This window comes from Haliotis rufescens, unplaced genomic scaffold (genome assembly GCF_023055435.1).
Source record: "Haliotis rufescens isolate VD_foot unplaced genomic scaffold, xgHalRufe1.0.p SCAF_14, whole genome shotgun sequence".
In the NCBI taxonomy this organism is placed as follows: Eukaryota; Metazoa; Mollusca; class Gastropoda; order Lepetellida; family Haliotidae; genus Haliotis; species Haliotis rufescens.
In genome coordinates, this window is record NW_025963824.1 from 22372779 (window position 1) to 22444867 (window position 72089).

At 40.7% G+C, this 72089-nt stretch overlaps 1 protein-coding gene across 1 annotated transcript; it reads right to left on the reverse strand.

Annotated features, from left to right (window-relative positions):
• Positions 1-16599: 16599 nt before the first annotated feature.
• Positions 16600-34501, reverse strand: LOC124115126 (carbohydrate sulfotransferase 15-like). Its single transcript, XM_046475953.2, has 8 exons — positions 33728-34501; positions 30640-30871; positions 24723-24842; positions 21432-21588; positions 20190-20358; positions 19409-19556; positions 18505-18697; positions 16600-16740 (listed from the first exon to the last, which is right to left on the reverse strand). The coding sequence occupies exons 1-8, from the start codon at positions 34136-34138 to the stop codon at positions 16641-16643; spliced, it is 1530 nt and encodes a 509-aa protein (XP_046331909.1). The 5' UTR covers positions 34139-34501; the 3' UTR covers positions 16600-16640.
• Positions 34502-72089: the final 37588 nt, after the last annotated feature.

The window sequence follows — 72089 nt, forward strand, 5'->3', positions numbered from 1 at the left end:
AGTTACACCAACAACCTCCTACCGGAAACCTTTCATCATAGCGACTTGTAAGTAGTACCTGCTATAGTTACACCAACAACCTCCTACCGGAAGCTTCCCATCATGGCGACTTGTAAGTAGTACCTGCTATAGTTACACCAACAACCTCCTACCGGAAGTCTCCCATCATGGAGACTTGTTAGTAGTTCCTGCTAAAGTTACCGTACCAACCTCCTACCGGAAACCTCCCATCATGGCGACTTGTTAGTAGTTCCTGCTAAAGTTAACCGTAACAACCTCCTACCGGAAACCTCCCATCATGGCGACTTGTATGTAGCACCAGCTGTAGTTACACCAAAAACCTCCTGCTGGAAATCTCTAATCATGGCGACTTGTATGTAGCACCTGCTATAGTTACACCAACAACCTCCTGCCGGAAACCTCTAATCATGGCGACTTGTATGTAGCACCTGCTATAGTTACACCAAAAACCTCCTACCGGAAACCTCCCATCATGTCGACTTGTATGTAGCACCTGCTATAGTTACACCAAAAACCTCCTGCCGGAAACCTCCAATCATGGCGACTTGTATGTAGCACCTGCTATAGTTACACCAACAACCTCCTGCCGGAAACCTCCAATCATGGCGACTTGTATGTAGCACCTGCTATAGTTACACCAACAACCTACTGCCGGAAACCTTCCATCAAAGGGACTTGTAAGTAGTACCTGCTATAGTTACACCAACAAGCTCCTGCTGGAAACCTCCCATCATGGAGACTTGTAAGTAGTACCTGCTATAGTTACACCAACAACCTCCTGCTGAAAATCTTCAATCATGGTGAATTGTAAGTAGTACCTGCTATAGTTACACCAACAACCTCCTACCGGAAGCCTCCCATCATGGCGACTTGTAAGTAGCACCTGCTATAGTTACACCAACATTCTCCTACCGGAAGCCTCCCATCATGGCGACTTGTAAGTAGTACCTGCTATAGTTACACCAACAACCTCCTGCTGGAAACCTTCAATCATGGTGAATTGTAAGTAGTGCCTGCTATAGTTACACCAACAACCTCCTACCGGAAACCTCCCATCATGGCGACTTGTAAGTAGTACCTGCTATAGTTACACCAACAACCTCCTGCCGGAAACCTCCCATCATGGCGACTTGTAAGTAGTACCTGCTATAGTTACACCAACAACCTCCTACCGGAAGCCTCCCATCATGGCGACTTGTAAGTAGTACCTGCTATAGTTACACTAACAACCTCCTACCGGAAGCCTCCCATCATGGCGACTTGTAAGTAGCACCTGCTATAGTTACACCAACAACCTCCTACGGGAAGCCTCCCATCATGGCGACTTGTAAGTAGCACCTGCTTTAGTTACACCAACAACCTCCTACCGGAAACCTTTCATCATGGCGACTTGTAAGTAGTACCTGCTATAGTTACACCAACAACCTCCTACCGGAAGCTTCCCATCATGGCGACTTGTAAGTAGTACCTGCTATAGTTACACCAACAACCTCCTACCGGAAGCCTCCCATCATGGAGACTTGTTAGTAGTTCCTGCTAAAGTTACCGTACCAACCTCCTACCGGAAACCTCCCATCATGGCGACTTGTTAGTAGTTCCTGCTAAAGTTACCGTAACAACCTCCTACCGGAAACCTCCCATCATGGCTACTTGTAAGTAGTACCTGCTATAGTTACACCAACAACATCCTACCGGAAGCTTCCCATCATGGCGACTTGTAAGTAGCACCTGCTATAGTTACACCAACATTCTCCTACCGGAAGCCTCCCATCATGGCGACTTGTAAGTAGTACCTGCTATAGTTACACCAACAACCTACTGCTGGAAACCTTCAATCATGGTGAATTGTAAGTAGTGCCTGCTATAGTTACACCAACAACCTCCTACCGGAAACCTCCCATCATGGCGACTTGTAAGTAGTACCTGCTATAGTTACACCAACAACCTCCTGCCGGAAACCTCCCATCATGGCGACTTGTAAGTAGTACCTGCTATAGTTACACCAACAACCTCCTACGGGAAGCCTCCCATCATGGCGACTTGTAAGTAGCACCTGCTTTAGTTACACCAACAACCTCCTACCGGAAACCTTTCATCATAGCGACTTGTAAGTAGTACCTGCTATAGTTACACCAACAACCTCCTACCGGAAGCTTCCCATCATGGCGACTTGTAAGTAGTACCTGCTATAGTTACACCAACAACCTCCTACCGGAAGTCTCCCATCATGGAGACTTGTTAGTAGTTCCTGCTAAAGTTACCGTACCAACCTCCTACCGGAAACCTCCCATCATGGCGACTTGTTAGTAGTTCCTGCTAAAGTTAACCGTAACAACCTCCTACCGGAAACCTCCCATCATGGCGACTTGTATGTAGCACCAGCTGTAGTTACACCAAAAACCTCCTGCTGGAAATCTCTAATCATGGCGACTTGTATGTAGCACCTGCTATAGTTACACCAACAACCTCCTGCCGGAAACCTCTAATCATGGCGACTTGTATGTAGCACCTGCTATAGTTACACCAAAAACCTCCTACCGGAAACCTCCCATCATGTCGACTTGTATGTAGCACCTGCTATAGTTACACCAAAAACCTCCTGCCGGAAACCTCCAATCATGGCGACTTGTATGTAGCACCTGCTATAGTTACACCAACAACCTCCTGCCGGAAACCTCCAATCATGGCGACTTGTATGTAGCACCTGCTATAGTTACACCAACAACCTACTGCCGGAAACCTTCCATCAAAGGGACTTGTAAGTAGTACCTGCTATAGTTACACCAACAAGCTCCTGCTGGAAACCTTCCATCAAAGGGACTTGTAAGTAGTACCTGCTATAGTTACACCAACAACCTACTGCCGGAAACCTCCCATCATGTTGACTTGTAAGTAGTACCTGCTATAGTTACACCAACAACCTACTGCCGGAAACCTTCCATCAAAGGGACTTGTAAGTAGTACCTGCTATAGTAACACCAACAACCTCCTACCGGAAGCCTCCCATCATGGCGACTTGTAAGTAGCACCTGCTATAGTTACACCAACAACCTCCTACCGGAAGCCTCCCATCATGGTGAATTGTAAGTAGTACCTGCTATAGTTACACCAACAACCTCCTGCCGGAAACCTCCCATCATGGCGACTTGTAAGTAGCACCTGCTATAGTTACACCAACAACCTCCTGCCGGAAACCTCCCATCATGGCGACTTGTAAGTAGTACCTGCTATAGTTACACCAACAACCTCCTACCGGAAGCCTCCCATCATGGCGACTTGTAAGTAGCACCTGCTATAGTTACACCAACAACCTCCTACCGGAAACCTCCCATCATGGTGACTTGTAAGTAGTACCTGCTATAGTTACACCAACAACCTACTGCCGGAAACCTTCCATCAAAGGGACTTGTAAGTAGTACCTGCTATAGTTACACCAACAACCTCCTGCCGGAAACCTCCCATCATGGCGACTTGTAAGTAGCACCTGCTATAGTTACACCAACAACCTCCTGCCGGAAACCTCCCATCATGGCGACTTGTAAGTAGTACCTGCTATAGTTACACCAACAACCTCCTACCGGAAGCCTCCCATCATGGCGACTTGTAAGTAGCACCTGCTATAGTTACACCAACAACCTCCTACCGGAAGCCTCCCATCATGGCGACTTGTAAGTAGTACCTGCTATAGTTACACCAACAACCTCCTACCGGAAACCTCCCATCATGGCGACTTGTAAGTAGTACCTGCTATAGTTACACCAACAACCTCCTGCTGGAAACCTCCCATCATGGTAAATTGTAAGTAGTACCTGCTATAGTTACACCAACAACCTCCTGCCGGAAACCTCCCATCATGGCGACTTGTAAGTAGTACCTGCTATAGTTACACCAACAACCTCCTACCGGAAGCCTCCCATCATGGCGACTTGTAAGTAGCACCTGCTATAGTTACACCAACAACCTCCTACCGGAAGCCTCCCATCATGGCGACTTGTAAGTAGCACCTGCTATAGTTACACCAACAACCTCCTACCGGGAACCTCCCATCATGGTGACTTGTAAGTAGTACCTGCTATAGTTACACCAACAACCTCCTACCGGAAGCCTCCCATCATGGAGACTTGTTAGTAGTTCCTGCTAAAGTTACCGTACCAACCTCCTACCGGAAACCTCCCATCATGGCGACTTGTTAGTAGTTCCTGCTAAAGTTACCGTAACAACCTCCTACCGGAAACCTCCCATCATGGCGACTTGTATGTAGCACCAGCTGTAGTTACACCAAAAACCTCCTCCTGGAAATCTCCAATCATGGCGACTTGTATGTAGCACCTGCTATAGTTACACCAACAACCTCCTGCCGGAAACCTCTAATCATGGCGACTTGTATGTAGCACCTGCTATAGTTACACCAAAAACCTCCTACCGGAAACCTCCCATCATGTCGACTTGTATGTAGCACCTGCTATAGTTACACCAAAAACCTCCTGCCGGAAACCTCCAATCATGGCGACTTGTATGTAGCACCTGCTATAGTTACACCAACAACCTCCTGCCGGAAACCTCCAATCATGGCGACTTGTATGTAGCACCTGCTATAGTTACACCAACAACCTACTGCCGGAAACCTTCCATCAAAGGGACTTGTAAGTAGTACCTGCTATAGTTACACCAACAAGCTCCTGCTGGAAACCTTCCATCAAAGGGACTTGTAAGTAGTACCTGCTATAGTTACACCAACAACCTACTGCCGGAAACCTCCCATCATGTTGACTTGTAAGTAGTACCTGCTATAGTTACACCAACAACCTACTGCCGGAAACCTTCCATCAAAGGGACTTGTAAGTAGTACCTGCTATAGTTACACCAACAACCTCCTACCGGAAGCCTCCCATCATGGCGACTTGTAAGTAGCACCTGCTATAGTTACACCAACAACCTCCTACCGGAAGCCTCCCATCATGGTGAATTGTAAGTAGTACCTGCTATAGTTACACCAACAACCTCCTGCCGGAAACCTCCCATCATGGCGACTTGTAAGTAGCACCTGCTATAGTTACACCAACAACCTCCTGCCGGAAACCTCCCATCATGGCGACTTGTAAGTAGTACCTGCTATAGTTACACCAACAACCTCCTACCGGAAGCCTCCCATCATGGCGACTTGTAAGTAGCACCTGCTATAGTTACACCAACAACCTCCTACCGGAAACCTCCCATCATGGTGACTTGTAAGTAGTACCTGCTATAGTTACACCAACAACCTACTGCTGGAAACCTTCCATCAAAGGGACTTGTAAGTAGTACCTGCTATAGTTACACCAACAACCTCCTGCCGGAAACCTCCCATCATGGCGACTTGTAAGTAGCACCTGCTATAGTTACACCAACAACCTCCTGCCGGAAACCTCCCATCATGGCGACTTGTAAGTAGTACCTGCTATAGTTACACCAACAACCTCCTACCGGAAGCCTCCCATCATGGCGACTTGTAAGTAGCACCTGCTATAGTTACACCAACAACCTCCTACCGGAAGCCTCCCATCATGGCGACTTGTAAGTAGTACCTGCTATAGTTACACCAACAACCTCCTACCGGAAACCTCCCATCATGGCGACTTGTAAGTAGTACCTGCTATAGTTACACCAACAACCTCCTGCTGGAAACCTCCCATCATGGTGAATTGTAAGTAGTACCTGCTATAGTTACACCAACAACCTCCTGCCGGAAACCTCCCATCATGGCGACTTGTAAGTAGTACCTGCTATAGTTACACCAACAACCTCCTACCGGAAGCCTCCCATCATGGCGACTTGTAAGTAGCACCTGCTATAGTTACACCAACAACCTCCTACCGGAAGCCTCCCATCATGGCGACTTGTAAGTAGTACCTGCTATAGTTACACCAACAACCTCCTACCGGAAGCCTCCCATCATGGCGACTTGTAAGTAGCACCTGCTATAGTTACACCAACAACCTCCTACTGGAAGCCTCCCATCATGGCGACTTGTAAGTAGTACCTGCTATAGTTACACCAACAACCTCCTACCGGAAGCCTCCCATCATGGCGACTTGTAAGTAGCACCTGCTATAGTTACACCAACAACCTCCTACCGGAAGCCTCCCATCATGGCGACTTGTAAGTAGTAGCTGCTATAGTTACACCAACAACCTCTTGCTGGAAACCTCCCATCATGGCGACTTGTAAGTAGTACCTGCTATAGTTACACCAACAACCTCCTACCGGAAGCCTCCCATCATGGCGACTTGTAAGTAGTACCTGATATAGTTAGACCAAAAACCTCCTACCAGAAGCCTCCCATCATGGCGACTTGTAAGTAGTACCTGCTATAGTTACACCAACAACCTCCTACCGGAAGCCTCCCATCATGGCGACTTGTAAGTAGCACCTGCTATAGTTACACCAACAACCTCCTACCGGAAGCCTCCCATCATGGCGACTTGTAAGTAGCACCTGCTATAGTTACACCAACAACCTCCTACCGGAAGCCTCCCATCATGGCGACTTGTAAGTAGTACCTGCTATAGTTACACCAACAACCTCCTGCCGGAAGCCTCCCATCATGGCGAATTGTAAGTAGCACCTGCTATAGTTACACCAACAACCTCCTACCGGAAGCCACCCATCATGGCGACTTGTAAGTAGCACCTGCTTTAGTTACACCAACAAACTCCTACCGGAAGCCTCCCATCATGGCGACTTGTAAGTAGTACCTGCTATAGTTACACCAACAACCTCCTACCGGAAGCTTCCCATCATGGCGACTTGTAAGTAGCACCTGCTATAGTTACACCAACAACCTCCAACCGGAAACCTCCCATCATGGCGACTTGTTAGTAGTTCCTGCTAAAGTTACCGTAACAACCTCCTACCGGAAACCTCCCATCATGGCTACTTGTAAGTAGCACCTGCTATAGTTACACCAACAACCTCCTACCGGAAGCTTCCCATCATGGCGACTTGTAAGTAGCACCTGCTATAGTTACACCAACAACCTCCTACCGGAAACCTCCCATCATGGCGACTTGTTAGTAGTTCCTGCTAAAGTTACCGTACCAACCTCCTACCGGAAACCTCCCATCATGGCGACTTGTTAGTAGTTCCTGCTAAAGTTTCCGTACCAACCTCCTACCGGAAACCTCCCATCATGGCGACTTGTTAGTAGTTCCTGCTAAAGTTAACGTAACAACCTCCTGCCGGAAACCTCCAATCATGGCGACTTGTATGTAGCACCTGATATAGTTACACCAAAAACCTCCTACCGGAAACCTCCCATCATGGTGACTTGTAAGTAGTACCTGCTATAGTTACACCAACAACCTACTGCCGGAAACCTTCCATCAAAGGGACTTGTAAGTAGTACCTGCTATAGTTACACCAACAACCTCCTGCTGGAAACCTTCAATCATGGTGAATTGTAAGTAGTACCTGCTATAGTTACACCAACAACCTCCTACCGGAAGCCTCCCATCATGGCGACTTGTAAGTAGTACCTGCTATAGTTACACCAACAACCTCCTACCGGAAGCTTCCCATCATGGCGACTTGTAAGTAGCACCTGCTATAGTTACACCAACAACCTCCTACCGGAAACCTCCCATCATGGCGACTTGTTAGTAGTTCCTGCTAAAGTTACCGTACCAACCTCCTACCGGAAACCTCCCATCATGGCGACTTGTTAGTAGTTCCTGCTAAAGTTACCGTAACAACCTCCTACCGGAAACCTCCCATCATGGCTACTTGTATGTAGCACCTGCTATAGTTACACCAACAACCTCCTACCGGAAACCTCCCATCATGGCGACTTGTAAGTAGCACCAGCTATAGTTACACCAAAAACCTCCTGCCGGAAACCTCCAATCATGGCGACTTATATGTAGCACCTGTTATAGTTACACCAACAACCTCCTGCCGGAAACCTCCAATCATGGCGACTTGTATGTAGCACCTGCTATAGTTACACCAAAAACCTCCTACCGGAAACCTCCCATCATGGTGACTTGTAAGTAGTACCTGCTATAGTTACACCAACAACCTCCTGCCGGAAACCTCCCATCATGGCGAATTGTAAGTAGCACCTGCTATAGTTACACCAACAACCTCCTACCGGAAGCCACCCATCATGGCGACTTGTAAGTAGCACCTGCTTTAGTTACACCAACAACCTCCTACCGGAAGCCTCCCATCATGGCGACTTGTAAGTAGTACCTGCTATAGTTACACCAACAACCTCCTACCGGAAGCTTCCCATCATGGCGACTTGTAAGTAGCACCTGCTATAGTTACACCAACAACCTCCAACCGGAAACCTCCCATCATGGCGACTTGTTAGTAGTTCCTGCTAAAGTTACCGTAACAACCTCCTACCGGAAACCTCCCATCATGGCTACTTGTAAGTAGCACCTGCTATAGTTACACCAACAACCTCCTACCGGAAGCTTCCCATCATGGCGACTTGTAAGTAGCACCTGCTATAGTTACACCAACAACCTCCTACCGGAAACCTCCCATCATGGCGACTTGTTAGTAGTTCCTGCTAAAGTTACCGTACCAACCTCCTACCGGAAACCTCCCATCATGGCGACTTGTTAGTAGTTCCTGCTAAAGTTTCCGTACCAACCTCCTACCGGAAACCTCCCATCATGGCGACTTGTTAGTAGTTCCTGCTAAAGTTAACGTAACAACCTCCTGCCGGAAACCTCCAATCATGGCGACTTGTATGTAGCACCTGATATAGTTACACCAAAAACCTCCTACCGGAAACCTCCCATCATGGTGACTTGTAAGTAGTAGCTGCTATAGTTACACCAACAACCTACTGCCGGAAACCTTCCATCAAAGGGACTTGTAAGTAGTACCTGCTATAGTTACACCAACAACCTCCTGCTGGAAACCTTCAATCATGGTGAATTGTAAGTAGTACCTGCTATAGTTACACCAACAACCTCCTACCGGAAGCCTCCCATCATGGCGGCTTGTAAGTAGTACCTGCTATAGTTACACCAACAACATCCTACCGGAAGCTTCCCATCATGGCGACTTGTAAGTAGCACCTGCTATAGTTACACCAACAACCTCCTACCGGAAACCTCCCATCATGGCGACTTGTTAGTAGTTCCTGCTAAAGTTACCGTACCAACCTCCTACCGGAAACCTCCCATCATGGCGACTTGTTAGTAGTTCCTGCTAAAGTTACCGTAACAACCTCCTACCGGAAACCTCCCATCATGGCTACTTGTATGTAGCACCTGCTATAGTTACACCAACAACCTCCTACCGGAAACCTCCCATCATGGCGACTTGTAAGTAGCACCAGCTATAGTTACACCAACAACCTCCTGCCGGAAACCTCCAATCATGGCGACTTATATGTAGCACCTGTTATAGTTACACCAACAACCTCCTGCCGGAAACCTCCAATCATGGCGACTTGTATGTAGCACCTGCTATAGTTACACCAAAAACCTCCTACCGGAAACCTCCCATCATGGTGACTTGTAAGTAGTACCTGCTATAGTTACACCAACAACCTACTGCCGGAAACCTCCCATCATGTCGACTTGTAAGTAGTACCTGCTATAGTTACACCAGCAACCTCCTACCGGAAACCTCCCATCATGTTAATGTCACAGGGGTACAGAAAATGTCAGTATCAGTCGTGCCCACCACGTGCATCAATCACCGCTTGACACCGACGACCCATTGATGCAAGCAAGTTGTCAATAACACGCTGTTGGATGTGTTGCCATTCATGCTGAAGTGCATCAAGAAGCGCCGGAACTGTTTGGGGCGGTGGATTCCTTCTGCGAACACGTCGATCCAACTCGTCCCAAAGATGCTCAATCGGGGACAAATCTGGTGACCGGGCTGGCCAAGGTAATGTCTGGATGTTGTTGTGCTGTAAGAAGTCCTGACAAACACGTGCAATATGCGGTCGAGCGTTGTCCTGCTGGAACTGTGCACCATGAACGTTGACGTGAGGAAGAACGTAAGGCTGTAGGATCAAGTCTCTGTAACGCACACCTGTCAATGGCACCTGCCACATGCACGCGTCCTACCACCGGGATGAATTCCGGCCCATACCATGACACTCCCGCCGCCAAATGGGACAACCTGCTGCTCGTCAGTAAACAGTACATTTCTCCACCTTGCACGTGCCCATCTAACCCTCTGTTGGCACCAAAGCAGAGGGTCCGCCAGATGACGTGGGGTCAATACATGACCTCGAACAGGTGTTCGTGCAAAAAGTCCAGCCTCCCTCAGTCCGTTGCGTACCGTTTGATCTGATATTCTGCGTACCCCAGGGATCTGTGTGGTTGTAGACGTGGCTGTGGTAGTGCGGTCTCGGAGGTGTCGCAGCCGGATGTATCGATCTTGTGCTTGGGTTGTCACCCTTGGTCTTCCTGACCTTGGTCTGTCGTCAACTCTGTTGGTGTTGTTGTATCGGGTCCACAGTGCGGAGATTGTCTGTCTGGATACTCCAAAGTGCCTGGCCACTTCTTGCTGAGTTGCTCCAGCTTGTAATCTCCCAATGGCGTTGTTCCGTTGAGCTGCATTCAGTCTTGGCATTCTGTCACGTCCTCTACTGCCGTTATAAGGACTGTATGAACAGCCGTTGATGTGGATTTTTAAACCCATTCAGCAGGGGGGCCTTTAAGCCTAAATGCAGGATCCTGTGCTGCACGTTTTTTACAGGCGGTTGCGTTTGGATGAAGTTGTAAAATTGATCCCCAAACGCTACGTTTATGTGCTTTGCATGTGTTTTCGCGAATTATAGACACATCATCTTTCTGTTTGACTTATTTGGTTCTCATTTAATGTAATTACTTTAGATATTTGGCAAAAAGACGTTTTACATCAAAGTTGTTTTTTTGTAGAGTATATATATGCCTCATTCATTCATTTATTCATTCATTCATGCTTACCTTCATTTATTCATCACATCTATGCTTGCTTATCCTTACCGCTTATATATTCGAATGAGTGTGCTTAATATTACTTTTAGTGTAATGTTCTAATGACTTTATGATGATCATTTGGTTGGTTAAAGCAATGTAAATTGAAATCACGATTCCACAATACCGTGTTTATTGTCTAGAAACACTCGAATACAAGCAAATACTCATGCATGCAGTAAGTATGTTTAGTGAAAAGGCTGTTACTAATTGCGAATGGTTGAGGTAGGCAAAGCTATTTATTAAAATAACATAACTAAAACTGTGGCTGAAAAAAACACATTTATTTATATACATGCCTAACACACACCCAGACACTTATAGCAATAACACTAAATAATCATATACTTAACATGGTAAATACAAGAAATACTTAAAATCTGTTACTGCTTCTTTTGTCATCACATCACAGCATGCTAACTGACAGCCTTGACGTCCTGACTGTATTACCATCAGGCTATTTTAGTATCTGTTAATAGTTCTTTAATCAATCACTCCCTATCGCGACTTACCAACGATTCTGTTACAGATATTTTAGCCAGGCTGTACTACTCGATAAGGTCCCTTACTGCTTCCTTCTACTGGGCGGTGTTGATGCTGGTATACAGCTGTTGGCGGTACTCCTCATAGGCAAGCACGAACCGGCAGCGCCAGCACCAGAGGTCATTATTATAACTTAAGGATATGAATTTGCATTTAAGACAAAGTATGACACAGTCTTGTCATTCTAGCAATCCGATGCTCACACTAATGACCACTAGTTCATTACCAGACCACTACTACACTTTCTATACAAATTCGGAAGAAACAAGACTCATTTGATAACCAAAAATGAAATAATACATATTCATGAATGTACATATTTTCCAAAAACTAGTAATATTCACAATACCAGGTATGTCCCATATATAGTTTCTTTGGTGTATTTTGTAGCCATGCCCGAACTAGTATTATCCCACAAGCTGACAACAGGTCACGTTCCAATCCATAGAAACTGATGTCTGTCCATATGTCTTTCTAACGCCCGTTTCTTTCTCTCTTGATAACGTGCATTCCTCCAAACACCTCTGTGAAGAAGCATGATCCAACATCTCTTATAATGCCCCTTTCTAGGTTAGGAATTGTGTACATTGTCTTGAATGATATCTTCTTCCCACCACATTTGTCTATTTATAGTCCATTATACATGCTTTGCATAAACAATGAGGACACTCATCTGCATCAGCTCTCTGTTGGATAATTGACTCGGGGTCATCATCAGGGTCATTAATTTCCGGCGCAGTTGTAACTGATGTTGTTGTCTCGGCTTGGGGAACTTCTATCATAACCCAGTTGTGCTGATGAAAAGAACTGAAAATAGTTTCTCGCTGCAAAGGCGTTAGCATCAATGTTGAGAGACAGTCTTTCTTCTTCAACTTCCATGTTCACTGCATCTTGATGTCATACTATATCTCACAGCTTTCTCAAGACTTTTCCCTTGAAGTAACACTCGTGATAATTGATAGTTTACAGTAAAGATAAACAAGTTGGCAATTTTCAATGTCAGCAAGGACAGTGGCAAACAGCTAATTGAGACTTCATGTCATACACACTGTCAGAAAATGAGATTCTCTTACCTTGAAAAATATTACAATATTGAAACTGTCAACATAGAAAGTATTTTTGGCCACATTGAAGTCATCTGGATACTTGAAAATGACTCCTTTCATTAATGACATGGTGAGCTTGTGAGCACCACGCGTGACGGTTCACAGTTTAGATCTTTCTTGCATCTAGATGAAGGATTGCTGTCTGAATGATTGTTTTTGTAATGTTCGATGTTCGATCACATTTATGAGGGAAGAATTCAGATTAGCACTGTCACCGCAACAATTCCGAATGGCATGATGAAAGTGTGTCGTGACAGGTTGCACTTTGTCAGACAGCTGTTGTAATGCCAGGTGCCGCCATGTTTGTGTTTTGGCCCACTGTATACAGTAGAAAGAGATTTGGCTACCGGTTTTCGTGTCATTTTGGTTGATTGTAGTTTCACTGTCTCGAATGAATTTACTAACAGATACACTTCTGCCACGTGTGTGTGTACTTCAACACAAACATCTTTCTCTTCCAGGTAATCATAGATTTCTTCAGTTCCAATCTTTTCATGTCTCTGAGAAACAGGATCGTTCTGTTTTCTGATATGTTGGCATGCAATCACCATCTGTGTGTAATCGCCAATCGTAACAACACTAATGTCCTTGGCATTTCCCCGCCAGCCATGCTGAGCATCTGTTATGATATTTATGCCATCTAAATCTTCATAAGAAGCTACTTCTTCTAACAATGCAGTTTCACCCGAATCCCTAGACTCTGTCTGAACACAGTTCTTATAGGTGATAAGCTGTCCTTAGGTGGTAAGCTGTCCTCTATACTTAGGTGACAGATTACCAATCCCTGCAGCTGAACAGAACCTGCTGTACTGGACTGGTAACATGCCACAGCTGTAAAAAACCACATGTCCAATCTTTTCATTCACCAGGAATGTGTTGTCTGGAAGGTAGGTAAATGACGATAAACGATATTGGTGTGACTTGCGGCAGCATACTTTCATCTTCATATCATGGTCTCGATAACCGATTTGGGCAACAGTTAATTTGTTGGAGTATTTTCGTACATGCTTTTCCGCTACATCCAGGCACATTTTCATGGATGATTCAGATATTACAAAAAATCTGTCAGGTGTGTCACCTGGTCCAGCTGTCAGGTGTGTCACTGGTGGATCTGATGGTGGATAAGGAAGAGAATTTATTGATGTCAACTTCTTCATTATGAGGAACACATCGTTTCAGTGTATATGCTTACTTCTTCATCAGGTGAATTCACCTGATAAAGGAGTAAGCATATATTCCGAAATGTTGTCTTCATAGTGAAGAAGTTAACATCCATAAATTCTCTTCATTATGTGTATCACTTCTAAATGCCTCTAAAAGACATGATGTTGGAGATGATACGATTATACCCGGTCCAGAACATCGGTATTATAAGCAGGCATGCTGGTGTCTGCTTTCAGGTGAGCTTTCACCTGTTTCGATTTTTTTAAGCAAACCTTCCTTGACTTCATGATCACCTCGTACTTCAATTGTGAAACGAGCTGGTCGCTTACTTTGATCCAACTTGTGAGGACATTAGTATGGCGTGGTAGAAAACAAGAGATGTCCAATTTATTCGGATAGTTGGAGTCAGTGAACAGCGGTCAGATCCCGTAGTAATCACATGCAGAAAGCAAGGTTCATTTTGGGTTTTGGGGGTTCAGATTGGTATATTATTATTAGGGTCTTGTGTATTTTAGTTTATTATAAAGAACGTAGGACAACAAAGGTTAACCATCAAGTAGAATGAAAATTAACTAGTTGAAGTGTTGGTAATGATAACAAAGATACCAAACAAATATCATCTCCTCCAGGTAGAATCACATGTTCTTGCTGGCGTCAGTGTCAAAAGTACACTCCCGCACAAGCAAGGGGTCGGGGGTGAGAGTGAAGAAGGGGTGGGAGTCAGTTTCACTGCCTTTCCGGGGAGAAAGTGAAATATGAAACCCTGAATGACATTCTTTCCTCCACTAGAAGACATGTTGCTATGGAAACAAGCCTCCTCTGGTCACCTGACTGATACAGTGGCAAATTCAAATCAGGATTACAATAAGGGGGAAATATTTCCAAATGTACGTTTGTAATGTATCTGCATCAATACTTTTCGCAGTAAGTTTCATAACATCCTTCTTTGTACTATGGCTTAATATCATACTGAACTGGTAAGACTGGTAAGTCGATTTTGTGATATTTCATGAATGTATCAGAAGGATCAGGGGCGAAAACAAAATCAGTGTAAGTTGTAGGGAAGGCTTTTTAGTTCCCCATTTCGGACAGTTGACTAAAATATCACTTCAAGAAACATTAATAACCGCAAGGTTGGGACATTGTTCAGATAATTCGTTCAGAGTTTCGTGTGTTTTCTAATATCCCTTTTTATTTTCCAATGAAAGGTTTGGATTGATGTTTGTCATTGAAACACCATAAGCCTACTATTCTGAGGGATGTTGGAGATTTTAGTGTTTAGTGCTTTTTGTTCCGGTAATCTAAAAATTCGAGTTGTCAGCCATCAAATTCTCTCAAGTATGTTTCAGATTGATAAAGCTATGAAGAATAAACGTTTTAATTACTTTGAATTATTATTATCTGTTATCAGAGAAGACACCTATTTACAGTACATGTGTATAGCAACACCTGACCTTCATAAACATGTATTTATAACCTTTTGAAATACACAATCAGTTTGGGCGTGAGGGTTTGGGTATCATTCAAACAGCAACACCTTCGCGTTTGTTAGATGTTCAGATAAATTAGGAAAACAAGTTGACAACCATGTCAATTTTACGTCTGTACAATCAGGTTCATAATTGGCAAATTGTTACCTGAGTTTGACATATTTGCAGCTATGAAAAATTTAAGGTGTACTTACTTTGAATACAATACATTATTATCGTTTCTTGTAAGAAAAGAGAACCTTTTGTTGCATGTATTTTCAGTTCAATCAAAACAAATTAATGACCTTCATACATTAATAACCTCTTAAATATAAAACGTCAACGCCCGAGATTAATCAGAATCGATTATGTGCCGAAACAGGTTCCATTGGTCGTAAAAGGCAAAATGGCAGTGAAAATTAAATGAATTTATTACTGAAAATGTGTCAGAAGAGGGTAACAATTTCCTGCCTGTCTGGTAGCACCGGCCACTCGCACAGTTTGCATAGAAAATAAATGTTAATTCTCCTGCCATACGACTCGTATCTAATATATCACCATGGAGCTACTATTTCTTGTTTCATTACTACCTTCCATCAAGTAAGGCGTATGCTTTCTTTTTCTCGAGAGTTTATATTTATCTTCTTGAAATTAAATTGTTAGTGAGGGCCTCATTCAAATGTTCGCTCACGGCACCTACGATGTTGTCAGATGATATTCCTTATACATTCAACATGCATCAAGAACCCCAATGTTATGTGCAAATTATATTTCCCAACAGCATCGACGAAGGGAAGATCTATTATACACCCTGGGAGGTTCTTCGAACCAAGATATTCTATCTCACCTGGGTCATTTTTTTCTGCTTTGTACTTGGTATCTTCTTCGTCACCAACTTTTATAAGGTATGGACGGGTTGGCATTGTGAAGGTAAGAATTTGTAACACGAACTAACTGTAATACATTATACAAAAGCAGAATCATCAGATTACATGAAACATGTTTAAACTGTCAAATCTCTAATAAACATTTACCGCACCAGGCGATCCAGTGATTTTTATCCCGATCAATGATCCACGCCGTCAGGGTAAGACGATAGGCAATCTACCACAGTGGGGGGATTTTGAATCGAGATTAGATGTGGTAGCATGTAATAAGTAACCTTCACTTATTACATGCTACATCCTGATACCTGCTTATCGGCTTGTAAATATGCTTACTAATACTGACTAAAGTTTGACAAAGGAAATGTCTTTCAAACATGGGGGTGTATTTCTAATGTCATGCATGTTTTGATACATATGGAGATGTGATGAAGTTACTGGATCAACTATATTTGTTTCAGACATTCTCCCAAACATTCATAAAGGACGATCACTTCCTGTCTCTAGCTGGGTCAGTCGGTTCCGTCGCGAATGCTTTGGGTCGGCCGTTCTGGGGAGCAGTGGGTGACCGGCTTGGCTATAGGGTAAATATAAAGCATGTTGATAGAATTGAGTGAACAACATTTCATTTCAATAGCAACGTTTCAGCGTGTTGTGTGAGGAACGCCCAAGGCTGTATGGGTAATAGACATTTACCACATGGTGAAACTAAGAGTATAGCCACGATGTACACAGACCAAATATAAGCAGCAGCGCGAATCGAGGATTGTTACCTTTACAGCGAATTGTGTCACCTTTGCTGAAAATTATTACCAAAAATGCATTCGACATTTCCACTCAAAACATTGGTGATCATGGTCACACCATTCACGGCCGTAGTGAGGCTTTCAACTCATTTTATGGTAGACATGTCCACTAAATGTCCCAATTTGACGCATCAGTGACCAAAATGAGGACCGTTCAATTCCCTATTTTGACTTGTATAATGTTTCCCCGTGTTTGTTCAAGTGAACATTAGACTTTCTTTTGCATGTATTTGTGACGGATGCCAGTGGTAGGGCAGGTATCTTTCATTAATCAATAGCTTTATGTAATACATCATAAACACATCCTTGTGATATAGTCGGGATCGTTTAGCAGATATGTCTTATTATCATTAACATGGTGAACATGTTTTACAAATAATTTATCACGTTACATGCCACATATCAAGGATTGGAAATTGTTATCTGAGGGAATATTACAACTAAGGGACAATGTTCCAGTATCTTAAACATGCCAAGGGTCAAATCGATCACGCCCCTCGGACATAATCCAGGACCAGTATCAGGCAAACAAATTTAAAGCGTTAATATGTTTATCCGTATCTACAGCTGTGTACCATCCACTTTTATCAAGTGACAGGTACCACGTTTACATTCGTGACATACTAGCAACTTGTAAGCCTTTATTCACTCATTAACACCTTTATCACCAATGCCTCGGTCAAACTAAATTATTTAGTTCTGTCGAAATAGAGCCACTAGAATTCACTATAACAATCTTATCGTCACTTTAATCAGAAAATGAGATTATCTGTAGTTGCTATAGCTAGAATAGATATATATATATATGGACTGTTTATTGACTCAGGAAATAAAAATTGTTACGATCTTGTACTAAGTTAAATCTGAACTATATGCTTTTACGCGTGGCAATACCTGCAAGTTTATTCGGTAATTGAAAATGTCATACTTGCGTGTAAATCTTAGATATTCCTATTGTAAGAGATGTGCATCCCTTATGTTCATAGATTATGTCAATTGTGTTAAATTTATTACGTTGTTTACCTTATGGAATTAAGTGTGGCTGAACTAGTATGTATCTTGTGTGAATGCCCACTCATGTATTGTATTAGTTAGAGTGTGTTAGTTAGAATGTGTCGGGTATACTATATTCAGGCCTATGTAAACTGCTATATCACGTTGTTTACCTCGGACTATGTATCGTGACTAGTGTAGTATGTTACTTCTGTAATCATTCCATATCATGTTCATCTGATTTTCTTCGCATATATGTACTTCTATAACTTATCGTTTAACTGATTCTCTAATAATTGATTGTTGGCAATCTATTGCTGACCGATGACATAAAAGAATGATTCTGTGGCTGTCTTATAAACAGACTGTTTATTCATACAGGTCTTGTGTTGTTGTATGGATTGATCGTGTACAGCGGTACCAATGCTAATCGAGCTGATACCCCAACTCTCGCTTTGTAATATGATTAGGAAAATGTATTGGTCGCTTTTATTGGCATACAACGTTGTGGATGTACATGTGGTTGTCAGTGCCACTGTCACCTCTTTAAATCTCTCCATGAATATTTTTCGTCCTCTAGAAGTTGGGCAAGTCTCTGGTTATAAGGTTCATAGAACTCCTCTAATATCGTCCTGGTGTCATTGTTCATATTGCCGATGTTGCGGCTGGACTTTGGCCTCTGGTTGATTTGTGTTTTGCCAAGAACGTCCATCCATTCAGATTCAGACAGTTTACCTGAGGGCAAAAGAGATCCTGCAATATCAAGGCTCCATGTTCCGACTGAGACATCTATCTATAATAATATAATAAGTTTTGTTGTTTTACTCAGCAATATTCCAGCTGTAGGATGGCGGACTGTAATATGAACAACGTCCTACGTTGTCGGGTGCGATCAGACAAGTCATGCAGCCTGACCACCCGATCCATGTTGTCACCTGACGTGGTTTCACTCTGACCAGGTTCCAAACGGGGTCAGGAATGACAGAACGGGGTCAACATTGCATATTTTCAAATGTCATTGTCAAAATATTCAATTGCATTAAAAATGTAACAGTTACAATGTTTATTTGTGTTAGAAACGGTAACGTCCCGCGCTACAGGGGTGCTATGTCACGCGCTCTACAAAGTCACCTCTTACGGCAAGTGCCGAGTACCCATGGGTAACAAGACGTTTAGGCAGGACATGTTTCACCAGTGTTGTCAGGGCAGCATGGCCAGATATACAGCCAACCGATAAGCAAGGGGTATCTAGGACTAATGCCTCATCACTCTACCCGCATTTTGTAAATGGACATTTAAACTTACAATCTAACCAAATGCTTTCCTCCCACATCAAACTGGCACACTGTGATATAACTGGAGAATGTCACTCTCCCAGTAATTAGACGTCAACTTCCCTTGTTGTATTCTAAACTATGTTGATGATGCATCTTTATTGGTACTTACTCAGAGAAAGAAAGTCAAACAGTTTTTTCATCTCTCCACGTGTGTCTGCGACGTAATCCTCAAACCTGATCACGTGTACCTGGTCACGTGGAAACACTTTCAACCAATCCTCGAGGAAGGCGTGGTATATTCCAATGATTGGACGAACCTTGAACAATAACATACAAATTAGTCTAACACCATTTCAGAGAATGCATCTGATATCGATGTTACTAATCAAATAATGAAAATAAAAGGAGCCTATATTTAACAATAAGTTGTGAGTTGGTTTTACGCTACTTCTAACAATGTTCCAGCAATGTCACGGCGGGGGACACCAGAAATGGTCTTCATACATTGTACCCATGTAGAAAATCGAACCCGGGTCTTTGGCGTGACAAGCGAACGCTATAACCACTAGGCTACCAAACCTTACCTCAACAAAGACTAAATTAGTGGCTAACCAAAGAAAACAACTGTTGCGTTTATGTTTCCTGATTGGTTGATAAAATAGTGAACGGGATTTGTGTTGCATCATTGCGATAAACGTCACGGTTTTCGTATAGTTGTCTACATTTTTGTGTTTTTATTGATTAAATAATCAGCTATTACACTTGATTTTATTTATATGACACATCGGTTTTTAATTTTATATATCCATGAACGCAAAATATATTGAAATAAATTCTTCAAAGAAACCTCATTGAATAGATTCAATAGATGGTCATGAGTAGGCCTAAGCAAATGCTCCTATTTCAACCCATGAGAAAAATGTTATTCACTTTTACGTAGTTTCACTTACAATGGACACTGCATTCTCCAACTTTGAGTCGTAAATACAGCGCCTTAGGGAATAATGTTTCAAACAACCTTTGAAACGATAAATGGCCTCAATGATCCGTTTGTGAAAGCCCAGTCTATCTGGCGTGTATTTGAGGTATATGTGCTCAAATAAGTAGTCGGAATAGACTCTGAAATAATAACAATACATGGTGTTAGGTCATCACATGAATGCGAATAAAGCTGACGATGAAGGTATAAAGTGACAACTGGGAGATTCCAGAATCAACCAGTCAACCATTAAAGATGCATCGGGGTGGATTCCCCGTGAATATATGATATAGTTTCGGGATGTTAGAACAAGCAAGCTACCAACTCAGATAGATTGACAAGAGCCGGCGAAGTGTCCACTCTACACATCATTATGCATCCCTCTGGCATCCCCAACGTCTAAACGTTTGGCTTGGATTTTTTTATGTAAAGGATCTTATCTGATGGATGGGAGGATCCACACGAACACAGTATGAGTTGATGTAGGAGACAGTGACGGAACTCTTTTAGTTATGTTTTATTGTTTTTTAAACGCCCAATTCAGCAATACGCCAGCTGTATGACGGCGGTCAGTAATCGAGTCTGATCCAGTGACGGATACATGAGCATCGATCCACGCAACTGGGATACGATGACATGCATCAACCAAGTCAGCGAGCCTGACCATCCGATCCCGTTAGTCGCCTCTTACAAGCATGGGTTGCTGAAGATCACTTCTAACCGGAGTTTAAAGGGTTCTCGCCATGATGTATGTGTAAATGCATACAGGGAAATGTTGCATTCTACATACGATAAGAAATTGACATCCCTCCTAAACATGCTTAATGTCTTCATAAAAAGACATACAGACATGTTATATGTATCACTTGCTATCTATATATAACAAATACATTTACATACATGTATGTTATATTTAATTATTCTATGAAAAAAAGAATGCAAATGAGAGCCTTAAGGATGATCACGTCAAGGGTTGAATTTGTGATATTACAAATGTTATTATTCATATTGCTCTGACATTCTGATCATGTGTTTCTGTCTTTCCAGTGTCATCCATGTGTTTTACAAATGCGTAATTTATTGTAAGTAAATTTTAATGGTAATAGAACGAGGACGACACCCGCTAGTCACTGATAAACAACATCCTTACAGAATGTAGAAAAACTTGCAAATAATTATTTACGTTAATTACAATATTAAACATACTACGCACCTGTCTACTGGATTCCTGAGTGACACAATGATCTTGGTGCCAGGGTTAAGGTGGTGTACGTAGTCGGCGTTAGTAAGACATGGCTCTGTACACTTGTTGTTGCGGGGCAGCTCCTGCCACAGATGGTTGTCCCACATGATGTCAACACTGCCTTCACCTGTAGAGACAAGGTGGAACAGAGGTTTGTCACACGACCTTATACATCATGTAAAACACCTTCTGTAGAGAGGTATGAACAGAGGTTTGTCACACGACCTCATACGTCATGTAAAACTACCTTCCGTAGAAAGGTATGAACAGAGGTTTGTCACACGACCTTATACATCATGTAAAAACTGCCTTCTATAGAGAGAAGGTGGAACAGAGGTTTGTCACACGACCTTATACATCATGTAAAAACTGCCTTCTATAGAGAGAAGGTGGAACAGAGGTTTTTCACACGACCTTATACATCATGTAAAAACTGCCTTCTACAGAGAGAAGGTTGAACAGAGGTTTGTCACACGACCTTATACGTCATGTAAAACTACCTTACGTAGAAGGGGATGAACAGAGGTTTGTCACACGACCTTATACATCATGTAAAATTTTCCTTCTATAGAGAGGGTTAAACAAACGATTGTCACACGACCTTATTCATGATGTCAACACTGCCTTCTCCTGTAGGGAGAAGTTGGAACAAATGATTGTCACACGACCTTATACATCATGTAAAAACTGCCTTCTATAGAGAGAGGGTGGAACAGAGGTTTGTCACACGACCTTATACATCATGTAAAAACTGCCTTCTATAGAGAGAGGGTGGAACAGAGGTTTGTCACACGACCTTATACATCATGTAAAAACTGCCTTCTATAGAGAGGGTTGAACAGAGGTTTGTCACACGACCTTATTCATGTTGTCAACACTGCCTTCTCCTGTAGGGAGATGGTGGAACAGAGGTTTATCACACGACCTTATACATCATGTAAAAACTGCCTTCTAAAGAGAGGGTTGAACAGAGATTTGTCACACATCCTTCTACGGCATGTAAAACTGCCTTTTGTAAAAAGGGTTGAACAAATGATTGTCACACGACCTTATACATCATGTAAAAACTGCCTTCTATAGAGAGGGTTGAACAGAGGTTTGTCACACGACCTTATACATTATGTAAAAACTGCCTTCTATAGAGAGAAGGTGGAACAGAGGTTTGTCAGACGACCTTATACATCATGTAAAAACTGCCTTCTATAGAGAGAGGGTGGAACAGAGGTTTGTCACACGACCTCATACATCATGTAAAAACTGCCTTCTATAGAGAGAAGGTGGAACAGAGGTTTGTCACACGACCTTATACACCATGTAAAAACTGCCTTCTGTAGAGAGGGTTGAACAGAGGTTTGCCACCCGACCTTATACACCATGTAAAAACTGCCTTCTATAGAAAGGGTTGAACAGAGGTTTGTCACACGACCTTATACATCCTGTCAAAACTGCCTTCTGTAGAGAGGGTTGAACAGAGGTTTGTCACACGACCTTATACATCCTGTCAAAACTGCCTTCTGTAGAAAGGGTTGAATAGTGGTTAGTCACACGACCTTTTTCATCATGCCAACACTGCCTTCTCCCATGGGGGCAGTGAAAGAGAGGTTTGTCACACGACAATTCTTCTCCTGTAGAATTATATAGTTTGAAAACGATTCCATGGCTTAAATCTTGGAAATAATTTTGAAGATTTATTATCTGTTTGAAGTATTACGACCGCCTACATGGTCTAGTGGTAGAGGGTCCGCCCGGAGAGCGGAAGGTCCTAGGTTCGATCCCCGGCCGCGTCATACCAAAAGACGTTTAAAGATGGTACTTATGGTTACCCTGTCTGGCGCTCGGCATTTAGGGGCTAAAACAAGGACTGGTCTGCTCGGAGTCAGTATACTGTGTCTGAGTGGGATATTCATGTTAAACGGGGCATGGTATCTCAGTGAGCTAGCACTTTAAATCGGCTTCAGTCTGGACTAGTACAAGCAGTCACCCACCCACACACACACTCTCTCTCTCTCTCTCTCTCTCTCACACACACACACACACACACACACACACACACACACACACACACACACACACACACACACACACACACATAAACATAACGTGCATGCTGTCGCTATATAAATGCAATAATCTTGGACGCGACTTTAAACCCAATTTCGCCTCACCTCACCTCACCTTGAAGCCTCACAGTGTATGTTTTTTACGAGCTTAATAATTAAATAAGTTAAAACTTCATTTTAACACATACTGCTCTCAAACGCTATCCTGTAGGTTTATTATGATTTCCCCCATAACAACTTTAGATCAAAGGGAAAATTCAGACATGTAGATAATCATTTTACATTTTTAAGTCTATGATTAAATGCACGTTTTAAAAATGATTGTCGATATTATGACTTAATGATATTGTTGGAGAAGCCACCGGACTAATACTAGTAAATACTCTGACTACTGGTATAACATTTTCTAATACTCTTCAATAATATAATGCTGCATTTGTGTTAAACAATGTAATTTCTTTGCTATGATATTTTGGACGCCATTTTTTAAAGTCCTGAGTAGTGATGGAAACTGGCAGAAATTCGGTGTTACCATATATATTTCCGATCCAGATATGTATGGCAAATTGATAAGACGCATGTCAGGTCGCCCTCGTGTCGCTCTTATATAAGTACAGCCAGCCTTCCAGAAACTGTCATGTCAACAACGAAGGGAGGTAACTCTAAATTACACTTCCTGTTACAATCAAACCACTACAGCCTCGACATTTTAAGACCGTTTCAATCATTTGCTGCCAATGGCAAACACAAATGAACACCCTACTGCCACATATTACTGTGTATCGCAACACTGACACGTTCCCCATTCGTTCGTCAGTCGGTAACTATTACTTTGCTTCAATGCATGGACAATGTTTGTCATCTTACAGTGTTCCTTTTTCACAAGTTTACACAAGCCTGACTAATGAGCAGTGTTCACGTGAAGACTTTAGTAATTTTATTCTCGCATTTAGCCGAAAGGCCCTGCCATAATCCAAAGAATGTTCAGAATCAAAGATTGTTACTGCCTGAAGATTGAGTTAAAGAATGGGTTTAGGACCGAGCATTTGATGTTCGTAGAAGGCGGGGGTTGGGATTTTATCGATAAAAATAAGAAAGCAAAGACATTCTCAGCCACAATATGTACATTTTTGCAATGCATTTTTGAAAAGAAAACAATCTGCTTTTGAACTCCTGGAATATCAAATGGTTGATCCTTTACCTGTAACCATGTGATGAAACTGTAGACTCGTGGAACTATTTCCCCTCACACTTCTCTCGATAGTTTCGGCATTTCTTTGAAAAAAATCCAAATACGTTGAAACCGAGGAACTGACTTGAACTGAAACACAAGGTATAAACATGCAGGAATCTGTAGGTAGACAAACAGAAATTATTTATACCCTCAATGTTTTTGTATTCATTTGGTTATCATCAAGTAGATGTCGTAAAATATATTATTAACCGTTAAATGTCTAAATGTCTTAAAATGTGTAAAACGAATAGATATGTGCGCTTCATTCTGATTGGTTGATAAAAAGAGAATCTCACCCGAGTGTCTTTTGATATCACATATATCAACACGTGTTGATAAAAGTGGAAAAACTCCGAGGCTTGCCGAGGATTTTTTCCACTTTTATCAACAAGTGTTGATATATTTGATATCAAAAGACACGAGGGTAAGATTTTACTTATCATCCAACATCATTCTTCAAACTTTTTCAGTTTGTAGACAGTAATTAGCAGTGTCTTAAGTGTAAAAAGTACTGCTTACAGCTTCAGTAGCAGAGCCATTAGTGATGTCATATGATTGTGACGTCATGGTAACCAATGACGTCACAATGGTCTGCAAAGCATTATGATGCGATTTCATTGCAGCGATATCTACAGTGATACCCAAGCGATATCTCCTGTGGGAGCAAGTTTTGGATGATAAACGTAATTAAATGGGATTTGACGCCCGGAAATCTTCTCCGCTATTTACTGCGCATGTATACTTTTCTTGATAAGTGCCTTTTTTCTTCAATCCCAAGTTTGGCTTGGCGAAATAACTATTACGTTAATTAAATATTGAGTTTGATAAATATTGAACAATTGATTGTGACTCTTGGTGGCGTAACCGCGAACGAACGAACAAACATGGACGTCAACCCTTTAGCCACGTACTACCACGTGGAGTTGAGTGGAGACAGCAGTGGACTGTACCAGAGGTCAGGATTCCCCTGCTGTTCTGTCGGTTGCCGTACAGTAGTTATAGCACAAGATTAATATATGGAAGTTAATAGCCCTTGTCACAATGGCTCGCTGATACAGTTTCAATTGATAGTTTAATTACTTCCGAAATCGTCATTTTCTGTAGCTGATGAAGCCAAGGGGTCAAAGTCAAAGAGTTTCTGAATGATTTGTTTGCCAGCTAAATCGAGTCTGTATACACAGACACCATGGCAAATCATATCAGAGTGTCTTTATATATATTTGACGATAAATATTGGAGGGTTAGATTGTAGTTATTATTTATTGTATGAATGTGAAGACCATCTTGATGTACGAGACCCTTTAATTGTTGTGGCAAGAAAATCATCGCAAAAACACTATCAAAGAATTTCTTTTCCGGCCCCGCTATTCATGCATGTGTATGATATCTATGTAAACTCACAAGATAAGTACGGTATTTGCGTGTGCAGAAAACACAGTAATGAACAATAATTCAGATTTTACAGTGACATGTTTGATGTTGCTATGGTATTGCGGCAAACATATGAAAGGTATTGACCTAGTACTTAATCAGTCTGACTTATCCAAGTGCTCGTGGCTGTTAGAATCCTACTGTGTTTTCGACGCACAGTTATATATGTAACCGCTCATATAAGAATTTGGAACCCAACGCGCAGCGCGAGGTGTGAAATGTTTTATTTAACGTGATTATAACTACAGATAACTAGGCTCTACATTAAAAATACTGTATCTAAATTTGTGTCATCATGTCGTCATAATCTTCAATATGTGTATAGTAATAAAACAGTCTTCTTTTGTGTACATTCACCTACACGAAATAATAATTATCATTACTATTATTGAGGATTAAAACTACATGATAAAATTCTTATTAGAATGTGAAGACTCCCCAACACTCCAGCCTTCTGCATTACCCCGATTGTCAGAAGGGTTGTGTTCCTAGTAGCAAACCCGGGTACTCTTCCAATGTAAGACAACGGATTGGGAGGTACCAAACCCTTAGGCACCGGGAACAATGGGGAGTCGGGGAGTCGGACAACTAGGTACTTGGGATGCATGCTTGACATTACGAAAGCGAGGTCCACATATTCGTCATGTTTTCCTGAATCGTGTCAATCACATGAGTGTCAAAAGGGACATAAAATTCAATGATATAAATGATTTCATTGGATTTATGAAAAAGGACAAGATCAGGTTTGTTGGCCTGGATATTTCTGAGGTTGTATACGGGCCTATTTCAAAGAATTTTGTATTTATCATTTTCCATGACACCCCTACATATTCTGGATCCATGGATGGACCTCGGTGTCAAAACCACAAGCATGGTTTGGGAGCAGATTGCATGGGAGGTACCAAATCCGAGGCACCGAGAACAATGGGGAATAGGACAACGTGGTATCCTGGGGTGTTTATTGTTCGGGAGAGAGGGCACCAGGGGTGTATTGTTCAGGAAAGAGGACACCCTGGGGGTGTATTGTTCAGGAAGGAGGACACCAAGGGGGTGTATTGTTCAGGAAAGAGGACACCCTGGGGGTGTGTTGTTCGGGGAAGAGAGCACACTTGGGGTCTATTGCTCGGGAAAGAGGGCACCCTGGAGTGTATTGTTCGGGAAAAAGGGCACCCTGAGGTGTATTGTTCGGGAAAGATAGCACCCTTGGGGTATATTGTTCAGGAAAGAGGACACCCTTTGGATGTATTGTTCGGGAAAGGGGACACCCTGGAGTGTATTGTTCGGGAAAGAGGACACGCTGGAGTGTATTGTTCAGGAAATAGGACACCCTGGAGTGTATTGTTCGGGAAAAAGGGCACCCTGAGGTGTATTGTTCGGGAAAGATAGCACCCTTGGGGTATATTGTTCAGGAAACAGGGCACCCTGGGGTGTATTATTCGGGAAAGAGAGCACCCTTGGGGTGTATTGTTCGGGAAAGAGGGGATCCTGGGGTGTATTGATCAGGAAAGAGGACACCCTGGAGTGTATTGTTCAGGAAATAGGACACCCCGGAGGTGTATTGTTCGGGAAATAGAGCACCCCTGGGGTGTATTGTTCAGAAAAGAGGACACCAGGGGTGTATTGTTCGGGAAAGAGGACACCAGGGGTGTATTGTTCGGGAAAGATAGCACCCCTGGGGTGTATTGTTCAGAAAAGAGGACACCAGGGGTGTATTGTTCGGGAAAGAGGACACCCTTGGGTGTATTTTTCGGGAAAGAGGACACCCTGGAGTGTATTGTTCAGGAAATAGGACACCCTGGAGTGTATTGTTCGGGAAAGAGGGCACCCTGAGGTGTATTGTTCGGTGAAAAATATCACCCTTGGGGTATATTGTTCAGGAAAGAGGGCACCCTGGAGGTGTATTGTTCGGAAAAGAGGACACACTGGGGTGTATTGTTCGGGAAAGGGGACACCCTTGGGTGTATTGTTCGGGAAAGAGGACACCCTGGAGTGTATTGTTAAGGAAATAGCACACCCTGGAGTGTATTGTTCGGGAAAAAGGGCACCCTGAGGTGTATTGATCGGGAAAGAGGACACCCTGGGGTGTATTGTTCGGGAAAGAGGACACCCTGGAGTGTATGGTTCGGGAAAGAGGGCACCCTGAGGTGTATTGTTCGGGAAAGATAGCACCCTTTGGGTATATTGTTCAGGAAAGAGGGCACCCTGGAGGTGTATTGTTCGGGAAAGAGGACACCCTGGGGTGTATTGTTCAGGAAAATGGGGACTTTTGGGGTGTATTGATCAGGAAAGAAGGCACCCCGGGGGTGTATTGTTGGGGAAATAGGACACCGTGGGGGTGTAATGTTCGGGAAAGAGAGCACCCATGGGGTGTATTGTTCGGGAAATAGGACACCCTGAGGTGTATTGTTCGGGAAAGATGACACCCTGGAGTTTATTGTTCGGGAAAGAGGACACCCTTGGGGTATATTGTTCAGGAAATAGGACACCCTGGAGTGAATTGTTCAGGAAAGAGAGCACCCTTGGGGTATATTTTTCAGGAAAGAGGGCACCCTGGAGGTGTATTGTTCGAGAAAGAGAGCACCCTTGGGGTGTATTGTTCGGGAGAGAGGACACCCTGGGGTGTATTGTTCAGGTAAGAGGGCACCTTGGGGGTGTTTTGTTCGAGAAAGAGAGCACCCTTGGTGTGTATTGTTCGGGAAAGAGAGCACCCTTGGTGTGTATTGTTCGGGAAAGAGAGCACGCTGGATGTATTGTTCGGGTAATAGGACACCGCGAGGTGTATTGTTCAGGAAAGAGTTCACCCTGGGGGTGTATTGTTCAGGAAAGAGGGCACCCTGGGGGTGTATTGTTCTGGAAAGAGAGCACCCTTGGGGTATATTGTTCGGGAAATAGGACACCCTGGGGGTGTATTGTTCGGGAAATAGGACACCCTGGGGGTGTTTTGTTCGGGAAAGAGAGCACCCTTTGGGTGTATTGTTCGGGAAATAGGACACCCTTGGGGTGTATTGTTCGGGAAATAGGACACCCTGGGGGTGTTTTGTTCGGGAAAGAGAGCACCCTTTGGGTGTATTGTTCGGGAAATAGGACACCCTGAGGTGTATTGTTCAGGAAAGAGGGCACCCTGGGGGTTTATTGTTCGGGAAAGAGAGCACCCTTGGGTCTGTATTGTTCGGGAAATAGGACACCCTGTGGGTGTATTGTTCGGGAAAGAGAGAACCCTGTGGGTGTATTGTTCGGGAAAGAGAGCACCCTTGGGGTGTATTGTTCGGGAAATAGGACACCCCGGGGGTGTATTGTTCAGGAAAGAGGACACCCTGAGGTGTATTGCTCAGAAAAGAGGACACCCTGGAGTGTATTGTTCGGGAAAGAGGACACCCTGAGGTGTATTGCTCAGGAAAGAGGACACCTCGATGTGTATATTTAAAAAATAGAAATTAATCTAACGCACCACAAGGAGCATATATATACATTTGTCCTTTTCTATAATTTAAATCCGAATAACGCTTTTGTGGTTATTTTTGGCCGTCCGACCACATTGCAAATAGTCATGTGACCCTTATTCTTTACAAATGATTTATTGTCTCAAGTATCTAAGTTTTGAATAAAAAACCGTATAATTATAATTTCACATTTTTCTAATGTAGAACGTCCAAAAGTACACTTACATTTTGAAAACAGCAACACTAAGTATTCTCATTATTCTTTAAAGAAAGAACCATTGAATGCAAAATTATACTGTGGTAAAAGTACATGATTATTTCACAGCGATCAGTAAATTTCATTCCATAAACCTTGTCTGCGAATAAAGTGGAATTTAAGAAAACATCTTTGCTAATCTCCAAAAGTAGCAGGGGAATAACACCTTTTTATTTCATCTTTACAATCGCCATAGATTTTCTTCTCACCCCGCGTCACGACGTCACAGCGTTCATTTTAACGCAAAGGTTATGCCGCTAGAGTTTTCATACTTTGATTATTATTGTAGCTGGAACTATAGCAATGCACTTTGTAGCCTGTCATTGTACATATCATTATTTCAAAATGCATACAGACAATCATTGGGAAAGAGTGTGCTTTTGTTTACATATTAGCTTTCGGGCGGTCTGGTAGCCCAGTGGTTAAAGCGTTCGCTCGTCACGACGAAGACCCGGGTTCGATTCCCGACATAGGTACAATGTGTGAAGCCAATTTGTGGCGTTCCCCACCGTAATATTGCTGGAATATTGCTAAAAACGGCGTAAAACGATATTCACTCACTCACTCTCACTCATAATAGCTTTCGTGTTGATGTGGCCGTCAAACCAGTTGGTTCATTTAGAGGTTATTAAGATCTGAAACCTCTGACTGACCAATCAGAAACGAGAAATTTTCAAATCAATGATAGAAATAATGTTTGTTGATAATATTTGCATGATCATTTTGCATGATCATTATATGGTCATGTAAAACTCACAAAACCGTTTCCTGTTGAACCAAAAGGGTTCCTTGCGGCCAGGTAAAGTCACATCCGGGTGTTTTCCAAGACGATTGTATATGCCAGTAGTACCACATTTGGGTTGACCAATGAAAATAAAGTACGGCAAGCAGCGCAGAATCGTAGTGGCTCGAATCGGCGAATGTCTTTGCGTTGGTTGTGCTTCCTTCCAACATGGGTTTTTATAGTCACTTAAGAATGCAGGGTTACTCTGAATTAAAAACAAAAATAATTGTAAAAACATGACACTCTAAAAATCAGATAACCCATGTTTTTTTCCGAAGTTTTAATTGTCAATCATCAAGACAAAATCATCTTATACAAAACTGTTTTTCACGCCAACAACAACTACTGTTCCCAATCGGGTGTACCGATTAATCGAACCGTCGATGCATCACAACTGTTCATCGTTCGATGGCAAATTAAAATAGTAATAGTTGTATCTCAAGCAATGCTACCCTATCGACAGTTATTCATTAACTTTTCATCACACATTGTCTGAAGAGACATCAAAATATTCCTCAAGTACAGTACTGCGAGGAAATGTACATTTTAGAGCGGTATATGTGCTAAAACTATGGCGATGCTATTACAAAAAGTGTACACACATTACAACAGCATCGCAATAGTGTATTTAACTATCGCACTTCATTGCGGTCGCATTCTTTTGGAGACGCTTTAATTTCACGATTTACGGTATTCCCTCGATAGTCATCACTAGTCAGCAATACACGACCATGTTATAGTTATACTTGACCATACATGTAGCTGAAACAGGAACTGATCAAATTAACTGTGTGAATGTGTAAAACAAAAATGTTGAATGAATTGACTTGCCTTGTGTCAACAAACCAAGAATCCTAATCTGGGCTAATCAGGGATTCGATCTCACTGACAGCGGTGTGTCTCACGCCTTAGATACGCAACTCGCCTTAGATGATAGGGTTACCCTTATGCTCCTTATCTAACTGTTCGTTAGCAAATATACATCACAACACAATATCACAAGTAGAACATAAATGTCACAATAAAGTGAAGATTATACTGGGCGCGGCCGCTGTACAGGCTGTGCAAACAGCCCAATATAACAACGGGGTTTTATATGCTTGACGACAGCTGATACAACCCTTGTTCTGGGTTTTAGGGTCTTCAGTGATAAATTAACTGTTTGATAGCCTGATTCTTACAGCAATGATAGCACGCCCGTATCTTCCAGATATATACTGAATCCAATAAAAAAAAGGCACCAACAACGTCGGCATTGTATGGCGATCCGAAAAGTTCAAATGTTGTGGTAACATAGTACACTTTATGTACACTTCACAAGAGTGCTTGTAAAACTCTCTCAGCAAACTGCCGTCATGTCAGTGGATGCGAATAAATGTCGTCATTGATTTTATGTGACGCATCATGCGATTTGCACGAATTAACACGCACAACTTTGCTTATTTTTTGTTTTATATGAGAAGTTCATTTATATAACTGAAACGAGTGTAAAACTCGTACACAATCACAACCACTTGCAATCAATAATGACGAGGGTCATTTTGAGTGTATCCTGGTCCTGAGATCCTGGCCGAGATCCTGTAGGTAAATAACGCGTTTCCCGGAATGGCTATGGCTGTGTCAACGCCGTCGGTTTACTCGTGGCATTATTACCGTTATCTGACACCTTCAAGGATTTATTTACTTATTTGCTCGATAATATAGAGCACGTATTGATAGACCATGTTTACATTTCCTGCCTTAGCGAGCACGGGGTCGACAGAAGCGGTCGAGCAGGATGTAGGCCAGTGTAATACAGCAGCACAGCAAGCATGTATTATACTTCCTACGTTTAACATAAAACTACTGTAAAAGTACACATAAACTCCTGGGCAAAAGAAAAAATTGGAAATGACCCAAAAATTACAAACGTTATAAAAACGTTATTAGATTGAAACACTGCAAACCTGAGGTCCAAAACACAACTATGATACCCGTATCTAACACATCACCATCGAATAACCATTTCTTGTTTTTTTTCATTTTTAGCCACTATCAAACATGGGTGTATGCTTTCTTTAGCCCGGCAGTTTATTTCACTAATATAAGAACGTTAACAAGAGTATTCCTGATGAAATGATCGCTGTTTCAATGATATATATTACTAATAGAATTAATGTCATTAGAAATAAAAGATATAAATATATTGAACATAAATCACATCTTATATAAACGTGTAGAGTTCCCCTGGCGTGTCTGCAGATTAAGAAGTTATAAAATATATCTGAATGATGAGCATAGAGTCCTCCAGGACGTATGTTGGGTATATGTAGAAGCAAAGACGTCACAAAAAATGTTTTCATTTGAAGACTAAACGACCTACTGGTATTTACTTGGGTCTAAGATAGAATCCAAACTTTTCGGAGAGTTTTAAACAAATACAAAATATCAAAGAACATACGGCTATTCAATATTAGTATGTGGACGTTTCTATCAGTAAGTGTCTGGAAAGTGGGACTTCCGTAGCGACATTTGTATGAGAACAATGTTACCAGGGAGACAACATAACTTTATCGCAGACCTTTCATCAGATGCACATCCACACTGTCTCTTAATGCTTTTTTCTTTCTCTGTCTTATATGAAAGCAAACTATTATTTATTAGAAACTGAGAACGCCGTGATATAACTGGAATACTGTTAAAAGCGGCGTTAAACCCAACTCACTCACTCACTCACTAGAAACTGAGAATATTTTGTGACAAAAGTGTGTGAGGGAGTTTATTTCCCCCATTTTAGCCATGTTCTGGGACATCGGAAATGAAATGAACAAATTGTACCCATGTAGGGAATTGAACCCTGGTCTTCGGCGTGACGAGCGAACGCTTTAACTACTAGACTACGAAAGATAATATGTAAACAAAAGCACACTCTTTCCCAATGATTGTCCGTGTGCATTTTGAAATAATGATATACACAATGACAGGCTACAAAATGCATTTCAATATTTGCAGCTACAATAATAATCAAAGTATGAAAACACTGGCGTCAACACAGAAAATAAACACTCCATGTACTACTCACTATGCTCATGATATCCAGATTGTTTAAGTACTGTCTGTAAGCTTTGATGTCTCGTTGTTTTGCCCCTCGCCTCAGTCTCATCAGTTGCGGAACAGCGTATGGTTTTTTTTTCCTGATAGCGTCTACTTCGCGTTTTTCGGTCTCCATTTCTGTCATAGACACGTTGTTTAGCGTGTTATGGTCAGTGTCATTCTTTGTGATCTCAACTGGAGGAATGTGAATGGTATGTAACACGTGTTCGATGTATTTAACATCCGACGAATGGACATTCAGTCTCACTGGAATTTTGTAGCTGGCGTATTCTATATTAAACATACATAGAAGAACGATGGGAGCAAGCAGCGCCCCCACGACAGACCAGTGTCTGACGACAAACGACACTGCTCTAATACAACGGCCTCTCGTCCCCATGGTCTGACCGTACACTGCGTCTCGGTGTGGCAGTGTGCTGCTTATCTGCCAATAGACTTGCTCAGGCTTCCGTTCATACTAAATCCTTTTGATACCGACCTATGTCCGTGTAGATACTACCTTGTTCTCAATCATGCTCCTACTATTTGTAGATAATCCTTTTCTCCCGGTGATATGGCTACTGTCTCTGGACCATTCTTTTTTCTCGATGTTACGGCTACTGTCTCTGGACCATTCTTTTTTCTCGATGATACGGCTACTGTGTGTGGACCATACTTCGTTCGCGATGACACGGTCGTGTAAAACACTGTTTCCGAGGATTAGTCAACATGTTGAAAATACCGTAACCCTTGTTATGTATGCCCCATGTCCACAGGACCCGCGAAGATCCGGGGTAGAATAGGTCTTCAGCAACCCATGCTTGTCGTAGAAGGCGACTCTGCTTGTCGTAAGAGGCGACTAACGGGATCGGGTGGTCAGGCACGCTGACTTGGTTGATGCATGTCATCGATCCTAATTGCGTGGATCGATGCTCATAATATCAATCACTGGATTGTCTGGTCCAGACTCGATTATTTACAGACCGCCGTCATATAGCTGAAATATTCCGAGTGCGGCGTTAAACAACAAACCAACCAACCCATGTCAACAGACCATGTAATGTATGTAACAGCTGGTGTCTCCACAAGCATACATGTTACCTCGGCCCAGGAGACACCGAGTCAGTAACGCTCCCCTAACTCTGATAGTCATCTCGACAGCACTGCGGGAATTCATATTTCAACTAATAGTCATCTCGACAGCACTGCGGGAATTCATATTTCAACTGGTTTCACTAGTTCACTTGACTAGCACATTATACAACACAATCTGGCACATCTAATTATCTAATTGTTGCTCGATTCAGGCGACGCAAGTCGCTGTTTAGACTTACGTCCCTCAGGCGTGCCATAATCTTGTGACCATGAGTTTAAAACCCAGAATCGCCTTGGGTTTTTAAAAATTCTTAGTCTGTCATTACTATACTCATGTTCCTGTTTCCCCTGCATCACTTTGGGCTTTCCTCCGACATTAAGCTAACACGCTGTGATTTGACTGAAATACTATTGAAAGCAACGAAAAATTAACTCACTCACGAACTGATGTTAATTCTCATGCAAGTTTTAAATACACACCTGTGGCTTGTTAAAATGCGTGTTATTTATCGTCAGTTTAAGTTCTATATATCACACTCTTAGTCACAATATGGCTACAACACTGCCGATGTTTAAAGTTTAACTCACTCACTCACTCTTACCACAAGCATATGCGTCCCAGGAACCTACGATCGTGGGTTCGAATCCCTATTGTCTCTGGTTTAAGACCTGCATCAATTCAGGCTTTCCTCCCAGATGAGACTGATACGTACAATCACTGACATACTATTCAAAGCGGCGCTAAACATAACTCTCCAATAGTGCTCTTTGGACAGGCATCCCACACTCACTGATCCACAAGACCTGTTTATCTTTTAGACGATATACACAGGAAAGATCGTGCCGTCACCACGAACCATAGAACAGCCAGTCTTCCACAGGTCAACATCGATCTATTCACTGCGAACGCTAAGATAACATTAGCAATCTCAACATTGTTGCCTACAGCCTTGTGTGTGTGTGTGTGTGTGTGTGTGTGTGTGTGTGTGTGTGTGTGTGTGTGTGTTACTGACAGCATAACCCTTACCCCGCCACTGCTGTCGCCAGACTCAACCATGTGTGTTGACATACGCGCAGCCCTCTACGATTCACTGATCAATGCGTACAGCAAACAGACGAAAGCTCCTATCATAGCAGTTGACATAACAAACAGGAGAATGCTCTGCATGGTCATTTCACGACGGTCTAAATACTCTACACAAACTGTTCAGACACAGGTTCTGTTTGTTCTGTATTTTGTGGTTCTTACTTTGAATGAATCTTTGATTTCACGTAAAGAACACTGTCTCTTTCACATCTCTTAAACAACACCTTTTCTTAAACAGCGCTCAGTGCCCTTAAACAGCGCCATTTCTAAAACAACGCTGTCCATTACAAAACACCCTTCATTAAACAACGCCGTCCCTTAAACAACACCGGGGAACATTATCTCTGCAACAACACATCACTTACTTACATTCCTGTCAGATTTGATTCTGTCTTCGGTTCACGTGACACTCAGCAGTATTTCAGCTGTATGACGGCGACCAGTAAGTAATCGAGTTTGCCCAAGACAATTTAATAACTAATATTATGAGCAACGATCCACGCCTTGGGGATACGATAACCCGCCATCAACCAAATCACCGAGCCTGACACCCCATTCATAACGTCTCCTCTTGCGACGAGCATAGGTTGCTGCGGACTAATTCGGTACCTCCACTGGGGTCCCGTGAGCCACACCCAACATGTCCGCCATGGGAGTACCTGTACTTCCCTCACTTGATCAGATTCAAACCATCACAGCAGCTTCAATTGATATCAATATCATTTCATTGTACCGTTGGTGGAGCAAGAAGTCGTTCTTACCCCAACCCACTTAATAACGTCCGACACGAATCCCTTGGTTTATAAAGAATATATAAATGATTTCAACGGAGCTGCAGTGTTGAATCCAAAGATCACACGGTGGCAAATAAGTTATTAACAAGACGTTATTTACATTACTTGTGATACAGGGCTCATGAATACACAATTTACAATGTACAGTTTGTGAGAAGGAGTGCATATGTGTAGATACACTTAAGATGTTTCTATAAATTTCAAAGAAAACACGGTGTTATGTATTTCCAAGTATTGTTACGTGTTGATTCCCAAATTGAAACAATATGTCAACCTAGAATTATGTACGTGAGAGAACTTGGCGTGAAACCAACAACCAGTTCTTTAGTTGAACTGATATCCGACTTCAAATCACTGATATTTCTTTTCATGGATCTGATCTCATTCGTAATTGAACGTATATCTTTAGATAACCTGTCCTCTGATTCCTTGATTTGATTAATTATAGCGTTCTTGAGGTCGCCTTGTTCACTACCAGAGGGTCCAAGGTTTAGTTCAATGTTGCCGGATCTGTGTAACAACGTGGGTACAAACGGGTGATTTGAGTCATGATTGGAATCTCTTGTGTTCGACATGTAAACATGTTTAAAACAGGTAAGAATCATAAACGCCAATGATAATTCCGCCGTATTTGACGGAGTCAGGGCTGTCAAATGTGGCATCACCAAACATGTGGCCGGCGTGATTTACAGAAATGATTTACTGAGAGGCATTATGGGTGAATATCCCTTTTTCGGCCTATACAAGAACTGAATCGAAGTGAAAACTGTAAGCTGCTATGCGTCGTTGATAAGAGTTCCATATCATTGGCCGATAAGACACATGGTATATATATGTCAAGTAACAGAGAGATCAGTAAGACCAAAAAACATGTTAACATGACACCACCTTGCATGGCACCCTGTTTAACTGGAAACTCATCAGATCTTCTCAGTTGTGTGATATTAAAGCCGAGCTGCGCGTATTACTATGATACCAAGCCCCTTGATAACAAGACCCTGTCACTTGACAAATAGGCCGCCATGCAAAATACGATGGAAAGCCTTCTCATGGTCTACAAATACAGCAAACACTTGTAATTCTCTTTCTACAAAGAAATTAACACATTCTAAAACGATGAACTCCATGTTTTTTTCTGAAACAAAACTCAAAAGGATTGAAGGGTGCTGAATATGCATTTTTCTGTTCTACTTAAAATGGTACGATGTAAGAGTTATTCCCCTGCAGTTACAGTGGTCATGTTTGCCGCTTGTGCCTGTATAAACAGGTATTACCATACCCTGTCTGAAGGCACATGGGTTGTGCTGGGATGCAAGTATATGTCTGGCCAGGCTGGAAAGAACACGCCTCGGTCAACCGACCTTGGAGGAAACTGTGAAAGGTTTCCGAGAAAAGGTTAGCTGAAAATATATTATTAAACAGGAAGACAGAATTACAAGCTTCTATTAACAGTGTTAAAGCCGAATTAACGGATGTGAAAAATTAAGCTGACGGGACCACACGCATGATATCTATTCACACCGACGACATTGAAGAACTTCGAGAAGAACTAAAGAAACTTACAGATGCTTACGTACATCTGGAGAGACAAGTCGTAATGAAAGATATCCAGGATCGGAAAACGAAACTATTATTCTACGCTATCGCAGAAGAACCAGAAGAAAACACACACAAAAGTTGGAGAAACTGTTTCATTAGTCAGAAGGTGAACATTGTCCGTCTGTCCCTTCAGCATCATAGTCAGCTTTCTTCAGGACAGAGAGGCAGTGGTTCAAGGCCGAACACTGTTACATTACAAGGGACAAGCTGTACCATTCAACCAGATACGACAGGCCAACACAATCCGTGAAACATACAACCTGCTGACCTGAGTCCGAGTAGCTGGTTCCGACGTTATCCTGGAAACCAGGGACCCCGCCATCCCACATTCCACCTGGCAAAAAATACAACTAAAACGTTAACAATTGCAACGTATACTTTTTTGTGGCTGTGTTACTCTCGGTTGACTTATCGTGTGCACACTGTGGTGTGAACATATTCTCTGAAAAACTAACTATGGAAACTCCGTCTCGTGATGGGAATTCATACTTTTCACCGCTAATTTTCTGTCATAAAACATTTATATAGTTTACGGACAGGTTAAAAAATACATATTAAGTTTTAACCGGTTTAGCAAAGACTAAACAGCTGTATTTATGTCAATGTATTCCATGTAACCAGATACATGTGAACAGTTTCTTGAATGCACGTGGACGTGCAAAGCGCGGGCCCATTACATGCGACTGGGAGATTCACGATGTTGTGAGCTCGATATTTATTGTTTGTGAATTAAATATGGATAGCATGTATCATTCCTTGGAAAATTATCACGTTGATTGTGAATGTTTGGGTTCTTTGTGATTCTGGAGTTCCCTTAACTTTAGTGTACTACTATACAACACGTCGCGGTTTTTACCTGGCTTGTGGCAATTTCTTAATGGTGGCTCAAACTGCATTATTGATATAAACTATACATTATAGTAACACAGCTAGCTTCAGTTAAAGCAAATACAATCTTTAAAAAATATTAAATTGATATATACTCACACGCAAAAGAAACGCAAGTGGTTTTAAGCAAATAGGTAACAAACACGGAACCATACATTGATACGAGTTTTAGCATGTAGTGAAGCCTGATTGTGTTATCAATATTTTTGGCTGCATTTTTGAAGCCCCGAGTAAAAACGCACCATTTCAATGAATATGTGGGTATCATGCACCCATTTCTCGTGAAATCGAAAATGCTATAACTGTCACGAACTGTAGTGGGTATATTTTTGTGGCCGATTCTTGGACCTACCATTCCTTGGTCAACAATGCCACGCCTAACTCAAATTTAGAGAAACCAGGCTGTCGGACGTTTGGAAGCTGGAGAGTCTGTCCAAGATGTTGCCCGTCATTTCAACGTTAACCTAACCACAATTTACCGTCTCCTGCATTGATACAATGCTACACAGACCACAGCTGACCTTCCTCGGAGCGGTCGTCCTAGGGTCACCACACCTCGACAAGATCGGCAGATTACCCGTCAACACCAGCGACATCCGTTCCTAACTGCAACTGAAAGTGCTCGACAGACCATACGAACACATAATCGACACATTAGCCGGAACACTGTGATCCGACGTATCCGTTCCTACAACCTCAGATGTCACAGCGTCCTGTTTTCCAACCACGGCATCGACAAGCACGACTTCAGTGGGCACAGGGTCATCGCAATTGGCCTCATCGTGAGGGGAGGCGTGTCATCTTCTCTGATGAAAGTCGCTTTTGTGTCTCCCATGCAGACGGAAGAGTCAGAATTTGGCGGCGTCGAGGTGATCGTTTCGCTGACAGACTTAATGCGAGACTTGGACCCATGTGCTTTCTGAATGTTGGTCAAGATCGGGGACACGGCGTCACTGCTCAGCGGTATATCGACTAAGTGATCAGACCCCACGTTGTTCCATTTTTTGCACAACATCAACAACACATTTTCCAGCAGGACAACGCTTGTCCCCATGTTGCCAGAGCTACCATGGCCTTTCTGAAACAACACAACATCCGTGTTCTACCGTGGCCAGCCCTCAGCCCTGATCTGAACCCCATCGAACACTTGTGGGATGAGGTTCAAAGGAGTCTGCACAATGTGCGCCCAGTCCCTACAACTGCCGATGAACATTCGCACAGCTGCTCTGGATATGTGCCCTAGGGCCTTCACAAATCGTCTGGGGCGGTCGGGTAGCCCAGTGGTTAAGGCGTTCGCTCGTCACGTCGAAGACCCGGGTTCGAATCCCGACATGGGTACAATGCGTGAAGCCCATTTCTGGTGTCCCCCGCCGTGATATTGCTGGAATATTGCTAAAACCAATCTCACACACTCAATCACTCACAAATCGTCTGATCCACTCAATGTACAGGAGATGTGTGGCAGTGATCAATGCTAATGGTGGTCACACCAGGTATTGACTGACATTTTGGGTATTGACCCGAAACTGTGTGAGCCTTAACATTTGAAAAAAACAATTATGTCATCTGCCTTTTAATCCATTAAACTGTCTTCAGTCAGATTTTTGTCAATCTTGCCCTATTAGTATTTCTTGTCTTTACTGTTGAAAATAACATGTATACTGCATACTCGACTTGCGTTTCTTTTGCGTGTGAGTATATTATTCTGTAGAAATGTAAACTTGTAATTTACTGGTGTGAAGTATACATGTTATAAATATATACTAGTATACATTCTTTATTAGCACTGATAGTAGCATTGGTTAATTAATTGAATTGAATGTCCCTGAATAGTCTTTGTGTACACCAACCCTGCATAAAAGTCGGTGAAGAACAACTTCCCTTCACACAAACACAGACATATTTTGATAAATGAAACATCTTCGTGTGCATAAATGGAATCCCAAATGTCTACTTCGTTTGCAGAAACCGTTCCAGGTAGCAATACTCTCTTCTCAATGCGTTCAACATTTACATACATTTCATACTCGTATTAATGTCGGAAATGTGATTTTAGACATTGCTGACAATTATAATTATCTTGGTCCACTGTTTACAGACCACTTAGATTTTACTGTAATGGCACGTGCAGCAATGAAGTCTGCTAAATTGGGCTTTGGGCCTGATGATTTCCAAAGTTAAGACGATAGGCGGTATGCATTTCCAAACCTATTCAAAATTATATGATAGTATGATGTGGTCAGTACATGACTACGGGGTGGCTATCTGGGGTAATTATGACGTATGAGCAATAAATGCTGTACACCATAGGGCCATTAGATTTTATTTGGGACTCGGGAAATATGCCCCTAATGCCGCTATAATACCGCCTGTTTTCAGACAGTGGAAAAGTGTAGCAAGACAATGGTGTCGCCTTAAGAATATGCCTATCAGGTTTACAAACATGTGTTAGATGTGATAGATACGCTGTAAATGGTTGTAAAAAATGGAATGGTAGGGTAAGAATGAAGTTTCTGTTTCCACACAGGTGGAACAATAGTGTATGAATGAGTATGTTATCCGTTGTACTGATATGTTAAGAAAGGAAGAGGGTCGAAATGGGCTCAATTAATTGAGAATGTACCGATGTTACAAGCAAGTGTATGGGACAGAATACTATGTTTCAAATACGACGGCCAGAAACTATAGATCGGCACTAGCCAAGTTTGGTAATTCGAGTGGAAACCGGTCGGTACGAAGGTGTACCTGTCCAAAATAGAAAATGTTTTCACTGTCATGACACCGTAGAAGACGAGGTCCATGTTTTGTTTCACTGCGTATTATATGACGATATCAGGGCAACTCTTTTTAATGAATGTATTGCTAAATCCTATAATGTTTTAGATATACCTGATATCGACAAACTTTGTTCAATTTTCAGTGATGCCAGTGTGTGTTTTATACTTGCCAAAGTCTGCTTTTTAATTCCTAATCGTAGAAAGCATCTTTTATATGAATAAAGTTTACTATATCATCTTAATAGCATTTATGTATGAATTTTATGATAATTTGTCTCTCATAATTCTATTGAATGGTTCTGTATATTCTATCAATGTCTATTTGTACAAAGTTGTATCATGCATGTACAGAAGTGAGACACTAATAAACTATTGTCTATCTGAGGCAACAACTTCCTTTTGCAAACAGCTGCGTCATCACTGATTTTCACTGATCCATTAATAAATTATTACAGAGGCAAAGGAAAAACAGCTTGAAAAGGATTTACTCAAATTTTAAAAACATTTAGATAGTACAGAAGTGGAAATAGAAAAGAAAAACATAAAAAGGATATAGAGGAAATTAAAAATGAAATTGAGGAAATAAATAACCAAAGAACACAAGGAGCTTTTATAAGATCAAAGACTAAATGGATTGAACATGGAGAAACACCTAGTAAATATTTCCTGCTCCTGGAATATAGGAATTTTTTTAATAAATCAATTTGTGAATTGCAGTTAACAGATGGAAATGTAATAAAAAATCAAAAGGAAATTCTAGGCGAAACAAAAAGATTTTACAAAAAAAAATTATACGCAAGCGAAGATTGTACACAAACGATTTAGATAAACTACATGTATTTGAGGGGGACAATGTGCCAAAATTACCAGAATCTATTTCCCAAAAATTAGAGGGGGAGATAACTTATGAAGAAGCTCTGAAAAGACTGAAAGGAATGAAAATGAGAAAAGTCCTGGCCCGGATGGTTTCACAACAGAATTTTTTTAATCTTTTTGGAATGATATTGGACAATTTTGGCTTAAGTCTGTTAATCATGCATATAGAAATGAATCTCTATCGGTAACACTAAAACAGGGATTAGTAACGTGTATTCCTAAGGAAAATAAGTCAAAACTTTCCTAAACAATTGGCGCCCAATCTCTCTCTTGCATACCTCGTATAAACTAGCGTCAGCAGTAATCGCAAATAGAATTAAAGAAGTTTAAGTACAATTATTAGTGAAGATAAGAAAGGTTTTGTCCCGGGAAGATATATTGGGGAAGTTACAAGATTAATATATGACTTGATGGAATATACTGAATAATATCAAACCTTGAGTACTTATGCTGATTGACTTTGAAAAAGCTTTTGACTCTGTTGATAGACACGTTATTTTGAATACATTAAAAAACTTCAACTTTGGTCCAAGCATAGTAAAATGGATATCAACATGTTTCGGCGGTATTGAATCAAGTGTATTAGTCACTGGTTTTGCTAGCTCTTTTTTATGACAACAAGAGGTTGTCGTCAGGGGGATCCAGTTTCGCCTTCTATATTTATTATATGTGTAGAGATACTTGCAATAATGATAAGAAAAAACAAAAGTATTAAGGGAATAAAGAGAGGCAGTATTGAACATTTACTTGCACATGATACTTTGCAGATGATACGACTTTGATGTTAGATCGATCTGAAAAAGGCCTCTACAATGTGTTAATTTCACTTGACTTTTTTGCTAGGTTTCCTGGATTTAAAGCTAATTCTGACAAAACCAAACTGATATGAACTGGTTCAAAAAAGAGATCACGATATAAGCTCTGTTAAGAGTGGAATCTTGACTGGACTCCAAATACGTTTAATTTTTTTGGAATTAATTTTTCTTTTGATTTGAAAGAAATTATTGACATAAACTATACAGATAAATTTGAAAAAATTGAAAGGGAAATGAACGTATGGAAAGCAAGATTATTGACCCCAATAGGTAGAAATTTATAATCACAATTGTGATCAAAATTAAATCATCTGTTAACATCTATACCTAGCCCCAATGATGAAGTAATAGAAAACTTTAGAGGAAAATGTTTTTCTTTTGTGTAGAAAGGAAAGCCAGACAAGGTTAAAAGAAATGTAACATCACAGCCATATCAGTTTGGGGGGGATAAAAGTACCTATTATTAAAGACATGATAGATTCACAAAAACTGTCCAGGGTGAAAAAATGACTTTGTAGTAACTCAAAATTGGTATTTCTTTCGTTGAATTCTATCCCAAATATTGACAGACTATGAATGGCAGATGCTATATATGTTACTGATGAAATTGTTCCTGCTGCAGAAAACTAATTTTGGAAAGATGTATTACAAGAATGGAGCATTTGTTTTTATCAAAGAGTAATATTAGTTGTAGTAATGACATTGTAAACCGACTTGGTATTGTAAAGGAGTTACATTTGGTGATCTTTTCGATGAAACAGGTGAAATATATTCTTATGAGTATTTTATTGATAGATATGGAATGATAACAAATTTCCTAACATATCAGGGTATAGTTCAATCAATAATGCAACTTGCCAGAAAAAAAAAGAATTGTAACTTTAAGAGTATGCCTAGAGACAAGGTTTGATAAAGGCAGTAAACAACACACTCTTACAACCAGCTGTTATAAAATGTCATGGAATGCTTAAATGGGAAGAAACTTTACAGAAAGTATTTACCGATGAACAGTGGGTGGGATTTTATCTGATGGCAACAAGGTGTACCCAGAGTGTAGAACTGAGATGGTTTCAGTTCAGGATTATCCACTACATATTACCTTTAAAGCAGTACTTACATAGTATTGGTTATAAAGATTCACCAAGTCGCAACCTCTGTGGTAAATATAGTGAAACTATTGTACATGCATTTTATGATTGTGAATATGTTGCTCAGATGTGAGAGCTTGTTCTCAACTGGTTAACGACATCTGTGGAAAGAAGACTTGATTTCTGTAAAGAGAATATTTTATTTGGATTTAAGGGGAAGAATAACAACTCTCTCAATGTAGTTATATTACTTATCAAATGTATTGTGTTTAAACAATCACGAAAGGGTTTTCAGCTAAAGTGGAAACATATTCAAGGTGAAGTTATTAGATACTACAATTTGACCAAATTAATTGCATTTTCAAATTGCAATTATACAGCTTTCCTTCAGTTCTGGTCTTCCTTCCACAGACTTTTCAATCCTAGTAAAGAATATTGGTATGATATCATATTTTATGATTGTCTATATTTGCAATATATATGTTTTGCATTTTTGATGTAAAGGGATTGGATTTTGAATAATGTATAATTGATGAAATGTATTTTATTTGAAATGTCAATAAAGATTTAGATCAAAAATAATATCAAAACATCAATGAAACTGGACTTGGTTAGTTTGATCTAGACTTGCCTAGGCTTTTAATAAAAATAAATATCTAAATAATATAAATTCCACATTCATGGCGCAGGACAGAATACGGTGTGATTATGGCATGGAGATCTGACGGAATCCTGCTAGTGTCAGCCTGGGCCAGTGTAATCGGATATGTTGCTGAGTCTCGAGTTTGGACTGTTGGCATAATAATAGAACAAGCTAGGGCACAATGGTGCAATAAAAGGGTTATTTTTCTTTCGGGATTGTTAATGTCGAGATTAAAGCATTACCAGCACACAATTTCTCTGTTTTAAAATACTATGTGTTATTGTGATTTGATATTCATAATAATGCTACGCTACACATAGGCGACACAGAATTGTACCAGCATCACATATATGAATATTACTTGCTTGTAGTCGAGGTACATTGATCACTTTGAAGTTGAAACATGTATCTAAATAGTAACTTTGTAGGTTTCGAAATATACACTTCCGACATATCTGGTTTTAATTTTCTTTGGGAAAGAGAAGTAGTGACAGTAATAACTGGAATGTGATAAGTGCAAAGAGGTGTGGAGTCACTGTCTCAGATGGCTCGATTTGCTAAGCCCAAAATATTTAGACGGCGAACAGCCCTTGGCTTGCTAGTCTGTCTCACAGTCCCTGGACCATATTATTTTCCCTTCCCCCCAGCCCTTACTGTAATGGTATAGCCCCATATGAAGCAAGTCTAGATTCCCCACTGTTTGGGGTTGAAATTTCCATTTTACTAGGGGTCCTTTTCAAATGAAATGCATTCTATCAAAATTTTCAGAGACTGAGCGTTAATCTAACCGTGAAGCACAACGATCCAAAAGATCCCACGCAAGTCTATCATTGTTTTGCTAGTCCAGATTTCTTCAGACCGGTGCCACCCGCCGCAAAGAGGTGCATGAGCAGACTCTCTACATTCCCTTCCGATCATGTATCAAAAGCCACTTTTTTCATGAAATAATTTCAATTCATAAAGTCTACGTTAATTTAGGGGCTTGTTGAACAGATCAACAGATCACCATTGTTTCGTATGTGTTTTTTCAACACTGGTGGATAGGTTATGTGTGCATATCTGCGTATGTCCTTTGATATCCTTTTTGTAAATACACATGTGATGATTAATTAATTCAATTCTGTTGTGAGCCGCGATACATTTAGCCATTGCACGAAGGTAATAGAAGGTAAAAACGCCTATTTTGTCATCAGCACCATGTGAACATCTTCTGGCACCCTGGGTATGGATATTTCCACGTGGAGAGCACGAATTGGGACATTTAACCAGCCTGCTTCACTGAAAGGTATTGTCGTTGATGAATATGACCCCACGTCGCGCTGGTCATGGATGAATGACTTGATGTTTCGATTATCGTGTATGGGGATTTTACTGGCGACTTTTACAGTTGGGGTATTGTGTGTGCAGTTGGTAATGGGATTGAACATGGCAATGCTACTTTATTATGTGCCCCAAAACTCAACTTGTTCGTACTGTACACCCCTTTTGACAGTGTTGACATTTTCACCCCCTTTATCGCCACTCATCGACTTCAACAAGTGGCGATCTGTCACCTTCAGTCTTCCTGGCAATAAGTACTGTCCTGAGAAGACTACTTCTTATTGCTGGTGATATTGAGAAGCAGCCAGGCCCGACCGTGGAGCAACAAATACTGGGTTTGAAGGATGCACTGTCAGCAAAGCTGAGGAAAACAATAACGAAATGGTATTGACAGTGAGTGAAGTTCGAACACAGATGATAGCCATTGGAAAGAAATACCATTCACTAGAGGTGATGTGTAAAGACATTAATCGTCAAGTGTCTGAATCACTGAGTTGTCTAACAGTATTTCGAGAAGACAATAAGCAAATAAAATCTGATTTGGAATCCCCTACAGCATGTTACAACGAGATAGAAGACAGACTGCAAAGTACAGAAAAGGCGATTTCCGAAATGCACGTGATGGGTGAGCGTCTGGACAGCGTCATGGAGACCGTTGATAGACTAGAGGCATATAGTAGGCGGGACAATGTCATCATGTATGGCATGCCAGAAGTCACGTATGAAACAGACAGACAGACAGATTGTCTATTTGAGTCTCACCTCACACAAATATTCACATAGATACATAATTATTATAGAGAGAGTTTATTGCAGTAAAGGGGCCACCGCCCATTATACAATACATATTTCATTGATTTTTTTCAATTGATACATACATAGATACATATAACAGGACATATAAGTGAGCAACCCGTTAAGGGTTACGAGAGACATAAAATATATCACAATATATACAGCATAAATATATTAGTGTAAAAGGGTTATATAAAATATACTACCCGTCACCAGCCATATAAAATATTTTTCTTCATTGGAGAATTAAAAAACAGGTTTTGGCTGTAAAATATACATAATATACATAATGAAACAGCTGAAAATTGTAAACAAAGTGTGTTGGGACTATTGGACTGTTAATAGGGATGAAGCGATACTTACAACTGATGTTGTCCGATCACACTGTCTCGGGTACGAGTAAGCGGTAAACCACGACCAGTAATTGTCCGATTTGTCTGTAATGATGTTAAAATTAGAGTTCTAAAGATGCGAGCTGACCTCAAAACGCCTAATATCGGGGTTGAAAATGATCTGACATGAAATCAAGGTCACAAACTGAAACGTCTCAGACAGGAGAACAAGCGCGGATACTACAAGATGGGTAGGCTATTCAACGAGGACAAGGCTAAGTCCAATTCGTTCCCAGTCCACACAACCGATTCCACCGACAAAACTCCTAATCAGATCAGGGGTGGAAGTTCAGGGCTCAGGAGCCCAGCGGCCCCTACGATCGACAATTGCACGATCTACAGGCATCTACGATCAGTATACTAGTATATATAAAAATATCTCTATTGGGTGTTAGTCTACCCACTCCCTTACAGCTTTGTGAGCGATGGTTTACCCTATTACCATGTTAAGTAATGTCTAGAATCGTCTTTGTCTAGAAGTCTTTGAACTTGTCCTGAAACCTCGTTACAAAGAATAAAGAAGTTGTTATCCATAACAAAAGTTTTGATTTCATTGAAACACTTAATTGCCTTTACTTATAAGACGTTAAACCCCACTGTTAATCTTTATCACAATTGTAGAGTACGTTACTGTCAGTCAGCCTAGTGTCGACCCGGGAGAATTTGATATTTAGGAGGAAAACTCCCCGTGGCGTTCCCGGGACTAGGAAGGGCTCAGACACGATCATTGATTGATACGGGATATTGCGCTCCTGGTACCAGAAAAGTAAAACCAGAACAAAGGAGTACCGCTCATCAATTGTGTTTAAATCCATAACGGAATACACATTTGGTGTGTTCTATTTAAACACGTTTAGGGTCTCAACACACGAAATAAAGTGCATACCATCAGGGTACGCCAACAATATCGGCAGACGGCTACACAAAATTTAAGTCAACTCTAGAATCCCAAAAGATAGTACGTGTACTCAGTTCACACACATGAGTTCCAAAGAAGGACAGATCAATCGGAATTGCTGAGGCAGAAGGCGACCTACCATACACATAAAACAACCCGAAGTGATGTTGTCTCAGTCTTAGACAAGCTTGGGTTGGGCAAGGTACTCCGGGGCACCAACACCACCACTACTACCAGTGTGTGCTGACCTGGCGCATAGTGCTTCTTGTATATGTGTGGGGAAAGTACCCCAGGAATGAGGCCGTGTTCAGTGTTGGTAACGGGTTGGGATTATAACACAGACAGAGATCTGGGGAGCGCCCACACTGACCTCATTGCGCGTCACACTGACCTCTTTGCGCGTCACACTGACCTCATTGCGCGTCACACTGACCTCATTGCGCGTCACACTGACCTCATTGCGCGTCACACTGACCTCATTGCGCGTCACACTGACCTCTTTGTGCGTCACACTGACCTCTTTGCGCGTCACACTGACCTCATTGCGCGTCACACCTCATTGCGCGTCACACTGACCTCTTTGTGCGTCACACTGACCTCTTTGCGCGTCACACTGACCTCTTTGCGCGTATGTCGTTTCATCAGTGTTTCCTTGACTATTTGTGTTACTTGTGAGGGTGGTGGGGTGATGGGTGGGGGCTGCGCTCTCGCTATGCTATGTTTCGTTTTCAGCTCAGTCACACGTGTTGTCTTTAGAAGAGTGGCTTATACAATACAATAACCATTCATTTGGATCTTGCCTTTAGAAAAATATTAATGTTCATTATTATTGTTATCGTCGTTACTCTTCGTCAACAAACATGCTTACTATGTTGGCGTCGTGGGAATATTGGCTGGACATACTGTATATTTTGTTAACATAGGTTGTTATATCCTGCAAGTGTTAATATATTTCAATTGAAGTGTAATATTTCGTTGCGCATTTATTCATTATATTTGGAAGATAATGATTTATCATTCACTAGATTGTATGAAATTCCAAATATATGTTTCAAAGTATATGTATTTCTTATTCTTCGGCCGTTTCTAAATCTGAACGTTTTCTAATGATTTTAACTGTAGTTAATGCAAAGGTGGAACCCCAGTATCTTATATGTAAGGGAAATATTCAATAATTGAATTTGTCATTACGCCTTTTAACTACCTTTACTTGACTGAACGTCGAAACACAACTGTGTGGGATAATATGTAGTATTCTGTTACACTGCCATCTGACTATTTATTTGTTTACGTAATTGTTCTTTATATTTGACCACGAAACGGAAAGTAATATCTACGTGTGGTTGTTTCTTCAACATTCTCTTTTGTAATAATTTTGACAGGATGCAACAGTCGCGTTGCCTCAGATCAATTACGTGCTGTAAACAATCCGCGTAGACAAGTCGAGTGAGCGTAGAATGGCAAGTTGAAATCAATCTGCGTAGAACTCTTCCGGTAGAATTCATTGCTTCCATTAGGAGCCACGTGCACCGCGCCAATCTCAGACCCGTAATCTAACACGCATTAGCCATGTCTATGAATTTCTACATGTAGTACATGTAGGTGTTTTTAAGAACATGTCCATGTAAAGCCTTGCACTGCTACTGGGTGTAAGCGGCTACACTTTTCTAAATATAACCTGAGGAGCACAAACAAACTGTTTTGCACAGGCTTAATATAGCTCCAGGTTAGACTGACCATACATGTATCTTACAAATGGGTAAGTAAAACACGGCACTATTTCTGAAATGTAGTGTATCGACGTGGCGCAGCTATTGCGGCACTATTACACACTTTTGCGGCACTATTACACACTTTTGCGGCACTGTTACACACTTTTGCGGCACTATTACACACTATTGCGGCACTATTACACACTTTTGCGGCACTATTACACACTTTTGCGGCACTGTTACACACTTTTGCGGCACTATTACACACTATTGCGGCACTATTACACACTTTTGCGGCACTATTACACACTTTTGCGGCACTATTACACACTTTTGCGGCACTATCGCGCAACTAATGCGGCATTATCGCGCCACTTATGCGCCACTATCGAGAAATTCGCGCCATTTACGCGCAACTTTCCCGGCATTTTCTAGACACTTTCGCTGTATAATCGCGCTATTTTCGAGTCATTTTCGCGATTTTTTCACGGCACTATTTCGCGATACAGGGGAAGGAACTTTTGAATTGTAGTTTATAGAAGAAGTCTTTTATTTGTACTAAGGCCACTGGCCCATATACAATACATACATTTGAAATAGTAGGTACATGAAAAATGGTAATGTCAGATACACATTTACAGATGTACAAGCTTTTCATAATTACGTCTTCTTTCATAGCTGTAATACAGGTATTTACATAGAGTTTCCAAGTAATTGTTTACATGGAGATGACAGCAGCATTTTAAATTTATGCATATTTGGATGATGGCATAAAGTTGTTGGTAAATACAGTTGTCTAATATCGTTGTAATATTCACATTCTAAAGTAAAGTGATATTCATTCTCCATACGTGTTTCACATATGGGGCAAAGCCGTAAACGTACATCAATATCAGCCCATCTACCTTCGTTTACCTTAAGTCTTAGTAGCCCGGCTCTAAGCCTTATCACAACATTTCGATATTTTATTTCAGCAATAAGGGAAAGGTATTTTTCTGGTTCCAGGTGGCTTTTAAACTCTTTATACTGGATGTACCTAGAACTAGCCTTGATATCACTATTCCATGATTGATAGAACATATTTATCAAAACATTTTTAAAACTATCAATGAATAATGGTTTGTCGCCAACGGCTTGTCTGAGCAAAACTACTCCAAATCTGTGAGAAAATAATATGGAACGAATAAAAGAAGCATAGTTTAATGGCCACACTTATTGTTATGTCCAAGCATATTATAAGATTTGCTTGGTATCCTATCTTTGTCCAATTCAATCACTTTTAGCCAATACTTTACAGAACGATACATGGCATTTACATAGAGTTGGTATCGACCGCATTTCACAAACCCAATAGCATTTCGTTTTTGCAAACCAACGTTCAGAAACTTCTTACAAGCCATAATATGCACATGTTCTATTTTTTCAAATCTGTCTACACCCCATATTTCCACACCATTTAAAAGAATACCTTGAATCTGTGTATCGCATATTTTAAAGAAAATAATACATATATAACTATTTAATACTTAATACTTGTCTTAAAGTATGAATTAATCCTTAAGTTATTTCATCTGTGCAAATCTACCAGAACATATGGAATGAATTTCTAATTAGCTAAATTGACAGATTTTGTTTCATTTCCATTCCAATTAAGCACTGAATTTAAACTCTAACCTATAAAATAGAAAGACAAATCGTTTTTTAAAATATTGTAGTTAGGGCATGTGAAAACATAATACAGTATACCTTCAATGGGGACAGCCACAAGAGAATGATGCGTTGTCTGAGATGTGTCTTTCAACCGAGTCTGAGGGGGTAAAGGATTATGTGACAGAATCTGGTACCATGGTTAGGGAACTGTATATTTGTAACATTTTCCAAGTCTTATCCTTTAAGTTCCCAATCAGATAACAATATCATGTAACTATTCCAAGTTTTAATGGTATTGATAGGAATGACTTGGCATAGCTGTCTGTCCTACAACTTATGGCCTGTAAATTGGTTCGATTTCTTAAAATGTAATCACTAACAGCAGAGGCGTCTTGTGGATTAAGGCCAGAAAGATAATCAGATGTTAACCGATTTACCATCTTGTAAAATAATGTTTAATCTCCTCTTTGCTAAGTTAGTTTCTCGTGGCTTGTTCCCCTTGTAGCCCCATACATGAATCTAAGCGTAAACCTGCTAGGATTGATTCTTGTTTTTGGTACAATTATTCAAAATATGGGAGCAATAATCAAATATGGGCAATATGAAGACTTGTACATAACTTCTAACGATTTCCGTGAAAGGCGGTATTGAACTGAGTGAGTGAGTGAGTGAGTGAGTGAGTGAGTGAGTGAGTGTGTGAGTGAGTGAGTGAGTGAGTGAGTATGGTTCACACCAGAAAGGTATTTAAGACTTCTAAGGCAATTAATTATAAGGCTAACCTTAACTGTATCATCAATACGAGAATTCCATAAACAATCGGATTGAAATATTATTCCCAAATTCATTAATATCCATTCCTTTCATTTTAAGATAAGGTTTTGCACTGGGGCTGACTTTAACGCGAAATTGAATAGCTTCTGTTTTCTCTGGGTTAATTTTTACTTGCATTCAACCATCTGGTAATTTTCTCTAAATCAGCATTAATATAATACGCAGTGGTATTTGGAATTGTCCTTTTGGGGAACAGTCTGGTCCCCGCCGCAAATACAGTGAACTTATAAACAAACAGAACTTCTAAGGTGAAGAATATATACAATAGTTTGTTTGGCTCGACATGCTAGGCCCCATAATTTTACTTACGTTGCATTTGACATGAGAGGAGTCCTCACATGAACAAGCAGCGACACACATAAATAAACAGGCTGTATTTTATAATAATGATTGTACAATTTTGAATATTTTTTTAAACCTGTTGCATGTAAATCATATACGATTTTCCATTGTCATATTGTGGATCAGATTATTTAATATCCATTTAATGAAATGTGTAAGTATCATCATTAATAAACGTTCACCCTCAAATGTACGATAGAAAAATCTGCGAGTCTGTGAGTTCAATGTTGACTGCATATTTGTGACGGGCGTTCGTTTATTCATTTAAATTACACAAGTTCATTCAGTCACATTGAGTTGTTGGCCTCTTCTTTTGTTGCTCAAACCCTCCACTGAAGTTAGCGGCCTTCGCTAACTTGAGTCCGGATATAACTAATTACAAACTCTGTTCTAATCATGCTAATCGAGTAAGTGCATTATACTAGATGACAAACTTACTAATCCTTGTTTACAATTAAAAGATGCCAATTAACTAAACGAACATCCTTTTTATATACTTAGGTAGAAGTATCACAATGTCAAACAATATCAAGCAATATTTTAGATTATGAATCACCATAACATGAAATAACAGAAACATATATATTAAACTAATATGTAATTGTCGTCGAAAGTACGAAACAATTAAACAACTTTCTTGAAGTTGGAATAGAACATCATATTTTATAATAAAATAGGTATTTAATCAAACAAAGTGTTTCCCATAAATGTCTCCTTGTATAATTTTAAACTATGGATTTTTTTATTTTATTTTTGCAATCATCGTGACATAATTTTGAAAAGGCTATTCTCTTGTTATTCCGTACTGATAAAGATGGTTGGGAGGTAAGCGTCTGCCGACGAGGCACATGGTTACTTATGAACAAGCTGATATTGAAAAGTTATATAAAAGAAAGAATAATTTTGAAGTAACATTAAACACTACATGAAGAATAATTCACATGGGTTCTTAAAACAGCAGGACTGCCTCCATGGTCTAGTGGTAGAGCGTCCGCCCGGAGAGCGAAAGGTCCGGGGTTCGATACCAAAAGACGTTAAAAGATTGTACTAGTTGTTACCCTGTCTGGCGCATTAAGGGGCTAAAACAAGGACTGGTCGGCTCGGAGTCAGTATACTGTGTCTGAGTGGGGTATTCATGTCACATTGCGGCATGGTATCTCAGTGTGCTAGCACTATAAATCGGCATCAGTCCGGACCAGAACATGCACAGAATTTCTCCTTGTGAAGACTACAAGGCTAGGAGCCCTCTTGGGACCGTTCTGTTTACTATTATTGATTACTTATTATTCCGCTGATTTTTGTACCAGAGATACCTCAAAACAAATCATCAGGATCTGCATGGATCTGAATTAATTCAGTGAAAGCGACTTTTACCAGCAACTATCTCAGAAAAAAACAAAAGTCCGATGACTTCGAAAATTAGCATACGGGAGCGACATCAGTTGCCCCATGAAGCTAAACGGCATCGTGTGGCAGCCGTATTGGATAGATGGTTCCACATTTGGCACACAGGCGCGGCATCAGATGCCAATCAATTTAGTCTTTACGTCCCATTAGAAGCGTCAATAAAATGCGTTAAGAAGTTAATAAGAACCACCGTTCAATACCTTCACTGCAATAACCGTTGTAGTTTTTTCTTCTTTTTGAAATTCCATTGCTATAAATATATGATTTATGTTGCTTAGGAGAAGGTGACAATTAAAGTCATAACTTGTATGTAAATGTTTCACCTACAGCCAATGATGTTTGCGAATGATGACGTCACAGTTAGGAATCTGGTCTTCAGGTGAAGCACCCGTAAATACCGGTCTTCCTGTGGGGTCGTGACCTTGGGTCTTCCAGTCTACGGCCTGTCTGCAGTACTGCCAGTTTGCCTGTGACGTGTGACAAGTCTGGCGATGGTGCACTTGAAGCAGCCCATGATCCTGGCAACGTGCTCCTGCGTCGCTCCCATTGCAACATACCGATGGCTCTCCCTCTCTCCTCTTCGGTTAGTCGAGGCATGTTCGTTGTTCTAAACGGTTTCATGTGATGAGAGCGTACAATCCTGCTCATGTTTTATACGGGTAACTTTGTGAACATTTTGCATTTTAAGTGATTAAATTCGCTTTTCTCGCAGATCACGTGAAGCACGTGCACATGTTCACAGGCAATAGGTAAGTTGCATTCCAGCTATGTGTTCCCAGCTGTTTCGTGCTGTTTGGCAAATGTGTTGAAAACTGACGACCATTATTTATTTGGTGGCGTTTCTTTTGCCCCTCAGTTTACATGAAGCCAGAAGTATAAGCTTTGCGATATTGAGCTACTCTCATAGGGACTTCAGTAAAAGACAGGCAGTCTTTAATTCGATACTGAATACAAATAAAAACTAAAAGAATTAAATGAAAGCTACAGGCATAATACTTTCCCGTCTGAAGTTCAAATGTACTCGTAGTCAGTATCTGATTTCCTAAACCACAAGTGACGAAATTAAAACCGAAAGTACTCAATACTTTGTCACGAGAGAAGTTCTGATGAAGTAAGAAACCTTGATTTCAAACTCCAAAATATGAATACTGCTGAACTGACCCTAGACAAATATAAATTAGCAATTATAAATCTATATGGCCAAAAAACGACGAACATGTAATTCTATCAAGAACTAGACATAATAGTTAGATCTTTTGACCATGTTGTGGTTTGTGGTGACTGGAACGTCGTTCCGGACTTCAGTGTAGACACATATAATTATAAGCATCTGAACAATCCAAAAGCGAATGCATCCTCAAAGATTAATCTATATTTAACTGACCCATCGAGATAATCTCACTATAGTGACAGATGGTATACCTGGCAACAACCTACACCCCTTTAACGGGCACGTCTAGACTGTTTTCTCGCGCCCATACGTAACATGCTCGCCTCAATAAGTCAAGCAGTAACAGAACCAAGTGATAGCCTATATCGATTACATTTACTATAACTGACTTACAGCGGGGTAGGGCGGTCGGGTAGCCTAGTGGTTAAAGCGTTTACAGTGCTTCATTGCTGGTAACAGTTTTCTGACTTTATCTCGTTCGAGCTTGGTATAAATAACATCATTTTCGCGTAGACATTCCTCGAATGAATCTTGGTCTTTGCAATTAAACAGGGCTACCCATTTGGTCTGCTCTCTGAGATCTTTCAGGACAGAGTTGTATTTTTCAGTAAGTACCCAAACGCTATGCTGAGTATGCCGGCCGGAGAATGCTTAATACGAAAGCATATCTTTCTGTTTGGTGAGTTCTTTACTCGCGCTACAATCGTCATTTAAGAAAAGGGTTGATTTTGTATTTTTCGTGACATACTTGTAAACAGTCTTGTAAACGATCGCCCGGATCAACTCTGTGTACCCCGTCGTCATTCATTACCCAATCTCTCTAGGTATGTTTTATTAACGCTTATAGTCGGACACAGAATAATAATATGGTCGAAAACGTCACGATAATGACTTTCTAAAATATCTAGAATAAAAGCTGTTTTTCCACAACCCGTTTGCCCGCATATGATAGCGCAGTGCGGTTCTTTAGGTAAAAGATTATCAATAGATTGCTTGCACGAATCGTCCATTCTGTATATTAAGTTGCGCATCCATAATCGCGTACAAATATATGTTGAATTTACCAGCCAATTCCTGGAGCTTCGTTATCTGTATAGTAACACCCTCGATGGCATTTTCTATTCTCCTCCCACTGCTGTGTAGTTGGTCATCGTCCGTTGTTCACATGTCAAGCCATATCGCGTACTCTGTGGTGAGGTATTCACCCATTGATACACCTCCGAGAGACAGATCTTTCACGACCGCGTTAACTTCTGGGCTTCGTTTTATAGAAGGAAGTTTTTTAATCTCATCCCACTGTTGATACGCTAGCATTCCTTGGCTATATAGTTGATTAGGAACGCCCTCGATAGTCAATTCTACTTTTGTAATCTTGGGATTGTAGAGCTTCTCGGTATTTCTTTTAAATGCATCGGAGGGGTCCTCAAAACAACATTATAATACCCTTCAAGGACCTCGTGGGGACGTTTAGATTGATATTCCACGTCGTATCTTTTTTGTTCCTCGTGATCTTTCGATGTCGAAGCACGCGGTCGTACAAATGGCTAAACTTCCTGTATACTGGTTACGAATTTGTCTGGCTAGTTCGGGATCTGTTATCATATCATACTCCAGCGAGATATTGTCAATGGAATAGCTAGCCGTTTCATAACCAGTGACTTTGATTACTCTACCGTAGTCATTAAAAGTGAGTTCGTATTCTAACCTATCGCCTAGGGATGCTTGATAAAAGGGCATGTGGGAATCTAGTAATTCAAAGTCTAGTGGAATATAGAATCGGTTACCTAATGCGTTGGCAACAGCGAGATCTTTTACGATGGCACTATCACCACTAGAAGCATCTACACGCAGTCTCAATGTGTTCCGATTACAAATACCTTGGTACTGTAAGTTTTCCCGCTCTTTATCCGTTCTCCAGAGATCCATGTAGCAATAGTATACATCGCTATCGTCGATACTCAAAACCTCATTACCGCTAATTTTAATCGCAATTTTCTTAACGATAGCAGGACCTATGTTCTGAACAGGCTCCCTGTTAACGTCGGCAGAAGTCAAAATAATCGTAAATGCTAGTCAGACAGTTCCCGGAACTAACACATCGTGTGCGCCGAGATTAGGAAAGCGAACCAGAAGCGTTTGATTCTGATCAATGGTACTCGGATTATTAGTTATAGTTACAGACTGACGAATTGCTTTGACCCCTAATGGATCTCTAAGTCTACGTTGTGGGTTTAACTTGCATCTGTATTGTGAAGACATTGTTATATTGAAATTATGTTACCTTATGTTTAATATAAAAATGGATGATTTTAATCTAGATGATTTTGATAACCCTAGTACAATCGAAGAGGGTACTGATGAAACCAGCTTTGGTGGCATGAATCTTAACGATGAACTTTTACAATCAACCGTTAATGATTATTATGATACCTTTAAAGATGTTAGTCCTATTGGTCGTGACGATTCAAAGTTTGAATTAGATAGTAAAGGAATATTGTGACTGCGTGGCGCTCCGGATATTGATCTTATGAATTCTCGTACTCGTAAGCCCCTAGCCTTGCCTACGATAGCCGCTAAATACGGTATCAGCACTGTTCGTGATGAATTAGGTTTTGTGGACACCTCACGACGAGAAAAACTTTCCGCGAAGACTTCTAAGGTTCTTCGGACTGTGCGTGATGAACTCGGTAACATAGATAATTTGGAAGAAAGCTCGAAGGTGGCCTCGGACAGCTCGGATACCTACTACGATAATTCCACGGTCAGTGTATCACCATATTCAGAGTTTAGTATTAGGGAATTACGAGGTCTTGACAAGGCAATGCAAACAATGCGGGGAGAACTCATCAATAATATAGCCAAGCTATCCGAACTCGACAAGCATATAGCTTATGAGAAAACAAAACTTGAACAGGCGGGTGATGAATTCAGTAGACGTCGCGTTGCAGAAAGATTACGTAACTTAGAAGACGAAAGATCGGCCTGCCTCGAGGCTGCTTCCAGTAATAGAAAGGCACTTCATTCACAAATCAGTCGAATTCGAGAAACTATCGATCAAGTCCTCAACGATGACACTACACTGGCCGATAAAATTAAAACATTGTTCAGAGAACAGGGGATAACCATTGCCAGTATTTTAACCGCTTTGGGATTTATTATATCAACTTTGAATCTCTCGTTAACCAGTGGGGTACAGGAGGTGGTACACCGCCTAGGTCGGATGGTATAAAAGAGTGGATAAGAAAGCATTTAAAAGCATTGGGTTCAGCACTGGGAAAGCTCGCTGGGAAAGCCGCATCTGCACTTCCCGGTATAATAGGGAGTATTGTTTCCTGGCTTTTGAATTTATTAGCTAAGACCACCACTTGGCTTATTCAAAACTTGTGGGCACTGATCGTAGCAATTGCAGGGCTGTTGTACGTATCCGCTAATAACTATTTAACCAAATCAGTTCACTAAGAACTATTTATCCAAATCATGAGTAAACCAGCCGCGACTCCACCTACTATAAGCGCTGTTTTTTCATCGATATGTTGTTGATTTTTAGCCGCAATATGCGGTGGCACTTGTGGTTGTGCGTTAGTAGATGGAACATGTGGTATCTGTGGCTTGACTATTCCCGTTTCGCCTGTGTTTGTTTGTGTTGTTAATTCGGTGATAATATCTGAATTTATACCTGTTTTTTGTTGATCGGTAGCAATAACAATTTTATTATTATAACCTATCACTTGACCGATCTTAAGTTCCATATTACTCGGAGACATGTATAGTCCCGGCACATAAATGTAGTCTACATTGGATTGAGCATACTGTAATACATTTTGATAACGTTTGATGGAAGATGGTATGTCAACTGGTGAATTAATAGCATCCTCTACGTTTGCAACAAACTGTTTTTGTGCATCGAGCGCCGTCCCAGAACCGATAATGGACGTTCGTGTTGCGATTGTGCACCAAGAATTGCCCATACATAAGTTCTTATTGATTCATTAACTCTTACAACTCCTGGGTTAGTAAAATTATTTTCTGTTTTATCATAAAGAAATTCATTCCAAGCGTTTGCGGTATCGTTCAGTTGTACAAATTTTGTAACAATATAAGCCAAACCACCCTTAAAACTCATAAGAGAACCTCTCCAATCGTTACTCGAAAGTTCCCAGCCATGATTAAGATTATGCAATCTTACAAAAAGATTGATTTTCTGTAACAACTTAAATGGATCGAATGGTTGATGATTTTTTTTAACTAAATCATCGGTTTCTTCTTTAACAGTTTTTTGTCCGCTGTATGGAACACCTAGACCATGGTTAATTCCCTTAATACGCCAATGCTTACCCGTAGCAATATTAAATTCCTGACAAATACGTTCGAATGCCCACCTATTGTACGGATTATTTGATGCATTCCATGCTCGATCCTGCGGTAATTGGGCACTAATTTCTTTAAGTATACGTCTCACTGATAGTACACGTGAAATGATAAAACACACTTATTTAGTTCAAATCCTGGGGCATAAAGAGAAAAACCACATCCCGTTGTTGCACACCATATGGCAAAGTTTAACTGATTCCGACAAACTTGCATCGGAATTGTGAAACCAATTGTGCACCATTTTATCGCTAGTTGCCGTGAACCTGTATTTTTCAAAGATATCAGGGAATTCAACAACAAAATTTGCACCAGAGGCACTTACTTAAATCGACTGATTAGTAATATAAGTTGATTTCATTTTTAAGTTATGATATAGTATCTTTGTATATTTAATATGTATGTTACACTCCCTGGAATAACAAATGGTCAGTCTATTCAACTGCTTCATACTATCGATAACTCGGATGGTCAACTTGAAGTCACTATCTGTGATGAAATGTATAATCCGCGGTGGACCAATATAAGTGCTGCAAGAGGTAATAATATGTTTTTACTATTAGGTGAATTAGGTAGTGATGACATTCACATTATTATATCTGATGGGTATTACAGCATATGCTCACTCAATGATAGAATTTTTAAGCCTTTGGGAGCTAGTCTCACACAAAATGAGTCGAATGGGATGTTGAAATTAGACACTGGAGAAAAGCAAGTAAGGCTTTACACGAACTTAGCAGTTACACTTGGATTTGCACTCGGAGATATAACAGTAATCAAGACATCAGCACAGGGAGTTAAATTACCCCATTTAGTTCCCTTTAAAGAGTTGTGCATCCATCTTGATCAAATCAGTACAACGGATAATATTCAACTAGAAAGTCCTTCAACTCTACTCAGATCTATTCCAGTGAAAGATGAAAAATACAATAGTGGTAGAACGGACTCTTTCTCATCATTACAATATAAAAAATTAAAGCGTGGTATTATTTCAGATCTCAAAATTTCTGTATTAGATGTAAAACACCAACCTGTACATATAGGATAATTAAGTGTAACACTCCATATTATAAATAATGGTTGATTCATCAGGCCCTGGAACACTCAGACAATGTAATACAATTGCGCTTTCCGATCTCGGAGACACAGAAGGATTCGGTAAACCCGGTACCCAAGGTAAGTTATACGCTTTACACTTACAAGATAATGTATACAAGCGGAAAGAAGTTACATTCACAGGTAATCTAGGAGATTTAAGCGATGTCGACGTTAGAAGACTCCTAAAAAAAACACTTCTTACAATCTTACTCACAACGATGATAATAAATGGACTATGGTCGAAGCAAACATCGAGTGGCTACTGAATATCGTCATTACCCCACTGTATGTGATGAACGGTAAGGCACATAATTCAACTAAGATAATAAATAGTGGGATCGTACTTGGGGCTTATATCCCGTCAAAACTAAAAAGTGTGTTAGTCTCTCCCCTGCCAGGTCATATGTTATATAGTCGTCCGGCAGTAAAAAATGTTAGTTTAAATTTGGTTACTGAATTCAATGATATTAAACAGAACTTGAGTGCAATACCTAATCTTTCTACGCTTATTATTGAAGTCTTGTTCGGAGATGCACCAGAAGATGCCTTCGAAATATCACCAGGTCTATCGATTAAATGGCTCAAGAAACACGAGCGTCGACGTTATAGTATTATTCATATTGGAGCATCACCCGTTGCAACCCTTGAGGGGGTCCAAATTATTAAAAGTGACAGCATTTCTCTTACTAAGATATTCTTGCCGTATAATATACATTTGATAAGGTTGATGTATACTCTCAAAACATTTACCCAAGACCAATTAAAGACTATTATATGATCGTAATATAGACAATGAGTTTATATCCGGCGCTCGATGAAAAGATGGATACTGTTGATGGATTTCGATTACATCAAATAAGCAACATAAAACATCGAATAGAAAAGGAGAGGGAGTTTAGACTTGGATTGTATAAAAAGTATTGCTGAGCCGTGAATGCTCTCAACGGAGTTGACACCGTGCTTGTGACAGCTGGCATGGGACTCGGTGTAGCCGGTGTTGGTTTATTTTCAACTATAATCGCCGCGCCTATCGTACTTGGCATGTTGAACAGCATAGAGGATCATATTTCAACAGCAATGGCTTATTGTAAGATATCCGAGGAGGAGTTTCATGTAGTGTTGTTGGAACTCACCAAAGACAATGTAATGAAGCAAGAGATTCGATCCAATTCTCGTAAGACCAGTGGTATTAGCGAAGACGAGAAAAAAAAGTTCATAGAACAGGGGAGACAACAATCGCGTCAATTATTCCGTGCCAAAACCAAAGAACTGGTTGGAGATTAAAAATAGATTGCTTACTATCGTTAGATCACATTTAAATGAATGTTTACATAAGTATATAATAATGGAGAATTACAAACCAACAAAGGAAGAACTTGAAAAAGCTATCGAAACATTTAAGCTCAGGGACAAAATTATCAAATGGAGAGAATTACCACAAGGTATATATTATATTTGTGATGTCAAACCAACCAAATAGGGTCATCAATTGTTTCTTTCCAATTACCAAGAAGAGTATATAGTCTGGTCTCCTAGTAAAATGAACGAAGAACTTAGTAAAAATGTTCAGTATCACTTTGTTAAAAATAATGGTATACGTATTAGTAAAAATAATAGAGAATATTTTCATTACAATTTAGTTTAATGTCATGACTATCGTTGAATCACATCAGCGTTTTGGCATAAAAAATTCCATCTGTAGTGGAAGTATAGGTATATAAATCTGGCTCCAGTGGAAGTGGTCCAGAACCCCCATTACCTATAAAAATTTATATCATAGAAGCATTGATTGACTCCAGGTGGTGGTGAGCTAGAGTCAATTTAACTTAATCTCATGATGATCGTTGAATCGCATCATCATTTACACATAAAAAATTCCATCTGTAGTTGCAGTATAGGTACATAAATCTGGCTCCAGTGAAAGTGGTCCAGAACCCCCATTACCTATACTACTAGAGGTTACTGGATCGGGAGTAAACTCAAGAGTTACTCTACCCGGATTCTCCACCAGTTGTCAACGCGCATGTTGACGGGGAATTAGCTCTTCAGGGAATAAAGGACAAAATCGACATCACTGTCCCGGAACGCTTTATGCACAACATGTAAACAATAAACAACAATTGCACAATGAGCAGAATACCTGCTCTGACAACACAAACACAGCGATGAGCGGACCTTCCAGCTCAGGCATACATGAGGTGAGCGGAGCTCCAGCTCACCTCAGGACGTTTCCTACGAGCGGCACATCCTGCTCGAGGTCGTCCCTTTACCAGCACTCGGAATGGGGGTGAACAATTAAGGCAATAAATGTCATACTATAAATAACAGTAATTAACGGGAAGTGATAAAGTAGCCCAGGTTGACTGTCAGTCAATATACAATGAAATGTTGGTGAGGATTAACAACGGGGATTAGCGCTTAAAACTTAAGGACAACTAAGTAATGGAGACATGGCTACAGGGTAATTTGCCTTTGGAGTCAAATGTACTTCAGACAATGGTAGTCGTAAATCAGTAGCTATGACAACTTCCCTCCGTTCCTTGACTTTATCATAGCTCTGAACTCTTCTTATTCTGAAAACTCCCTTTTTCTAGATAAAAATAAAATAATATCAGTTTATTTTTTTTTAGAATAGATTGTGTTAGATTTGGGAGCGTGAGGAAATAATTGATTCAGGTGTGACGGGAGCACAGATTTCAGACAAAGTTTTACAGACCTAGGACTGTAATATTTTTTTTGCACCACTTTTCAAAAATACACTGGGTTTTCTTGATTTTATCGTCATAATAACACTACATCATTTCCTGTAAGTGTGTGTTGAATGTAATTCCCAAAAGCTTGTGAGGCCCCTGAGACCAGTCCAATTTATTTTTTTTGCATAATTTCATTTTGCACTTTTTTTCACGCAAATCCAAACAATACTACTCTTGTTATAGAATATATTATTTCATCCTGACATTTTACCATTGTTATATACAGTCTAACTAGCTTCTTGGTATTTCCACACAGTGCCATCACATCACATAATATTCTGTATGTTTCTATAATGCTCTATCTCAGTCCATGGCCTTCCGGAAGACTAACCATCACACTAGCATTTAAATATTGAAACTGCTCACATTTAATAGTACTACATTCCTAACAGCTAATCATTGTCCAAATATAATGCAATGAGCTTCCACTGAATATCAACAGAAAACAATGTAATACAGTTCCAATCATTGTTTAACAATAGAATACACTGCCATATATCACCGTACATACGAATTGTTTCAATTGAAGCCCTGAAGCTTTGTTTTGTACCCTCTAGAAATAGTGATGTATAACCTGCATGTTGATTTATTAAATATTACACGTTACCGATACTAATATTTTTATTTCCCAAACCATAATGGCTTAGATTTCTGCACATAAAATAAACATATATGGGGAAAGGGGGTCGCCTTGTCTACACCCTATTCCAATTGGAACCCAATGTCATGGGAAATATCTGCATTGTACAACAGTGGATTTAATATTTTTGTAGAATATTATTGTGTACTGACAAATAGATGGTTCACAATGAAATATATATACACTTTTAAGGAATTTCCATGTTATACAATCTCTCAAAAAAGAAACGCAACCCCAGTCTGAAAATGTGAGAAAACCCCAAGAAGAAAAATATTGATTGTAAATACAATTTTTCTGATATGCACTTATACCACGTACACTGTTTATTAACATAAGCGCCCAAACACACCAATTTTCGTGCACAAGGGCATTTTATTGTTACTTTTATCATAGCGAGCAAAATTTTCACGTGGCCCATGCCAAAAGCCTAATGCACGTGCAATTCATGGAAAGAGAAGTAGAAGTATAGGTTAAAAAAAGCACGTGTTGATTAGAGATTCACTCTATCATTTTTACTGAAAGACAAGGTCGAACATGCCACGGTTGAGTGCTGCAGATCGAAATATCGCCATTGGTCGTATTGAGGCCGGACAAAGCTTTGGAAACGTTGCCCGGCACCTCAATGTTCATAAAACAACGATTTCCCGACTTTGGAGCCGATACACTCAGTTTCATGCAACTGAAGATCGCCCCAGAAGTGGTAGGCCAAGGGTTACCACACCACCTCAGGATTGATTCATCCGGGTCACCCACCGACGTAATCGGCTAGCCACACCTACCGTCACTGCAACACAGGTGCCAGGTTTGAGAAGAGTGCCCACACAAACAATTAGGAACCGTCTACGAGAGGCCGCTCTACGTGCAAGAAGGCCACTTATTGGACCTGTTTTACGCCACGAACAATGACGCCAACGACTCAGGTGGTGCACCAACGTTCGGATATGGACCCTCAGAAACTGGAGGCGCGTCTGGTTTAGTGACGAATCACGTTTTCTCTTACAACGCCGTGACGGAAGACAGCGTGTCTATAGAAGAGGAAACGAACGTTTTGCCACGAACTGTGTTCGGCAGGTCGACAGATTTGGAGGAGGGAGCGTCATGGTGTGGGGAGCCATGTCTTACAACCAAAGATCAGACTTGGTGATCATTCGTGGCAATTTGACAGCCCAGCGCTATATCAATGACGTCTTACAGCCTCATCTTCTGCCGATTATCGACCAACAGAGGGAGCTCTATCAACACGACAAAGCCCGGCCGCACACTGCTCATGCAACAGTGAGTTTTCTCCAGAATTCTAACGTCAACATGTTACCATGGCCCTCCCGATCACCAGACACCAACCCAATCGAACATCTTTGGGATTATCTTGAACGACGAGTACGTGCACGTACACCACCGCCGCAGACGTTGGATGCACTAGCTGTTGCACTGCAGGAGGAGTGGAGAGCAATCCCTCATGAAAGAATCTGGCGTCTAATCCGTTCTGTTCCTGTGATCGCAGCTCGTGGCGCTCATACGAGATACTGAGAAAGACGCCCCCTTGCGTCAAGTCAATCTTAGTGAGAGAACTGTCGAAGTCTGGACTTAAACTTGCATAACTGTACTGCCACCATGCCAAATTTCATATTGTTGTCTTCAATAATAAATGTGTTATAATAACTTGAATATTGATATAAACATCTTGAAAATATAGGGGTTGCGTTTCTTTTTTGAGAGAGTGTAGTATCAAAGGCCTTCTCGAGATAACTTAACAAAAAGGACGCTGGTATATTTTCATTCTCTGTAGTATTCATGATATTATAAACCATTCTTATATATCATTTATTGTTCTTCCTTTTATGAAACCTTATGGTTCCTCGTTTATTATTGCCCTCATAGTATTTTTTATGCGATTTGATGGAGCTGGTTTGTAGACAACATTGAGTAATGTTATAGGTCTCATATTTATTAGATACGTATGTAGTATGTAGTATGTAGTATGTAGTATGTATTTCATTTCACAGGGATGTTTCCGGTTATCTGGGGTCCGGATAAGCAGAGTTCAACTTTCTTCTGCATCTTTAATTCGTGTTTAACCAGTAGGATCTTTGTCTAAATCATTTTAAAAAAAAACTTTTTCAGTAAGGAACAATACTTGAGCTTAATGTTTGACCAGCCAGGTATACATGTCTAAATTTAAGTTAAGAATACGCTATCGCTTGAAATTGCGATGTCAGGCGCCAGCAAATTATACGCATGCTGTTCGTAAGGGCGACCAAATGGATCGACGACTGGGTTATCACCGTGTCCCGACGACGTGGATCGTTGCTCATGATGTCTGTCGCCGGATGTATGTAAAGTTATTTTAACATTCCACGAGTTATCTCTATTTCCTTTTACGTATGCTTCATCTCTTACTCTTTCTCCTGGTTGTCTTCCCAGCAGTATCTCGTGCACAGAGCTGGAGTATGACGTGGACACTTTCAAATGTCACTTTATTCACGCCATTTATATCTTTTACAGACCATCGTCTTAAACCATCTTCACCGCCTCAGTCCACTTAATTCCATAATTGGCAAGGACCTGCGACAAAATGACACCAGAACAGGGACTGAGGTAGAGCCACAACTTCATTAACAACGTCATCACGACCGATTTCATCCCTTCATCTACAGCAAAGTCGTTATCGTCGACGTGATAAACGTCATCAACCATGTCATCCATGTCACCTAATCATCTTCTGACTTTTTAAGTATATACTTTGACATTTTAATGATTTTATCATCATAAATCTACATTGTCAAGCTGTGATAATTTTTATTCAGACTGACTTTCAAGTATCTCATTCTTCACTTCACGTCTTTACATCCGGTAATTGTACCTCATTCTTCACTTCGCGTCTTTACATCCGGTAATTGTACCTCATTCTTCACTTCACGTCTTTACATCCGGTAATTGTACCTCATTCTTCACTTCGCGTGTTTACATCCGGTAATTGTGCCTCATTCTTCACTTCATGTGTTTACATCCGATAATTGTACCTCATTCTTCACTTCGCGTGTTTACATCCGGTAATTGTACCTCATTCTTCACTTCGCGTCTTAACATCCAGTAATTGTACCTCATTCTTCACTTTGCGTGTTTACATCCGGTAATTGTACCTCATTCTTCACTTCGCGTCTTTACATCCAGTAATTGTGCCTCATTCTTCACTTTGCGTGTTTACATCTGGTAATTGTACCTCATTCTTCACTTTGCGTGTTTACATCTGGTAATTGTACCTCATTCTTTACTTTGCGTGTGTACATCCGGTAATTGTACCTCATTCTTCACTTCGCGTCTTTACATCCGGTTATTGCAACTCATTCTTCACTTTGCGTGTTCTTCGCGTGTTTACATCCGGTAATTGTACTTCATTCTTCACTTCGCATGTTTACATCCGGTAATTGTACCTCATTCGTCACTTCGCGTCTTTACATCCAGTAATTGTTTCCATTCTTAACTTCGCGTCTTAACATCTGGTAATTGTACCTCATTCTTCACTTCGTGTCTTTACATCCGGTAATTGTACCTCATTCTCCACTTCACGTGTTTTCATCTGGTAATTGTACCTCATTCTTCACTTCACGTGTTTACATCCGGTAATTGTACCTCATTCGTCACTTCGCGTCTTTACATCCGGTAATTGTTTCCATTCTTAACTTCGCGTCTTAACATCTGGTAATTGTACCTCATTCTTCACTTCGCGTCTTTACATCCGGTAATTGTACATCATTCTTCACTTCACGTGTTTACATCCGGTAATTGTACCTCATTCTTGGCATCGCGCGTTTGCATTGGTACTTTGCTTTTGCGTTTATAAAAAATCTTATTCAATAAACTCATGTAGGTTCCAAAATGTTTTCTGGTCACTTTGTCAGTGTGCTATACAGTGTGGACTGCTTTACATTTTCTCTTCTGCTATAGGCTTTACATTTTATTGCTATCAACTGACAGTCGGCATCCTTAGTGGATCTGGCGATATTAGTTTGCTTTCTCATCCGTGGTTTGTGTTGGTTTGTTTGCTCTTCCCGAGTTGTCAGTTGGTCTTGTGTTTACACAAGTTGGTATTAGTTTTTTTTACTTTATATTGGCTTCAATTTGGCCTGATCCCGTTATTCCTTGTTCACCCCTGAGGATAATCGGAACTTGGGTGAGTCATCCCTTGAAACCTTGAAATGGGAAGTGAGATGCCTCATCCGAGACGATGCCTAGCCACCTGCTTTTCTGTCTCAGGCTGTTAGGAAGTCCCTCAGAGGTTTATGCACAAAGTGTTTTACTTTCACTAGGTGAGAGGGCTACAGTTGACACTATCGTGAGGAAACTGGAAGGACTATACGGTATTGAGGATAATCCGGAATCATTAATGCAAGCTTTCTACACTACTCGTCAACAGGACTCTGAATCCGTTGCATCATCGGGAATTAGATTGGAAACCTACTACAGAGAGCCACAGATAGAGGAAGCTACATGGATGCTACGTCGACAGTATTCTGAGAAATAGATTCTTTAGTGGACTATTTCGTGAAAGATTAAAGGATGCTACTCGACCTGCATTTTACGCAGGACAGGATTTCGAAGATCTTCTGCAGACCACAAGAGAAATTGAACGTGAGATGCAAGGAAAGCCACATCCAAGGATGAGATCCAAGGTCCAACAGCAACCACACGTCATGGATAGGAACCCCACACCAGAGACAGATTATTCTGCCAAGATATCTCAGCAGCTATCAGACGTTATCAAGCGACTGGACAAGCTGGAACTTGAGCAGTCAAAGTACAGTCAAAACCATATATCAATGGATAAAATCAATTTAATGACAGACTATGATTTCCAAGTCCCGATTATCAAATCAATGAGGTATCACTTTCACCACATGTGCACAGACCGCCTATACTTATATTTTCATAACTATTCTCCCGTTAAAGTCCTATCCTCTTGTCAAAAAATCTGTGAGAGTGATCATCATTAACGAAACTCATTCTCATCAAAGAATACAGAACAAATGAAGAATCAGATGCATACATTTATTGCCATGCTTCATTCATCACGAAGTAGATTTACATACATTTGTGAATAGCACTTAAACTGTGATAATGAATTTTACCATTGTCCATATTAACATAATAATATATACATATATACAAAACAGGACATGCATTTAATAAATAATTACTATAATATGGATTTCCGAGTATATAAACGACTTCAACGTTGATATTTCAGAAAAAAACAAAGTCTCCTGTCTTTTAACGTTCAGGGGAAAAGGGTTTGCTTTCACAATTGAACATTTGTTTTCACCAAAGGACAATCAAATCAAGCCAAAAACACGAAAAATACATATATATATGGTTAGCGACCGTCATTATACAGCGAGGTGGGAAATTCGTCTGCTCTAACTGCCTTCACAAAAACATTCCAGCCCTTAATTACCGAGGCAGCTGTGACGTAGTAGCATTACATTCGCTGCGTTTGCAGCATATAAGATGTGTAATCTGTGGAGTAACTAAAGTAATATTACGGCTGAAATCTTACTTGCATGGTTGTTTTAATAGAAAACTTACGTTTTAAAAACACAATTGTTCTTATATAATGTTTTTAGGTTTGGTTTATAAATACTAGAGAAGATTTTTTATACATATAAAACTGATCGAAAATACAGCTGAACAATAGAAAATCAAAATAGGAGTTGTGAATAGTGACAAAATTAAATTACATCACTCTGTCAATAATTATTGATTGATTCCGTCAAACAACTGTCAAACCATTTATTGCCATGTACGTACATGTACACAGGAAGTCGGTGCTGTCTGAGGCTCCAGGTAAATAAACATAGTGGTTTTATGACGGGAGATCAGACGAACCGTGAACCAGGGGCATGCGACGTAATTACACCTAAAGGTGGTAGAACCAGGGTATTGTCTCTTGGACTGGCTAATTGACCGTACATATAATTGGTAAATATATTCGTTTTGACACCTGTGTTTCATGCACATCCCGGCTCATAAGCAGAATACAGACAAATGAGGCCCCGTGATCAGCGGAGCGTGAACAACATGGATGCCGCCTTTCGGCCGTAACAGTCAAGCTGCGATCTCGGAACTGCTCGCCCGATTGAATCCAATTGCAAGCGGAGACAAGATTTATTTCCCTTACCCAAACATGATCGTTGCTCAGAAATGTTCAAATCTATCTTCAGTAAATCATGAAATTAATGCCAGCATAACATTTATGCGAAAAATGCGATCGACAGCCTCCGTGGTCCAGTGGTAGAAGGTCCGCCCGGAGAGAGGAAGGTTGGTGGTTCGATCCCCGGCCTCGTCATACCAGAATACGTTAAAAGCTGGTACTTGTTGTTGCCCTGCCTGACGCTCGGCATTAAGGGGCTAAAATAAAGACTGGTCCGCTCGGAGTACACTGTTTTTGAGTGGGGTATTCATGATGTGGCATGGTATCACAGTCGACTGGCACTCGAAAATCTCCGGACTATACAAGCAGCCACACACACACATGCACGTGCGGCATGCAGGTCGCCATATAAGAGCAATAATCTTGAAGGCCACGTTAACCCTCACCTCACCTTTCGCCATGGTAGAATAGTTTTGTTTTATTTTGCTTGTTGAATTATCAACAAATAATTAGAGCTACACTGTTATCACCAACCTGGAGATATACAAAACCACTACTGAACCGCATATCTGATCAAGAGGACAAATCCGCTAATATTTCCTTCTTAAACAATGCCCGTTACATGCATTCGAATCATTATATTACACCAGAGACCATAAAATATAGTATATTCTATTCTCTGATTATACTATGTGTAGTTTAAATGTCGGAGGGAATAATATTTTTTGTTTGATTGTTGTTGAACGCCACACTCGGCAATATTCCGGCTATATAACGGTGGTCTGTAAATAATCGAGTCTGGACCACACAATGCAGTGATTGACACCATGAGCATCGATTGGGATATGTATTAAGTCAGTGAGTCTGACCACCCGATCCCGTTAGTCGCCGATTATGACAAGCATGGGTTACTTGGAACGTATTCCAATCCGGATTTTCACAGGTATTTTCTTTAAATAATAAGGTATCAAATTTAGTATAAGTAAGTATAGTTGTTGTATATATTTAAATATGTTTGTCATGAACCCAACCTTGTTTAAATTATATGGGAAGATGAGCGGTAACAATTGATGTCATTATTTCAAATCAGAATGATAGTACAGCAGGAAAGAAAGCATAGCATAATACGCGTATCTTGTTAACCCAACAGTTTTTAAATAAGAG

Coding starts and splice junctions, on each gene's coding strand:
- LOC124115126 (XM_046475953.2), bottom strand. CDS start 34,138: ATGGGGACGAGAGGCCGTTGTATTAGAGCAGTGTCGTTTGTCGTCAGA. Junction 24,843..30,639: donor GTTCAACAGGAAACGGTTTT/GTGAGTTTTACA, acceptor CTTGTGTTTCAG/TTCAAGTCAGTTCCTCGGTT. Junction 16,741..18,504: donor TCATGGAGAGATTTAAAGAG/GTGACAGTGGCA, acceptor TTTACCCTATAG/CCAAGCCGGTCACCCACTGC.